General features: G+C 39.8%; 1 long non-coding RNA gene across 1 annotated transcript; it reads right to left on the bottom strand.

Annotated features, from left to right (window-relative positions):
* Positions 1-27424: 27424 nt before the first annotated feature.
* LOC145037090 (uncharacterized) lies at positions 27425-40521 on the bottom strand. The gene is made up of 3 exons (XR_013678632.1): positions 39552-40521; positions 38776-39478; positions 27425-28309 (listed from the first exon to the last, which is right to left on the bottom strand). It is a non-coding gene; the product is annotated as an uncharacterized LOC145037090 (long non-coding RNA).
* Positions 40522-72089: the final 31568 nt, after the last annotated feature.

Raw genomic sequence — 72089 nt, 5'->3', positions numbered from 1 at the left:
GCAACCGGCTCTTGTGCGGGATTGTTAGTCCCATATAGATCTATACACAAACTCATGCTCTCCCTCCAGGAGACTCTGGTTCATAAGGCTAGACTTCCCTTGGTACTTAGGTAGGTACTCGAAGAGGTGTCTCACAAATTTGTTGCCTCAGCGAATTGACGAATAATACAATGAAAACCATTTTGTAAATAATGTGTGACTTTGTAAAAGTAGTTCGTTCGTTCCATAAGCCATACTTAATATAGTTTATAAATTTGTTTCCGTGTTAAGAGTTGAACTTGTAAAATAGTTTCCTTTGGTGTAAAAATTCTTACGACTTCAAATATTTTGTAGTTTAACCGTAATGATGTTTGGCGTATTTAGCACTTTCATATTTAGATACTTGTTAACGGTAAGAAAATAAAATAGGCAAATTATATTTTTAAAACACAAGATTTATTGTGTTTTATTTGTATTCCCCCCCTAAAAATATTGAAAAACCTTGGAAAAATATGGGGGGTATGAACACACCTCTAGTATGTGTGCTTGATTGGACTCAAAGTGATCACAAATGCTCCTTGTGTTAGAATACATGACAAAAATCGTATCCTAAAACTAATTATCCCTGACGTCGTATTTAAATTAATAAGATATTAATTTAAATAATAAATCAAATATGGTTATAAATAATAATTAAAGTGTTAGATAACAGCCTAATTATGTAAGGAAGACTTACAATAATAATTTGGAATTACTTGGTGGCTGTTTGAAGATTTGAAGATATGGTTCAATGTTCTTGATGTTCTTGGTGAAAACTTGAAGATCTGGCCAAAGTTTATGAATTTATAAAGGTTCACGGATGGTAGTTGAGAGCAAATATAAGAGTGTTTATGCTTGGAAAATATGAGAAATGAAATTGTTTCCGGATGAATAAATATACTTAGGGTGTTTATGGTTCATAATGGGCTTGGGCTTTGGTGTTTACGGTTCAACATACTGGGTTTATGCCCCAATTGGGCCTTGAACTTGTGTTTTCTGCCATAAAGCGACCGTGAACACAAGTTGAAGCAATCCAAATCCGTAAACACCTTTCTCTTTATTTCTTTTAGACCGTAAACTCCATTTTGGAGTTAATGCTTGATCGTGAACACATTTATTCCATTAATTACTTTGGGTGAAAACTCATTTAAAGGTTATATTTTTGTTTTAAACCCTTGATCTTTCAACCTATGTTCATTTATACTCCCCTAAATTAGCTTAGGTTTCAATCCAGACTTAGTTACTAGTTTATAAACAAGCCCTAAGGCTATTGAGGACACCATGCAACAAAGATTACAATGTGGTTTACACTAGTATGCTAGGTCTAAAATTTTGAGTTGTGACAGTTTCTTTTTGATGTAATGCACTTAATTTATAAAAAAATAATAGATTCAGATATATGTTAGTGTTTCTTTTTTACTCGATCTTAACAACATCTCTTATAAAATTAAGTGAAGAGTAGGGTGTTGTGAACGTTTATTGGTAATTTCATGTTTAATCTACCTAAAATGCCCTCACATGATAACGTTTCCCACAAAATTAGGAGAGTTCTCTGTCACACTTTAATGAAAATAGCATCAAAATAAGTAATTGGTTAGCATACATTTATATATTTCAAGCTACTTATCTTCTTCATCTTACATCTTCTTTTTCTATACATTTCATGCATCGTGTTCTTCCCCAACAACTTATAATTGAGGTTAATTACGTCCACATATGATTTATTTCTTCTTAAGATACACTTTCTTTTTATTATTTTGTATTGATTTTCCTAATAAAAATGTTGGATCTTGCCGGATGTATTCCTGTATCCTTCTCTTGCCCGAAAATTAAACATCAGAACTAATTCTTGAAAGTGACTTTTCTTGAAATTGGCTTATGGTATAATGATGGGTTATTGTTTTTGTAATTAACCATCTTCGTGTTATAAGCTTTACATTGTTATTACATCATTTACTTAATGAAATTGATTCTTGTGGGTTTAGGTGGCTTCCATTTTAACAGTAATTTATATTTATTTGGGATGCATATTCGTTGTTTGATAAAATTCCTGAACTAAAAGAGTTTCAAAATCTTCATTTTTCATGAAATCTTCAATCCAAACGAAAGTATGTTTGTTTTATTTTTTTGTTCAAAGAACTTTTCCATAGCCATAAATAGTCACTTGGTTTATTGAAGATCACACAACCCAAAAATGCGTATACTTTTTTGATGCTCTGTAACAATTATTGTATTAATTATACATGAAAACTTTTACATCATTTCCTTTTCATATACCACCAAATACACATTTGCCTCTTCAAGCTACAATACTCACTTTTAGTAATTTGATTGACAATGATTATGGTTTTCAATTTCTAATTATATAGAGTCTAAGTATTTTACTGATTGGCAAATAATACAGATTATCTTAACTTTCCATAACATTAAGCAATTGATTATCAAATGAAAAAAGGTTGGTGGTCACAAATGGTTAACAATGATGGATGGACTATACCAGTAAATAAGACCAAGAAGCTCTCCCACAACATTGTTTATTGACCAGGAGAATTCATTTCATCTTTATTATGTTGGTGTTGCACAGTGTGGAGACATTGTTCCTTTTCAAAGCCTATTCTATCTCTTTGTGTTTCAATTCGAATATGAATGTTAACATATTTCTCTAGATGGAGGGAACACGTTGAAATACCTAAGAAAGTTGGGTTTTAATTTTCTTAATATATGATATCTGAATTTTTTTTTTAAAATCCTAACCTCTGAATTTTGATTTCATGTGTAGGTTCACATCTCATACACACTCAATCTGATAAACGAGCGCTGCCTTCTTCCATTATTCAATCTTTGAGACAGAGATTTTTATGTTTTGTTCTCTAGAGAAATGAGCAGATGGCCCCCAACTAATGAATAAAATTATGTTTCTATTTCTTTCATTTAGTTTGGGTTGATTGCAAGAAGCAGAACCTTACTCTCATTAATTTATTTATTATACTATATTTTAGGGACTAGAAAGAAGAATGGAGAATACATGCTTCTACTGGTTTGAGTCATCAACTCAGTTTGCCAAGGAGTTCCTCTAACTTATCTATCATGGAATAATTATTTTAGTTCCAAGATAATAGCATTTAAGGAGCAAGCTAAAAGGGGTTGTGCCACCTATCCACGAAGCATAATAGAAATTTTAAACAATCTTAGTTGTTTGTCATTTGGAACGTCAAACTTATCATGAGGATGATAAAAAGTGCCATTTTTGTACTTTTCTATGTAAGGCGAACACACATAAGTGAAAGAATCTTTGTATGGTAACTTATCATGAATATGAACAATGTAAGATCATTTTTATCAATTAATTATCCTTCTTAAATATCTACTAAGAATCTTTGTATATGATATTTGTGACGAATGAACACAACATACATGTTGGATTTGGTTGTCGATTACATCTAAAAGCATTAAATACAATTTCAGATATGCTAGAAGAATAGGCAAAACCTAGCAAAACACGTCTTCACATGGAATTAGAAATAAAAAATGCCCCATTTAGTTAACCATATATGTTTATTTTTAGGATGCTTTTTTTATTAAAGTTTTTGTTTAAATTTCAAGAATGCAAAACACATTAGACTTCATCTCAAATTTGACATAGGTATGATACAATCTAATGGTTAAGCTTAGTTTGCAATCCTTTCTACCACACATAGGTAACAAATAATGTTCTTAAATTATCATCAATCCACTTGTAAGGAAGGAAAACTTTTGCATTAAAGAAGGCCTTTAATCAAAAGGTAACATAAGATGGGCCCAATTCAGAAAAGTAAAATCATTGTAAGTAAGTATTATATATATTGTCATCTATTTTGATTTATTTATTTAAATTTGTTCATTTGAAGTAATATTTGGATAAATTTTGATATTGATCGTGAAGCTTGATAAAGCAAAACAAGAATTGCGTTTGAAAGATGAGTCTTTGAGCAAATTAGAATAGAAAGCTAGATTTTAAATTTCAGAAGAAACATTATACGTTTAACCCCAACCAAAACCAACCTTCATGATATGAAAAACAAACATGGTTTTGATTATATTATTATAGATGTTGGTTTTGGTTGGTTTATTGCTTCTGGTAGAATAGCAGTAGCCATGGAAACAACAATAGTATATGGTCAACTAGAAAATCAAGTCTTGATAGTTTTCATATTAGGTTGGTCTATAATGTGTTTTTGATCACAATTCCAAAAGCTATGGGAATCAAATTTTTAGGTGAGCCATTTTTATAAATTTTGCAAGTCTAGTATATATATATATATATATATATATATATATATATATATATATATATATATATATATATATATATTGTCTTTATATCGACCATTTTTTTTATTAACCATGGTTGCTGCAAAATCATATTTTCTTATTGATTTTTACATGAGTGGTTATAATAATGCTAAAAACACAATCATGTTGGAGGAACATTTTCCACAAAAAATAAAGGCAAGCTTAAACTTCCAATTTTAAAAAGTTTCATTAAACCATTAAAACTAACATTTTATTTGATAACATTCTAAGTATTTACATTCCATTCATTTATTTCAGTTTTGTCAATTTACCCATTTCTATAATGGATGGATTATTTAAAACACATATTTCAATAAATAAATTAGAAAATAACATTGTTATCAACCTATTACCTATAAAACAAATGCAAGTCCGTCACACTTATTGGTAAAAAATAAAGTTGGTTGTTATTTTCTATAACTGTTTTCCTTATTTCCAGTAACCAATATTTTGATGTTCTTAATAATGGATACTATTTGTCGACCCGGTCGACGTGGTGAACCTTGTGGATACTCTACTCTCTTTTTCTTTCATTTTAACATTTTACATGTTTTTGCAGATGTTGATGTCGAAACAAATGATGCAAAGGATGCAATGGCAGAGGCGACAAGATTGATGAATATGTCGATGAACTTGTCATCGTTAAATAATAGATGTTATAAATTTGGGTATAGAAAGACTTTGAAATTCTGAGAATCGTGATTATCACTTTCAAATCGAAGTATTTGAGTGGTATTCCTAAATCCTCAATTGGATAAGACTCAGAGAGACAAGAAGAGAGAGTGTTTGATGATATATTCGTATTGTACCAGAAATGAGACCAAAACCAACTTGACGATCTGTGTCTGAAAACTGTCATATGACAGTTTAAAACTATCATATGACAGTTTTAAACTGTTAAAAAACCATAAAAATGACATAAAATAGATATTTGGATAAGGGTCAACCCAACTAGGGGCTCTGCCCCTTGGACTCTGCAAGTGGCTGCCGCCCCTTGGACCAAGCTCCCAGGGGCGCTGTAAGACCGGTTTTGTTTATACTTTATTTCAAAATCAGAGTAACCTTTTAATAAAATAGTTGCGGAATTTGTCCAAAAACAATAATATGATAAAGATGTATCAAAAGCATTTCCTTAGGAATGTATTTCATTAAAAAGAATCGGGATGTCATGTTCAATACAACACATTTGTATAAACAATACAACATAGGCCTTACTAAGTTATTCCGTATTTACAGGCCTAAAATTAATTAATCTTTCATCCCAAGACATCACATCTATGCTCATGCGCCACTACCTGTAATACAAGAAACTGAGTGGGGCAGGCTTGGGAGCCTGGTGAGCACATAGGGTTTTCAACCCACAATAAATAAGTTATTAGCTTTATCAAACCAAACAAACCCGATTACCCGTTCCCGTTATCCTCGCTTTACGTCCCTAAAACATCTAACACAAGGGACCTAGTCTAAGGACTATCATCGGGATGGACACTATTGCTAAGGGGATTCCTCGGCAATAAATGTCCTTAATGCAACCATGTAGGGGATGGAGTACATCTGGTGAGCACATAGTTCAAATAAACACCTACAGGTTGCGAGCCTGCTAGTGTTCCACTGGACTATCTAGAATAGTCTGTGGTCGTCATCTATACTTTGCTAGATGACTGGATCATCAATAACATCTATAACCAGGCCTCTCATTATTTTATTTTGTCACACAACAACTATTACATCTACCCATGTTTTACCCAACACATTTAGTAGATATAAAATACATATACAGTTTAAATCATTGAAAACGTGTATAAAACGTTCATCCAGCATAGATAGCTAGTATTGAGATAATTTGCACACATAGCACGTAATTTATATAAAATAGTTCATATCTATGTGTAAGCTGAAAGTAACTATGCACTCACTTGAAAAAGGTGGTGATTCTACCTTCGAGCAGCGCTTGGTTATCTCAAAACAATTATCCCTCGATAAAACCTAGTATCAATACCACTAGGGTTTATTCTAACGTTAACCGTGACTAATTAATAGTCTAGCTATTATTATTATTACTATATAAGCATTAAACAACACTCTATATAACTCATAATAATAGCCCAAATAATTATTTTAAGGTCCTAATAATGTTACTATATTAAAACATAAGTTATACTACAGATAGGTTAGGTACAACACACTTACAGCGGGTTTCCTTGGAAACCGGGCACCACCAGAGCAAAGTTTCTGAGCCGAAAGGCTCTTTTCTCAAGGCTTCGGGAGCCTCGGGGCTTCCTTCAGGTGCTAGGGGGTTACCTAGACTTTAGGGGGGTTAGGATAGGCTAGAGAGAGAGACAGTATGTAGAGAGAGAAAGAAGTGGGGAAAGGTGTGAGAAATGAGAGAAACCAACACTGCTATTTATAGGGTGAAATCCTCACAGACTCGCCGAGTCGGTGCCACGTGTCATCATCTGATGGCTTTCCTTGGGGTGGAAGCCTTGGCCCATATCCAGCCACGTCACCCCCCTTTTGCAGCAGCACCCTTCCGACTTCTAAACCCCGTAACTTTCACATACGAGCTCTGTTTTTGATGTTCTTTATATCCACGCGTAGGTAAAAACAAGATTTACAAATTTTATTTAGACTCCGTCGGCTAATTCTCAACCGATCTTAAATTTAACAGTAGGAAGAGATTATACTGCTAAATGACCGCGAAGAATTCATAACTCCTTCATACGGACTCCGTTTTCGTCTATCTTTTTACTGTTGAGTTCCTGTTAATGAGATCTTCAACTCTCATTTAGGCCGCGTAATCCAAAAATGGCTCGAACTAAAATTTGAGTTTCGGGTTGTGCACTGCTAAGCCGAATCTTAGAAAAATCATAACTTCTTCATACGAAGTCAGATTTGGGTGTTCTTTTTATGGATTTTCTTAGTTTAACATATTCTAAGAATTTCGTTTAGATCACTAAGGCTAAAAAGTCCTCAATCATAAATTCACTATTTACATCTCCCGGTGTCGTGCTGGTTTTGCCGTAAAACTTCGACGAGCCATAACTTTTTCGTTATAACTCGGATTTCGACGTTCTTTATATGTACGGAAACCTTGAGACATATTCTACAACTTTATATAAAGATATTGGGCTTATATCACACTTTAATTTTTGACGCTTATTTTTATTCTTTATTAATTATACATATATATAAATAAATAATAAGCACATAAACACACATAATTTCACATAATACTCAAATATTTCATCTTTATTACTTCAAAAAGAGTTACAATAATTGACCTAGATTATTACATTGTCAAAAATGCTTAGCCCAGAAACCCGAGCGTTACAATTCTCCCCCCCCTAGGATGATTCCGTCCCGGAATCATGCATCAGCAAACAAATGTGGATAGCATCTCATCATGTCATCCTCTGTTTCCCAAGTGAGATTCGGCCCATTCAAATGTTTCCATCGGACTAGTACTAATTCGACCATCTTGCATTGTAACTTCTTAGTCTTACGGTCAACAATTGCATCGGGCTCTTCGATTAACCTCTTATTCTCATCCATTCTTAACTCTGAGATTGGAATTATGTCAGGAACTTCTCCCGTGAATTTCCTCAAATAACACACATGGAAGGTGTTATGAATACCATCGAGTTCTTCGGGTAATTCCAGCTTGTAAGCTTGGTTCCCAATCTTCTAAAGAACTTTTAATGGTCCAATAAACCTTGGACTCAACTTTCCTCATTTCCCGAATCGTAAAAGTCCCTTCCACGGTGAGACTTTAAGTAAAACCGAATCCCCAACTTCAAAGGTCATCGTTTATCTTTTCTTGTCGACATAGCTCTTCTGACGATCCTGAGCTGCTAACATCCTTTCCCTAATCACCTTTAGTTTGTCAGCAGTCTCATGGAGTATCTCGTGGCCCATAAACTTCTTCTCTCCGGCTTTAAGCCAACAAGACGGCGTACGACACTTCTATCTGTACAAGGCTTGATAAGGTGCCATCTTGATGCTCAAGTGGAAACTGTTGTTGTAGGAAAATTCTACCAGAGGTAAGTGTTCGTCCTAATTCCCTTGGAACTCAAGGGTACATGCTCTCAGCATATCTTCCAGTATTTGAATCATTCTTTCGCTCTGACCATCAGTTTGCGGATGATAAGCAGTACTCAAACACAACTTTGTACCCAACTCCTCTTGTAGACTCCTCCAAAACCTCGACGTGAAACGACTATCACGATCTGATACAATCGTAAGAGGAAAACCGTGAAGTCTTACAATTTCCTTCACGTAAGCATTTGCGAGCTTATCCATAGACCACTTCTCATTGGCTGCTATGAAGTGTGCACTCTTAGTGAAACGATCCACGACCACCCAAATCATGTCGTGACCATTCTTCGTCTTGGGTAGTTTAGTCACAAAATCCATGGTGATGTCCTCCCATTTACCCATGGGTACAGGCAAAGGTTCTAAACTCCCATATGGTTTCTGATGTTGTGCCTTAAGTCTTGCACATGTTACACACTCGGCCACATACTTCGCAACATTGAGCTTCATCGTCAGCCACCCGTAGTAGGGTTTTAAGTCCTTATACATTGTAGTGCTACCGAGATGAATTAAGTACATGGTCTTGTGTGCTTCTTCCATCAGAAGATCTTTTATTCCTCCCGTCTTAGGTACCCAAATCCGATCTTGGAATACCTTCAGTCCTCGATTGTTTGTTCCGAACATTAACGTTTTGCCCAAACGTTCTTCCTTTCGGTCATTCTTCTTTAAAGCTTCTTCTTGAGCTTTCCTAATACTTTCCACAATCGTCGAGACGACTTCAATTCTCAACGCTCTTGGCCTTTTCCTTTCAAGGTTGACTTTCCGACTGAGAGCATCAGCAACAACATTTGCTTTACCTAGGTGGTAAAGTATCTCAGAGTCGTAGTCCTTGAGTAGTTCTAGCCAACATCGTTGCCTCATGTTCAACTCCTTCTGATTAAAGAGATACTGGAGACTCTTATGATTAGTGAAAAGCTTGCACTTCGTGCCGTAGAGGTAATACCTCCATATCTTTAAGGAAAATACTACCGCTACCAACTCCAGATCATGAGTCGGGTAGTTCTTTTCGTGCTCTTTCAGTTGTCGAGATGTGTATGATATCACCTTTTCTCTTTGGGTCAGAACACAACCCAACCCGACTCCAGATGCATCGTTGTAAACCGCGAAGTCTTTAACTCCATCGGGTAGAGAAAGTATCGGTGCTTCACATAACTTCTTCTTTAGCTTCTCGAATGCCTCATCGTGTTTCTCACTCCACGTATATGTAGCTCCTTTGTGGGTCAACGTTGTTAATGGAGCAGCTATCGAAGAAAAGCCTTGGATAAATCGTCGGTAATATCCGGCTAATCCTAGAAAGCTTCGAATCTCCATGGGACTCTTTGGATGCTCCCACTTCATTACAACTTTGATTTTTGCGGGGTCAACCATTATTCCCTCCTGGTTAACCACATAACCCAAGAATTGGACTTCTCGGATCCAAAAATCACAATTAGGGAACTTAGCATAAAGCTTCTCCTTCTTTAACACTTCCAACACTTCCCGTAGATGCTTGCCATGCTCCTCTTGTCGTCGATGAACACTATCACGAATTTATCGAGGAATGGTTTACAAACCCTGTTCATTAAATCCATGAATGCTGCTGGAGCTTTGGTTAGTCCAAACGACATAACCAAGAACTCATAGTGTCCATATCTCGTTCTAAATGCAGTCTTCTCGATATCCTGATCTCTCACTTTCAGCTGATGATATCCCGACCTAAGATCGATCTTTGAGAAGTAGCTCGAACCTTGCAGCTGATCGAATAGATCGTCAATCCTCGGCAATGGATACTTGTTCTTCACCGTTGCCTTGTTCAGCTCTCAGTAGTCTATACACATTCTCATGCTTCCGTCCTTCTTCTTTATGAATAACATCGGAGCTCCCCATGGTGATGAACTAGGTTGAATGAAACTGTTGTCCAACAGCTCCTGAAGTTGCGTCATAAGTGTTGGATTAATGTCTAAGTCCATAACTATAATTGGTAAAACTTGACCCGACCCGGCATGGTTCATTTGGGTTGCATGGCATCATGCACTTGGATAGACTAAAATGAGAGAAATAACACTTAAGGTTTGTTAATATATTATAAGTTCTAATATATTAATAAGGTTATTTAATTAGTATTGATCAAGAATTAATTTGGAATTAATTAAGTGATCAAAAGGAGACTAATTAAATATATGGGTTGATTGTGTAAATCATTCATTCTTATATATGTGGGCTTGTGATCCAAGATTCCTTATGTTGGACTAAGTCCATGGGGTGACCCATGGATACTCCATGGAGGTTAAAATCCATGGAGCATAAGGAATGGGTAAAGTCATGAGTTACATGGTGTAACCCTAATAGCCACCATATAAAAGAAACCCATGGCTCAAGAAATCGACACTATGTGTTTGTGTATGAGGGCTAGACGATTTCATGAAGTGTAGAATTCTCTCTAAGTTATTCCAAGTGTTTATGGTGTTGTGTGAACCATTTGAGGTGTCACACTTGGGGCACTAGGCACTCAAGCTTCATGAAGACATTCTACATCAAAGAGGTATGTATTCTATCTTGTTATATTGATAGTTTTGTATGCTAGATTAGGATAATACCTTGGATGTTCATATTTGCATGTATAATAGAGAAAACATAGATCCAAGGTATTTAGGGTTGCATGTACACTTAGGAGTGTTAGAATGCTCATAACCCAACAGTGGTATCAGAGCCTAGGCTTGTTTTCTTGTTATACCTGCAATAGAAGCTGAAAAATCGAGTTTTGATGTTGTCAGCCCAGAAGACTCGCCGAGTCCATGAAGGGACTCGACGAGTCCAAGGCAAAATGCATCCAACTCACCGAGTTGTATTCATGCACTCGATGAGTTGGACCCCAGACAACATATTTTCGAGTTTTTTGGCTAGAAATGGACTAGGAACATTACCCTAAGTTGTTTTTGAACTTATAAACTTGTTTATGTTGTGGTAATGTTCATGCTATTCCAATTTCAAAGATACTTGTCAATAGATTCATGTTTTGTATTAGTTTAAAGGTTAGACTAATTACATGAAAAAGTTTGATTTGAATTATCTTGTTCTTATGAGTTTCTTAGATTAATAGAAAAGTTGAATGAAATAGTTGTTTTCAATCCAAATTAATCTAAGAGTTGATTCTAAAATGTGTTTTTGTAACTTGTCCTCAAGTTATATGAAAAGTCACATTTAAGTTTCATAAAACTCATAAAAGTTGGCAAAGGTTACAAAAATGAAGTCTAGTTCTAATTAATTGGAGTTATGACTTCATAATTTGTCCTCAAGTTATGGAGGACCAAGAGTCTCTTCATTAAATAAATAAAAAAAAATAATGTAACCTTAATTAATTCCATAAGTTATAAAATAAAGAAAAGTTAATTCTTTATTAGTTTAAAGTCTTCCATAATTTGTCCACAAGTTATGGAACTTGAAGAGTTTTTGGATTAAAACTACTTTAAATACATAAGTTATGGAATTAATTAGTTTTGAATAGTTTCAAAACTTGCCCTCAAGTTTTGGAATTTGTAACGTTTTCTCATATGAATACTTTAATTCCAAGTTAGCCCTTAGAATTTTAAAAGTTAAAATTCAACCCTTATACTTTATAATATTATAAGTTAATAATATATATATATATATATATATATATATATATATATATATATATATATATATATATATATATATATATGTATAAGAGTAAAGTCGGTCTTACCGCTAGTACGCCTCATTCACGAAGTCGGTCTATAAGGTGGGTATAAGGTTGTTGCCTATAAAATGGCAACTTAATGGGTGTCCACTCTCACCCACCGCTTGCTTGACTGGTGGAGGGTCGTTAGTTGAACGGGTTTGATAGGACTATAATTCTCCCTTCATTAAAAGTATTAATGATAAATACTAAGTAACTAAACTCTTAATAATTCCCAATCTTAGTTACTTAGGAAAAATGTGAATAAGGCGCTAATCCATGAAATTACACTTTACACTTTGTCTAAGTCGTTAGTGGAGCGTGTGTGGTTAACCGGCACACTAACTTGGACTTAACAAGGTAGGTAAAGGGTGACTTAATATTTATCATAGTATCGATGGAGCGTGTGTGGTTAACCGGCACATCGATTAAGGGGTAAACACTTAAGGGTACCAAGTAATTTGCATGGTTACTTCACACCTTGTTTTGTGATCCTCGGCATCCCAGTCACAAAACCTGAAGGGCACACTCGAGATTGAAACATGCCATTGAACAGTTCAATGAATCTCAAAGATCTAGGAGTTTCAAATCCAATTAAAACCTAATAATACATTTCGTTTATCTTGGTGGAAATTGGTGAATCCTCATTCACCTACCTTCAAATTGTTTTATAGCTTGGATTACGGCATACCTCTTCTAAGTTATACAATGGTTTGTTGGGTCCTAGCCTTAATATTTCATATTGGGTGTCATATTAAGGACTTTAAATCAACTATCTTGAATATCTCCCAAAACATGTCTGGTTTAGACATTTATGATCTTCCCAAATCTCTTGAAACAAGCTTTCCTAAATGAAGATGATGTCCCGTGGAAATCATACTTCATTCACCTCCTTCAAATTATTCTCCTAACCCACAAAGTTCAAAGTTACTCAAACCCTATTGGCAAGTGAAGGTCTAGGTGTGGTCACATCTTGGAGATGTAGTCACATATTGACTAGCCGGGAGAGTTGGGTGTCAAAGTCTTGAGAAAGTTGTAGGTTTAACTACTTTCTAATTCACATAGTGAGTTCTTTTAGAACACCTATGAAACAGACTATGACAAGACCCTTAATGATCTTATCTATTTGTTAAGATCAACTTCCTCAAAACTTGATGGACATTGACAATAGTGACACAGGAAATACAGAAAAAGCATTCTCTTCCCAAGGAAAGGAATCGGCCATAGTCAACTCGTTTGAACAAATGGTAAAGAGAAAAGCTAAGTCTGTGATAGTCATGTGTACCATTATCAAAGGGTCCATATGTTTATATTGCCAAAGAAAGGGTCATTATTTGCGAAGCTGCCAAATTTACCTAAGGATGTTAAAGTCAATAAGGTTGACTCTACTTCAGGTAAAGTTCACTACTCTAACTCTGTTAAGTTTCTATTCTGAGATTCCTGATACTGATACATGATGTGACTGGGTCACATGGTGATGTTTTAAGAATCAAAGAAAAGTGAAGAAACTTAAAGAAAGAATATGTTGAATCATATCACGTAGATGGATTTCTATCGCATAGTTTGAAGATTTGATTCTTGAGCTACTTCTTAGGAGTTATGAGATCTTGCTTAGGAATAGATAACAACAAGTTTTCATATGGATTGTAAGGATAAGTTTTTCCGCATAATTTTAAAATAAAAGAAATTTTTTTGATTTTAGTTATTTTAAAATATCCTTACAATGGCATTTGAGGAAAAATTGTTGCTTATATGATTCCATTAATAGCTTGAGTGGAAATATGAAATTGATTCCTTCATTTGTGGTAATGTCTAAATTTACCAAATAAGGAAAGATTCTCATCATCCAAAGTCTCAATTGGACCGGGACTTGGAATCATGCAAGTTGTATAGCATGATGAATGAGAACTTTCAAGTATTGGAAAAATTAAGACTAATTACTTGTTCACATGGATGTATGAGTCAAGTAATGGACTAAGGGATCGAGTACATAGTCATGTGCACTGATTAAGTCCACCACAAAAGATATAAGGCTATTCGTCATAGTTTACTAAAGCTCAGTAAATATGATTATACTTACAAGCTTAAGTGTAACTCTGAGACATTGGAAAATGTTCCAATGTATGACAGAGCGGATAAGAAGAATCAAATTAGGCAGAAGGATAAAAGTTTCTCAAATCTGAAAAGATGGGAGAGTACTTTAGTATCAGCTTTGTGATCATCTCAATGATTAAGAAACCATATCAAAATTAGTTCTCTAAGGAAGTCTTAGTGCATTCTTATGACTAAGAAGAAGGGATCTTGAATTGTTGAAATGGTTAAATCAAGAAGATGAGTCATACTTCATTCCAATACAAGTCTTAGAGTCATACTCCAAGATTGTAATTTGAGTGACATGTTTTTAAGAAGGTTTAAAACACGTGTCAAATGTAAGAGTAAAAGTTATATACTCTTGTACATTTGAAATTGGTAAGTTGTGATGTTTTGGATAAAACAAAGACCAACTTAGGCCAATTGTGTGAAGTGTTTGTCTTGGTTAGAATCCACACTATCTCTTGGATGTTTGACAAGGGAGTCTTATAGGTCAAGAGGACAGTGGGAGTCTTAAAGGTCTTGAAAGTCTCAAGAACTAATCAAGAATGAAACCTGAAGTTCCTCACTAGCACACAACTTGAGGTTTATAACCTATCGTGTTGACATATTCTGTGCCTATTCCAGTTAAAGTTGACTTTGCATATGAGTTCTTAGAGTTCTCAATGTGTTGCACAACAACTTGGAAGCAATGGCAGGCCCTTGAGCTGCCAGGTGGCAAGAAGTTAAGATTGAGTTCAGTCCATATGAGTTCGGATTGGTCATTATCCTTGCCTTGTGACTATGGTTTTGACAATTCACATGGATAAGAACACATACACCATTAAATCTAAGTGTCATAAGGTTTCTCTCCGATTCATGAAAAATGATGGTGAGGAAACACTTTCACTAAGTAGATTTTAGTTAGATAGCAATTGTGATATTTGCATTCTCAAAGTTGTTAGTGGAGCGTGTGTGGTTTACCGGCACACTAACCTGTACGTGTGAGAAGTGGCAAAAAGGTCTAACCATTATGATTACGGCATCCCTCTTCATAATTTTTTAGACACACAAGTGTGCTATCTAAGGGAAGGTGTATGATTTTGATAAAGTTCTATCAAAACAATCCAATATCAGAAATCTGAACTTTGGTAAGAAAGTCAATAAAGTATTGATTTCTAGAAGTCCAGCTGATTTCTGAGTACAAGTCAAAGCTAGTGGGAGCATAAGTGTTATGCTAATGATCATCATGTTAGTGGGAGCATGATAATTATGATAAGTATTGCAAGTTAGCAATGTTTATTATAGAAAAAAAAAGGTTTCAATTGGGAAAAGTTGTTTTGCTATAATTAAAGGAGAGGAAATTATACTTCATCTCAAATCTATAAGCTTAGATCGTGAGGTTTTAATCATTTAGTCAAGGATATATATGAATTTCATGTTGGAATGGCTCAACATAAGGAAATTATGTATATGGGTCCATTATTTGCGTTCTAAAATTCGATTATGATTACGGCATCCCTTTTCATAATCTGAATTATGAGAAATTGGCAAATAGAAATGGAAATGTTATAGCAAAAGACTGGTTTAGTCTTTATGTGAGACATCATGAATCGTGTCCCATATGCTTCGGATATAGGATCGATTACATGTGCTATATTCATCCTTTCTAAAATTTTCCAAATGCCTGGGGCATTAAGAAGGGAAAAAGGTTTAGAACTGGATATGACTAAAAGGATTAAACAATTGTCGAGGACAATCTAAGGTTTACCAAAGATTGGTTTCTCAAGGACAATTGGAAGTATAGTGATAATTCTGGAAGGACCATATTGAGATAATCTGTAAGGAGGCAACTCTTGTTCAGAAGTGATAGTCAAAATGAATATGGAAATGTTTCAAAGTCAGAAATTTCAATCTGTGTAAGATTAAGGAAGCTTAATGCAAGAAGGATATTTCCAAGGAATTGATCTCCTTTGGAATACTCTGTAATGATTGTTGCCAAGTCTTTCTGACTTTGTGGATAATCATTACAAGAGGATCAATGCATATAAGTTTAGAATCTAACAGATTTCAGTAAATGACACGAATTTGGAATTCTTGCATTTGTAGTAAGGATTTGGGAGTGTGAAAAGAGAATCATTGAAGTTATGTTCAATTGATCTAGTTCACAAAGTAAAGATCATAGACAAACATAGTATGCATACTTGGTGTATGGCATGACTAGTGTTTAGAAAACATAGTGTACATGCTTGGAGCATGGGACAACTATTGTTTTAAATTCAAGAATAAAGTTGATAGCTGAAACAGTATACAATGAATAATGTGTAATCATATGGTGATAAATAAAAGGTGTTTTATTTATGTTCATAGGTTTTGATACCATATTGGATTCAATTATTATTGTGTTTCATTTTGCATGTTTTGACTTCCCGAATAAACTAGGTTATTCTTCCGGAATGACTAAGTTATTCAAACCATCCACAGTCGGTCATATGTTGGAAGTAGATATGAATTAAGACTGTCATGGGTTGGCTTGTAGAGGTCTAAGGTGTTGGACAAAGGGCTACAACACTCATGAGTGCTCATAAGTTCTGAGTATTGGATTCAACCCACGCTCATTGGAATCACTTCATGGATTTTATCACGAGTGATAATGAGACGATAATATCTTATATTCTTCAAACCTAGAGATATGAGTTGTTACTATGAGTTGATAGTACATTGATTGCACGAAAACGCATTGGTAACTCGATGTTATTAAACGTGTCTTTGTGTATGATTCAACAAGTAGTAGAACAAGCCATATGAGTCGAAGTTTATCCATTCCTTTTACCTTCGGGATAAAAGCGATATCTGTGGGCCCCTCGATGATTTGATGATGACAAATGGAAGTGCTCGGCCGGGACAGGACTAATTTGATTTGTTCAATTAGTCAGTCGTCATAAATCGGAAATCGGGAAACAACAAATGGACAGAGAGAATGATTATAATCCATGTCTCAGTCCATATGATATCTAGAATGGAGGAATATATGATCCCTTATCTAATGGACAAGTCATTGACAAAGGTCAGAGTTCATCTACAAGGTCAGAGTTCGACAGAAGCTTTTGAGAGCTACGATTGCTAGTCGGGTTTTGAAGTCATACTTGCAATAATAGTTTTAGACTTATCCAAGTGGGAGACTGTTGGATTAATGTCTAAGTCCATAACTATAATTGGTAAAACTTGACCTGACCCGGCATGGTCCATTTGGGTTGCATGGCATCATGCACTTGGATAGACTAAAATGAGAGAAATAACACTTAAGGTTTGTTAATATATTATAAGTTCTAATATATTAATAAGGTTATTTAATTAGTATTGATCAATAATTAATTTGGAATTAATTAAGTGATCAAAAGGAGACTAATTAAATATATGGATTGATTGTGTAAATCATTCATTCTTATATATGTGGGCTTGTGATCCAAGATTCCTTATGTTGGACTAAGTCCATGGGGTGACCCATGGATACTCCATGGAGGTTAAAATCCATGGAGCATAAGGAATGGGTAAAGTCATGAGTTACATGGTGTAACCCTAATAGCCACCATATAAAAGAAACCCATGGCTCAAGAAATCGACACTATGTGTGTGTGTATGAGGGCTAGACGATTTCATGAAGTGTAGAATTCCCTCTAAGTTATTCCAAGTGTTTATGGTGTTGTGTGAACCATTTGAGGTGTCACACTTGGGGCACTAGGCACTCAAGCTTCATGAAGACATTCTACATCAAAGAGGTATGTATTCTATCTTGTTATATTGATAGGTTTGTATGCTAGATTAGGATAATACCTTGGATGCTCATATTTGCATGTATAATAGAGAAAACATAGATCCAAGGTATTTAGGGTTGCATGTACACTTAGGAGTGTTAGAATGCTCATAACCCAACAATAAGCTCCTTCATCTCCATCGGTGCTAATCGGTAAGGTGCTTTTGCTATCGGTGTTGTACCTGGTAACAAGTCTATCCGAAACTCCACTTGCCTGTCAGGTGGTAATCCGGGAAGATCTTCGGGAAAGACTTCTTGATATTCGCACACAACCGGTATATTCTGCACCTCTTTCTTTTCCTTCTTAGCATCGATTACGAATGCCAAGTATGATGCACATCCTTTGGACAAACATTTCCTGGCTTTCATCAGGGAGATGATTCTAGAATTCACTCTACGTTTGTCCCCGTACACCATAAATGATTCCTTTCCGGGTGGGTTTACCCTTACTATCTTCTTTCGACATTGAATCTCAGCATCGTTGGCACTAAGCCAATCCGTACCCAAAACGATGTCGAAACCGTTTAACTCTATGGGTAATAGATCCTCATGGAATTCGTTTCCATTTAGGTCGATGACTATGTTCTTAAGATGATTACTAACAGGTACGAACTTGCCACTGGCAACTTCTACAATCAGGGCATTATCAAGTTTTTTTTATAGGTAATGCTAGTTTTCTACCAAATTTACACGACACAAAGGAGTAGTCGGCTTCGGAATCAAATAGTATATTGGCAGGCAAACCATTTACAAGAAAGGTACCTGAAGCGACATCTGCTGCCTCCTTTGTAGCCTTGAGCGTCATCTGGAAGGCTCTCACCTTCGGCTTCGGTGGAATGTTGGGCCTTCCCGCATCTTTCTTCTTTGGGAAATCCTTAGAAACATGCCCTTCTTCACGGAACTCATAGCACACCCTCTTGTTGATGGTTCACTCATTGGCATAGTGCCCCGTTTTCCCACACTTGTAGCAGGTTACTTCCTCGCTACATTTTCCCGATTGCTTCTTCTTGCACTTCTCGCACCATTTCAATTTATTTCGTCCTCCCCCGAACTTCATTGAACCGAACTTGCTCTTCTTTTTGTTGGGTTTAGCAGAACCTTTAAATGTCCTCTTCTTGCCAACCTCAACTTTGCTACTAGCTCTTCCCTTAATCATATCATCCACAGACTTGGCAGCCCAGATAGCTTCCTCCAGAGTAGGTGCCTGACGCACTGGCACCACATACTCCGATGGAAGTCCTTTTGCGTACTTATCGATTTTCGTCAGCTCATCCGGAACTAGACGCAAGGCAAACTCCATCTTTTATGTGAAGTTGGTCGTGTATTCATCGATTGACATGCTTCCCTTCTTCAGGGTTAGAATTTGGTTCTCTAGCTCAAGCAGGTTTTGAGCTGAGCAGTAGTTTCATTTGAATTGCACCAGAAATTCTTCCCATGTCAGTTGTAGGGGCTCGTTGGGGCTTAAAGTCTTCCCCAAGGTATTCCACCAACATACAACGCCTCCTCGAAACTGACGCACTGCAAAGGTGGTTTGCATCTTGCCTCTACAACCGCACGTCATGAAAGCTAACTCCATCTCAGAGATCCAATCCATGACCCCGATCAGATCTTCCTTTCCCGTGAAAGTCGATGGCTTGCAAGTCAGAAAATCCTTGTACTTGCATCCATTCCTCTCGACTTCGTCACCTTGGTTTTTTTGTTGAAGTATTGGTGGGTTGGCTTGACCAACAGTCCCACTGTAGTTTCCCTCCTCAGTCTGCCCTTCGTTCAACTCGGGCTGTTTGATCTGAATAGTTTCTTCCTCTCGATTTTGTTGGAGAAAAAGTCTGGTTTCCTCCATTTGACGATCCAACATCGCCTGGATCATTGCTTGCACTTCGGCCATCGTTATTGGCTTAGCAGCGGCTACCACAACCGGTATTTGTTGAATCACTGGGGTTGGTTTATGTTCCCATTTGCATTCACGTTTCCGCTACAGGTCCTTGCCATCTTGATCTATACACCGAATAAGGTGAATTTAGATTTTTATTTAGGATTGATGTTCAAATCATTCTTATCTCTGCAAAATGTTTACATGCTAGTTCTAATATTGTAGTCGTACGTTTAGAATCCTAAACACATAAGTTTCCAGATCCGGTCGGCAACAGACCATAGATCCGAACAATTAACAACATATCAGGCACAAATCATTTAGCACATAAAAGCATTTTAGGCATAATTCCTAAAATACGCTAGTGCTCACACCTTACAATCATCGCTTGGCATTCTAAGTTTAAGTCTAGAAATCGTATAAATTCCTAGTTCGCTTAAACTAATGCTTTGATACCAACTGTGACATCCCCATTTTCACGGCCAGAAAAGACCGGTTTTGTTTATACTTTATTTCAAAATCAGAGTAACCTTTTAATAAAATAGTTGCGGAATTTGTCCCAAAACAATAATATGATAAAGATTTATCAAAAGCATTTCCTTAGAAATGTATTTCATTAAAAAGAATCGGGATGTCATGTTCGATACAACACATAATTATAAACAATACAACATAGGCCTTACTACATTATTCCGTATTTACATGCCTAAAATCCATTAATCTCTCATCTAAAGACATCACATCTATGCTCATGCGCTACTACCTGTAAATACAAGAAACTGAGTGGGTCAGGCTTGGGAGCCTGGTGAGCACATAGGTGTCACACCCCAAAACCGAGAACGGCGGAAACGTTCTGGGGCGGAGGACGTCATGTAATGTATCACAACAAATGTAAAGTAGTAAATAAGCAACAACATCATCCATTGCATTAATAGTATAAATTTTAGTTACAATTGTTTTCTTTCATAGTACAAGACAACAAGATAACTGATCAAAATAAAAGACGAGTCTTGACTGCTCCGTCTTCTCTAAACCTCGCATCGACACCTGTCTATTTGTAACCTGAGAATACAAGTTATTTTGAAAGTGTAGGTCAACATTTAAGCTGGTGAGTTCATAAGTATTTAATGTCCTTGCTTTGATTAGTTGATATGAAAGACTGGTGAATGATTGATGAAACATTTAGTATAAGTATGAAAAATTCTAGAAAATCCCTTATTTCCTACTAGTATAAAAGTAGTCTTCTACCAAGACTCGAATGTTTTGAAAGTATGCATCACTTAAAAATGTGATGGTTTTTCCCTGTTTAACTATTATTATAAAACTATAAAAGTAATAATATAATAAATCATGTTGTATCCTTTGGTACTAAGATACACCCGGCGTGGAAACTCGCCGTAAACAGATCAACCGTAGACATCCGTAGATGTGCATTTACCTCTATTACTAACAGCCGGGTTTAGGAATAGTTAGTCCCTTAAGTATACCTGTAATGGTATCAACCTAAAACATCCATAGATTGTTCATTTACCTTTGTAGCTAATAGTGGTTCTCGGAATGGTTAACCCCTCAAAGTATCCTTTAGTACTAGGATATACACGGCGTGGAAACTCGCTATAAATAGATCAACCGTAGACATCCGTAGATGTGCATTTACCTCTGTTGCTAACAGCCGGGTTTAGGAATAGTTAGTCCCTTAGGTATACCTGTAATGGTATCAACCTAAAACATTCGTAGATTGTTCATTTACCTCTGTAGCTAACAGTGGTTCTCAGAATGGTTAGTCCCTCAAAGTATCCTATCATATAGCATGTAGTCTAGACTCATGAATGAACTGACTTTGGTGTAATTTCTTGTAGTAGGGATAATGTTTTGTTTACTCTAAACTATTCCTATAATAGTTTACTAGAATGTAATTGATGAGTGTCCAAGTAGGTTTATACCCCTTGCTACCCAAGAGTATCGAAACTAAATTTACTGATGGAACATTTATGACCATATATGTATACATGATATATAACTAATATTTAAACGACCTTCGGAGGAGTACCCGATATCCCACCAGACCACATCCAAATCTAGGAAAAGGAAATAGGGTGGATAGCCTTCCTAAGTCTTTTAAACATTTCTTATATAACTATACATATAGAGGCATGCAATTTAAAATTTAAAAGCATAAAGAAGTTTTGTAAATCCGTTGAAAAGTCTAATAAAGAATTTGTGACTTGATGTCAGTTTATGAAATGATTGAAAGTATTTTGTTTGATAAGACAGTTTAAGTACATGGAAAACCACTGTTTGAAAACACCTTTGTAGCCGAGTTTGAAAGGAAGCTTACAATGTGTAAGACAGTTTGATAACGAGCTTTAATCATGTAAAAACGTTTAAGAAAGTCATTTGAAGTAATATGTTTAGTAAAACTGTTAAACTTGTAGTAAATCCATTTGTATACTAGTTATAAATCCCATATGATTGATTTATTAACAACAAGTATCCCAAAATATTGATGTTTTTCGTGCCAAAATAATCGTATGTTTGTAGTACCAAAGATGGACACATATACATACAGTATAAGCAGAGTGTTTGATATATATATATATATATATATATATATATATATATATATATATATATATATATATATATACATATATATATATATATATATATATATATATATATATATATATATATAACAACACTTTTTATTTCAAAAGCTATGATGTTATCATAATATATTTTGCATACAAAAGTTTCCTATAAGGTTTATAAATCACATATGATTCTACTTAATAAAAGTGTATAATAATCTTTATATATAACACCCGATAGTAGTCGAGTATTTAACTTGTATTCCCCCCCTTAAAAGCATATAAAAGTATTTATAAAACATTTAAAAGTGTAGTTTATAGGGGTATGAACTCACTTGATTGAAATGGTTGATTTGAAGTAGTCGAGAGAAGAATCGAGCAGAACTTCGACAGGAAGAGTTGAAAACGTGGGAAAATCTCGGGATTCTCGGGAATCTCGGGAACACAAAACCTTCCTACGGGACTTGAAGGTGAAAACCGGGGCTTTGGGAGGGTCTCGGGGGCTTAAACGCAGAGTTTCGGCGCGAGAAAGAAGGGAATTGAGCAACTTTGGCCGGCACCCTCGCACCCTTTATATAGGAGCTGGAGGGCACACGTACGTGGCGCGTATGGGACGTCATCGCTGACCGCATCCTCGGTCGGAGCATTGGGCGATGTGGCTGAACCGGAGCCTAGCATTCGGGTACGTGGGGCGTGCGTCGGTACGTTGGGCGTACGAGGGATCGGACCGCTGACTCGTTCTTCGGATAATACCGGGTTTTAATTAAATTTATATTTTAATTAATTAGCAAACTTCAAAAATTCATATCTTTCTCATATGAACTCCGTTTTCGATGTTCTTTATATCCACGCGAGGGTGAGACTATGATCTACAACTTTCGTTTAGACTCCGTCGGCTGGTTTTGAATATATTTTTAATATTATATTTTTAATAGATCGGGACAGGAAAAGTCCGTTAAAGTTCCATAACTTCTTCATCGGACGTCTGTTTTCGTCAGACTTTTTACCTTTGCACTAGTATTGTTGAGCCCTTCGATTCTTATTTAGATTCTGTTGGCCAAAAGTCTCTCGATCTTTATTTCGAGTTTTTAGCTGTCTACTGCTATATTTGTAACTTAGAAAAATCACAACTTCCTCATACGAAATCAGATTTGGACGTTCTTTTTATGTACGTTTACGGTTTGATGATATCTAAAACTTTGATTTAGATACCTAAGGCCAAAAACTATTGTATTGAAACTTCGCGTTTTATGTTTATCAGTATTGCCGGTTTTGCCGAGAATCTTCGGTTGGTCATAACTTCTTCGTTATAACTCGGATTTTAGGGTTCTTTATATGTATGAAAACCTTGACACGATTCCTACTACTTCATTTAACCCAAATAAGATTTTTGGAAAGCTAAATTTTGACCTAAATTTGACTTGCGTTCCATCATATTGCTTCGAAATATCGGGTTGTAAGTTATTAGCTTTATCAAACCAAACAAACCCGATTACCCATTCATGTTATCCTCAATTTACGTCCCTAAAACATCTAACACAAGGGACCTAGTCTAAGGACTATCATCGGGATGGACACTACTGCTAAGGGGATTCCTTAGCAATAAATGTCCTTAAGGCAACCATGTGGGGGATGGAGTACATCTGGTGAGCACACAGTTCAAATAAACATATAGTTCAAATAAACACCTACAGGTTACGAGCCTGCTAGTGTTCCATTGGACTGTCTAGAATAGTCCGTGGTCGTCATCTATACTCCGCTAGATGACTGGATCATCAATAACATCTATAACGTGGGCTCTCATTATTTTATTTTGTCACACAACAACTATTACATCTACCCATATTTTACCCAACACATTTTGTAGATATAAAATAGATATACAATTTAAATCATTGAAAACATGTATAAAACGTTCATCCAGCATAGATAGCAAGTATTTAGATAATTTGCACACATAGCACGTAATTTATATAAAATACTTTATATCTATGTGTAAACTGAAAGTAACTATGCACTCATTTGAAAAAGGTGGTGATTCTGTCTTCGAGCAGCGCTTCGTTATCTCAAAACAATTATCCCTTGATAAAACCTAGTATCAATACCACTAGAGTTTAGTCTAACGTTAACCGTGACTAATTAATAGTATAACTATTATTATTATTATTATTATTATTATTATTATTATTATTATTATTATTATATAAGCATTGAACAACACTCTATATAACTCATAATAATAGCCCAAATAATTATTTTAAGGTCCTAATAATGTTACTATATTAAAACATAAGCTATACTAAAGATAGGTTAGGTACAACTCACTTACAGCGGGTTTCCTTGGAAATCGGGTTCCGCTGGAGCAGAGTTTCTGAGCCGAAAGGCTCTTTTCTCGAGGCTTCGGGAGCCTCAGGTATTCCTTCGGATGCTAGGGGGTTACCTAGAATTTAGGGGGGGGGGGGGGAGTTAGGATAGGCTAGAGAGAGAGTGTAGAGAGAGAAATAAGCAGGGAAAGGTGTGAGAAATGAGAGAACCCAACACTTCTATTTATAGGGTGAAATCCTGACAGACTCGCTGAGTCGGTTCACGGACTAGCTGAGTCGATGCCACGTGTCATCATCTGATGGCTTTCCTTGGGGAAGAATCCTTGGCCCATATTCAGCCACGTCACCCCCTTTTGCAGCAGCACCCTACCGACTTCTAATCCTCGTAACTTTCACATACGAGATCCATTTTTGACGTTCTTTATATCTACGCATATTAAAAACAATATCTACAACTTTCATTTAGACTCCGTTGGCTAATTCTCGACCGATCTTAAATTTAATAGTAGGAGGAGATTAGACTGCTAAATGACCGCGAAGAATTCATAACTCCTTCATACGAACTCCGTTTTTGTCTATCTTTTTACCGTTGAATTCCTATTAATGAGATCTTTAACTCTTATTTCGGTCGCGTAAGCCAAAAACTGCTCGAACTAAAATTCGAGTTTCGGGACATGCACTGCTAAGCCGAATCTTAGAAAAATCATAACTTCTTCATACGAAGTCAGATTTGGGTGTTCTTTTTATGGATTTTTTCGGTTTAACATATTCTACGCCTTTCGTTTAGATCACTAAGGATAAAAATTCCTCCATCGTAAATTCACTATTTACGTCTCCCGGTGCCGTGCCGATTTTGCCATAAAACTTCGACGGGTCATAACTTTTTCGTTATAACTTGGATTTCGGTGTTCTTTATATGTACGGAAACCTTGAGAAATATTCTAAAACTTTATATAAAGATATCGGGCTTATCTCATACTTTAATTTTTGACGCTTATTTTTATTTTTTATTAATTATACATTCATAATTAAATAATAAGCACATAAACACACATAATTTCACATAATACTCAAATATTTCATCTTTATTACTTCAAAAAGAGTTACAATAGTTGATCTAGACTATTACATTGTCAAAAAGGCTTAGCCCTGAAACTCGGGCGTTACACGCTGCTCCCAGACCCCCGTTCGTTCAGGGGCTTCACCCTTAAATAACAGTTTACTTTGAAACTTGATCAAACGTAAACAAGTGTGTACTCCGCACCTTCCTTACTTGTTTAGTATTTACCAGGATCACTTTTGGTCAACAAAGTAATCCAATTAGACTTAAATAACATTGATGATAACAAATCACCAACAATAGATGGTAATTATTTTGTTTATTATTAAAAGAGTTTAATAGTTACAGTTGCACTCAAATTGTTATTACAGTTGGGGTTGTTATCTCTGGATTTTTGAAGCGAAAAGGTTGTGGATGAATTAATTGATTTTTCTATGCTACTTTTTTATGCATTGTTTATTATGTTTGATAATACAACCATCCAATTATGTTGTTCATTCTTGTTATTTTTTTAATTACTTAATTTAATTTATTTTTTCAAAGAATCAACATTTGTAATAATTAAATGGTTGGATTTATTTTAATTACTCCTTTTAGTTGAATATTTTATACATTATAAATTGCTAAAGAGTCAGTTTTTCTAAATAGTTGTTGGATTGACTTAAATACCTTATATGTTGCTAAAGAGTCGTTGTTTTTCTGATTAATTTCTAATAAACCTCTTCTTACCAACATAGCAACATACATATGGCTAATTGCAACAATTTATTGTAATTATCATTAATTTTTTGTTTATTTTGTATGTATTTATTTTACTATTTATTTTAAAATTTTTTATATTTATATAGTCAAGAGTTTATACTTTTTTTAAAAAATAGACATCTTATTTACCAAAGGAAAATTAAGGTTGGGTTGACCCATAAAAACATCATACATATGGCTCTTTACCAATAATCGCAATGGAAGAAAACATAACATAAATGGTGCATGTGTAGAAAAAGACTACATAATTGGTCTCTAGTCAGAAAAAGATTATATAATTGGACACTGATTCCGTAAGTCAGAAAAACGTTATAGTAATATATCATGTGTCAAAAAAAATATTAAATAATTAATTACCAGTGGTGAGATTTTTTTATTGCTATTTTAAAATATGGAAGTATGTTGCTATAACTATAATTGGTATATTTCTCATAGTACAATTCTATAATGATGAAACATTGATTGGTCGTTCTCATTAACAAGTCAAGGACGAACATTATCAAATTTTGGATATCGCGTTATATGTAAAAAATGAATAAAGGTACTCATATGTAATGATGAAGGTCATCGAAGTAACAAAACAAAAAATGTTGTTTACAAAAAGATATTTCAACGATCATAGATATTTATGTATTTCATTGTTTTATTTTTAAACATTTCAATGTTACCAATAACATTAAGTCTATTACTATTAATTTATTTATTTATATTTTTTTTTATTGTACCAATTTTTTTTATACCTTTATATGTACTTTTTTATATATTCCTCATGTTATAATGTTATAATACAGGTCATAATCTAGTTTTTATTAAAAAACACATAGAAAGATCCTTCCTCTTTTAATTAATTGACAGCCAAAACCATAACATTTCTGACACACTTCATCTTTCAACTCTTTCCTCTTTTAATTGCCAACCAAAACATAACATTTCTTACACACTTCATCTTTCACAAAAATCACATCAAAGAGTTTCTTGCACTCTTTCCTCACTTATCTGCATCACACAAGCATTATCATTCTCTTCTCTTATTCATTATTGCTGTCAAGAACACACACTAAAGGGAGTGTGTTTATTACCGGTGAAATAAAGAAGGCAGCAGCAAATGTAGTTTTTTTTCCTGCTCTTAAATGAAGCAACCGAAACAGCTCATAACCACCACGATCGACGACTGCTACAACTACTTGCTCAATCGGTTCCTTGCTACCTGTAAAACGATCTAACCAAACACCCCCTTGATCGATTTTTCTGCATATATCATCGTCGTTTCCACCATTGATGACCAAGGTCTCACACTTGTCTTCTTCTTTCATCGAGTAACGACCACCGAAGCAGCCCCCTAGCAACGACGATCGTCAGTAGCATAAGCTGCCACCATTATTTTTTTCCTTTTTTCCTTTGCTCAATAGATGAACCTCCACCGGACCAGCTTGCATCGCATCCCACACCTTCTTCGGTCGAGCAGATGCCTCCGACGACCTCGCTTGATAATGTTGTTCGTATTCCTCCCATTGGACCCCCTCATCTGACCCTCCCTTTCGCACCCTACTGCCGGAGGAGAAACAACGCAGCCTCGCTGCTCCTTCCCATCTCCTTCTTCGGTTTAACTCAAACCCGCTAGATGATGCTTCTCGCGAACGATCGACGAAATCGCGCCTGCGAGCCTTCATGCTTCTCTCTCGCCGTCCTCTATTTTCCTGATAAAACGAGAACCCGGGAATTAAAAGCCCTAATTTCATTTAACTTTGATGAAATAACCAAATTACCTCCTTATTGAGACATTTATTCGAAATCAGTCCCAAATCCCCAAACATTGAACAAATTTATTCAAAATAGCCCCTCCTTTGGTTATTTTTAACATAATAAATCCCACTCTTCAAACTTGAATAAAAATAACCATTTCAGCCCCTCCCTTGATTTATTTTAACCAAAGTAGTCCAATTTTGGTTAATGAAATTACCCAATAGACGCCAATAGCTTAAACTTATTGCAAAAAGGTCCCAAATTACACTTTGGGTCATTACAAAATGAAAAATACACAATCTTACAATTAGCATGGATCTTGCTGATTTTAATCTTTTTTTCATGTATTTTTTTGTTACTTACCAAAATGTTCTTTCTACCCAACTCGTTCTAAAACTCTTTATAATTTATTTAAACTCTCAAAAAATCAACAAATGACCAAATGACTCTTTGTTTTCACTTTCCCTTGTAATTTCCAAAAATGACCAAACTGCCCGACAACAAACAAAAAATTATTAAAACCGTATCACTTTAATTTGAAAAAACAATTTTCTCGTATTTCGTCACTTGTATCATTTTAGGGACTTGCATCATCTATTTTTTCCCTTTGCAAAAATAGCAAAGTACTTTATAATTTTAAAAAAGAACCTAGTGTCATTTCCAACCCTTTTGTATATTGCAGCTTTTTTAAACTATTTTAATTCTGTTTGAATGTGTTATAACTATGTTCACGTGATGTAGTTAGAAACAAAGGTCCAAAACCAAAAATACAAACTAATACAATAGTACAATACCATCGTTTTATGTTAAAGCAAATGGATTCTTGGTTTTTCAATCAAGTTACCATTTTAGCCTTTTCACAAAGTTTAAATATTGTGCTATAAAAAAAGCACTCGTTGTTCTAATTCTATACTACAACTTTTTCTCAAAAGCAGGACCTAAACCCTCTCAACATTTGGCTGAAAGATATCTTTTTATCAATCTAATTAAGTTTTATTTTTTCTAATTTGACCATGTAACAATAAATGCTACTTTGGTGTTATATAAAAGAGGTTGAAATATATAGGTTATGAGATTACATTACCAAATGGCCGTACCCTTTGCTCGTAAGTGCAATTATAATTGTAGAAGATACAACACAAGGGCACTTGATTTCACATTTTCAATGATATAATATACATTGTAACAGCCCGGAATTTCAGGTATTGCTTTAAAGCTTTTTTTAGGGCATTTTTGGAAGGGACTCGGCGAGTTGGAGCCAGACTCGCCGAGTAGGACCACAGACTGGGTCGCGGGTTCGCGACTGGACTCGACGAGTCCATTATGGACTCAGCGAGTCTACGCTGTTCAGTAGAAACCCTAGCCGTTTGGTTTTGGATCGTATATAACGCCCCATATGCCGTCATTGTCCGTCTTTTAGCCGATTGAGAAGAACCCTAAGCGTCTGTGGACATCTAGAGCAAGATTTGAGGCTATTGGCACTTTGAAGAGATTGTTGGGCAAGAAGGAGAGGAGTTTTGGCTAAAGGAACAGCAAGGGATTAGAGTTCTGAGGTTTGGGGACACAGAGAGTACGTCTTTTAGGTAATACTTCGGATCATTCCTGTTATTTTGATGTGTACACGGATTTAGGGTTTATGAAACCCATTTGGTGATTAGATGGATTATTATGTTGTTACCCAAACGTTTATACCCCAGTAATAGGATGTTTAGAGGTGCAGAAAGTCCCATGATTGTGTATTTCAGGACCATACGTATTTCAGGAAGCAGTTGATCGACTGCATGGCATGGACTCGCCGAGTCCAATGAACAGACTCGGCGAGTAGCTTGAAGATTCACTGGGACTCGCCGAGTTGTTCTTCAGACTCGGCGAGTGGAGTCGGGGTGGCCCCGCGATTCTTCCACGTGGATCTCGTCGAGTCAAGGGGGATACTCGACGAGTAGAAAGGGAACATCAGGGAAAGTTGGAGAGGACGACTCGACTCGTCGAGTCACCTTTGCACTCGACGAGTCCGGTCCAGTTGACCGTTGGCCAGAGTTGACCTGCATATAATTTCTTAGGGCCAGTTGTCTTGAATGATAAGAGTATTCATAAGGGTATATGGTATTATAGGAAGTCTGCAGATCGGCGGATCGAGTGCGAGTGATTTCAAGAGTTGATAGTTTTCATTACCACGAGGTGAGTCTTCTCACTATACTGTACTCGGAAGGGTTTGACTGTGTGACCGGAAGGTCGGATATGATTTGTGTTATACGTGCTATAAATAGTAAGGTATTTGCTACGTGTGCTATGTATGTTTATACGGGCCGGAAGGCAATATGTTATGTGACTGAAAGGTCGGATATGATATATGATATATGTGCTATATGTGTTAAAATTAATGTATTAATTGCTGTGTATGTTTATGGGCCGGAAGGCAATATGTTATGGGCCGGAAGGCAATATGTTATGGGCCGGAAGGCATTATGTTATGGGCCGGAAGGCAATATGTTATGGTCCGGAAGGCATTATGTTATGGGCCGGAAGACAATATGTTATGGGCCGGAAGGCGATTATCTTAAGGCCTGGAAAGGCGTATATGCGTAAGTAGTATACTGGGGAACTCACTAAGCATTTATGCTTACAAGTTGTTATGTATGTGTTTCAGGTACTAGCGAGGACCGTGGGAAGGCGCCGGCATGATACATACACACTGCTGCTATTTGAGATCTTGGGGATTTTATATATGTATTTGATATGAAACATGGAATAAATACTATTGGTTGAATGAAATCACTTTATTTTAAAATGAAAAATTTATTTGAAAATTTGCGTTGTTACAATTGGTATCAGAGCCTTGGTTTGAGGGATTCGGGTGTACCTTCGGGTGTAACTGAACTCAAACCGAGGATTTGAGGAAAAATCTTTTAAAAATAATAAAAACATAAATTTTTATAAATGGTAAAGTGGTAAACAAGAACGGAGCAGTGTGTACGATCAGCCAGCGCCCGAACGGTAAAGATCCCCAGAATACCTTACAATGTTATGTTATGCACTGAATTATGAATTGTTATGCATGCTAGAAGACTAGGTATTCATGATAGGACTAGAATGGCCTGTTTTGTGATGCCTTAGTCTAGGGAGTTTGCTTATATGAGATATTCGATAGCGTACAGGTAGATAGTGCATACTAGAGGTAGAGTACTCACTATTCGGGGTTTGGGGAGGAAGATTTGGGACGAATACTGACACGGTGTGGTCGGTAGTATTGGGCCCGTACTACCGAAGACACCGGGTCGGTGGAAGACCCAAGTAAGAATCCCTGGATATCAGAGACTGAGTAGGGTTGCGTTATCGAGTACAATTGTACTTGATGGAGTCTCTGATAATTTTATGTTGTATTTCAGAGACATCATGGTTACCACACGTCATGGGGCGAGTTCGAGCAGTGTGAGTGACGAGGATATTCGTCAGATGATTCAGGAGGAGGTAGCTGCAGCGATTCGGGCTGAGATCCCGGAGATGTTTGGGTCTATTAAGACCACACTGATGGAGACGTTTGAGGAGCGGTACGCCGCACTAACTGAGGCTGCAGCCGCTGCCGCTACCGCAGTTGTGGCCGCTACCAGGCCGCAAGGGGGCGATTCGTTGCTGTTCCGGGAATTCAGCAACACGAAACCCCCTGAGTTTGATGGGACGCAGGATCCAATTGCTGCGATGAGGTGGATCGCCGACATTGAGGGGTGCTTCTACACTTGCTCATTCCCGGAGCACCTGAGGGTACGGTTCGCCTTGAACCAGCTCCGTCTGGGAGCAAAGGATTGGTGGAAGTTCGTGACGGCGAACTTCACTCTGGCAGAGATTACAGCGGTGACATGGGAGAGGTTTACTGAGATGTTCAGGGACGAGTATGTTCCCCCAGTGGAGAGGGAATGATTGATTTAGGAGTTCTTGACCCTTAAGCAGGGTACTGATTCCGTTGCAGTGGTCACACGGAAGTTTCACGAGAGGGCGATGTTCTGCCCGGAGCTGGTGTCTACAGAGCAGTCACGGATGAGCCGGTATTTAGGCGTTTTGAGGAGGGATATCCAGGAGTTTGTGTCAAACTCCACCTATCGTACTTTCACTGAGCTTCAGGAGAATGCCAGGAAGCGCGAGATCGAGTTGGAGACTCAGGCCAGGGAAGAGGCCGAGTCTCGGCAGGTGGACCGACGACCGGCTCAGTCTCAGCCGGTAGCCAAGCGGATCAAGTTCGCTGATTCGAGGATGGGAGGTCAGAAGGGCCGCACTTGCGGGAAGTGCGGCAAAAGTCATGAGGGGGCGTGTCGTGCTGGTGGTTGCTACAAGTGTGGCAAGGAGGGACACATTGCCAGGGATTGTCCTAAGGGGTTCATGGTTTGCTTTCACTGCAACCAGACAGGCCATCGGAAGGCCGAGTGCCCGCAGCTTCGTCAGGGATCTACACCTACTACCAGGACTACTGAAACCCGACCGGCGAAGGTCGAGGCCCCGAGGGCTCGCGGGAGAGCCTTTCAGCTGACTGCGGAGGAGGTCCGCGCTGCGCCCGATGTTGTGGCAGGTATGCTGTAATTCACGTATTTACTTTAAAGTCGAAATGTTATGCTTATGTTAATATATGTGTAGGTACTTTTCTTGTGAACTCTATGCCTGCTCTAGTGTTATTTGATTCGGGTGCGAGTAGATCCTTTGTATCTTTAGCTTTTAGTCCGCTGATTCGAGGATGGGTGGTCAGAAGGGCCGCACTTGCGGGAAGTGCGGCAAAAGTCATGAGGGGGCGTGTCGTGCTGGTGGTTGCTACAAGTGTGGCAAGGAGGGACACATTGCCAGGGATTGTCCTAAGGGGTTCATGGTTTGCTTTCACTGCAACCAGACAGGCCATCGGAAGGCCGAGTGCCCGCAGCTTCGTCAGGGATCTACACCTACTACCAGGACTACTGAAACCCGACCGGCGAAGGTCGAGGCCCCGAGGGCTCGTGGGAGAGCCTTTCAGCTGACTGCGGAGGAGGTCCACGCTGCGCCCGATGTTGTGGCAGGTATGCTGTAATTCACGTATTTACTTTAAAGTCGAAATGTTATGCTTATGTTAATATATGTGTAGGTACTTTTCTTGTGAACTCTATGCCTGCTCTAGTGTTATTTGATTCGGGTGCGAGTAGATCCTTTGTATCTTTAGCTTTTAGTCAGCATATCAGCATTAGTCGTGAGCTGTTAAGTCGGCCTCTGAGCGTTTCTATAGCGGCCGAGAGGGTGGTTTGTGCCACGGAGGTTCTTCGGGGATGCGTACTAGAGATTTTCGGGGTTGAGTTTCCGATTGACCTAGTTCCTATTGCGATGGGTGATGTCTGTGTCATCGTGGGCATGGACTGGTTGAGCCGATTCAGCGCTGTCATCGACTGTGAGCGCCAGCTGGTGACTATACGAGACCCTAGTGGGGGAGTTCTTACGGTATACGACGAGGGTACCCGTTCGGGATCAGCTTTTTTTTCCACCGCTAGGGCGAGGCAATGCCTACAGCAGGGATGTAGAGGTTTTGTGGCGTATGTGATGGATACGCGGGAGGCTTCCGAGAGACCGAGGACAGTGGAGGAGGTTCCAGTGGTGCGCGAGTTTCCAGATGTTTTTCCTGAGGAGTTGCCGGGAGTACCTCCTGCGAGGCAAGTAGAGTTTGGTATCGATCTAATTCCGGGGGCTGCGCCTATTGCGAAGGTGCCTTATCGTCTTGCACCTCCAGAGATGCAAGAGTTGTCCTCGCAACTCCAGGAGTTGCTGGGGAAGGGATTTATTCGGCCGAGTAGCTCGCCGTGGGGAGCACCGATTCTGTTCGTCAAGAAGAAGGATGGTTCACACCGGATGTGCATTGATTACCGGGAGTTGAACAAGGTGACGGTCAAGAACCGCTATCCGTTACCTAGGATCGATGATCTATTCGATCAGTTGCAAGGGGTATCTTGGTTTTCCAAGATCGATTTGAGATCAGGGTACCATCAGGTAAGAGTGCGGGGTGAGGACGTCCAGAAGACAACATTCAGGACGCGGTATGGGCATTACGAGTTCGTGGTGATGCCTTTCGGGCTCACCAATGCCCCGACAGTGTTCATGGACCTCATGAACAGGGTATGCAGGCCGATGCTGGATTTATCAACGACATCCTAGTGTATTCGCGAACTAGAGAGCAACATGAGGGACATTTGAGGGAGGTCCTTGAGGTATTGAGGTCGGAGAAGCTATATGCAAAATTCTCCAAATGTGACTTCTGGTTGCGGGAGGTCCAATTTCTTGGACATGTTAATCAGGCAGGGATATTGGTCGATCCGGCCAAGGTGGAAGTAGTGATGAGTTGGGAGGCACCGAAGTCACCTTCCGAGATCAGGAGTTTCCTTGGGTTGGCGGGGTACTATCGGAGGTTTATTAGGGACTTCTCCAAGATCGCGGTACCGCTCACCAGATTGACCCGGAAGGGTGTTTCATTCTCATGGGGACCCGAGCAACAGACTTCCTTCGAGACACTACGTCAGAGACTGTGCGAGGCCCCGGTATTAGCCCTCCCAGAGGGGATGGAGGATTTTGTCGTATATTGCGACGCGTCGATTTCGGGACTGGGTGCAGTGTTGATGCAGAGAGGCCATATGATAGCTTATGCATCGAGGCAATTAAAGCCTCACGAGGCGAGATATCCCACGCATGACTTAGATTTGGGGGCAGTAGTGTTCGCTCTCAAGATTTGGCGTCACTACCTGTACTGGGTTCGTTGTACTATATACACGGACCATAAGAGTTTGAAGTATTTGATGGATCAACCCAACCTAAATATGCGCCAGAGGAGATGGTTGGACGTGGTTAAGGATTATGACTGTGAGATCCTATACCACCCAGGCAAGGCTAACATGGTAGCCGATGCATTGAGTCGTAGGGCGGAGAGCACTCCATTGCGAGACGTATGTTTGAGACTGACGGTGATGTCTCCAGTCTTAGATGCTATTCGTGGGGCACAGGCCGAGGTTGTGAGATCCGAGATGCAGAAGAAAGAGCGGGTCGTTGGGTTAATTTCAGAGTTCGTTAAGGATGGACGAGGACTTTTGATGTTTCAGGGTCGGATTTGGGTACCATTCGTGGGCGGTACGCGTGCTACTTTGATGGAGGAGGCTCATAGATCGAAATTCTCGATCCATCCCGGTGCTACGAAGATGTATTTGGACTTGAGGAAGGAATATTGGTGGCCTTGTATGAAGAGAGACGTCGCATGGTTCGTTGAGAGGTGTTTGACCTGCCGTAGGGTTAAGGCCGAGCACCAGAGACCGCATGGCAAGTTGCAGCCCTTGGAGATTCCTGAGTGGAAGTGGGAACAGATTACTATGGATTTTATCACCAAATTGCCGAGAACTGCCAGGGGAGTCGATGCAATTTGGGTGATTGTGGATAGATTGACGAAGAGTGCACACTTCCTTGCCATTAGCGAGAGTTCATCAGCGGAGAAGTTGGTGGAGTTATACGTGAGAGAGGTAGTATCTCGGCATGGAGTGCCGATCTCGATTGTTTCAGACCGTGATGTACGCTTCACTTCCAGGTTCTGGAAGAAATTCCATGAGGAGCTAGGTACTAAACTGCATTTTAGTACCGCATACCATCCCCAGACAGACGGTCAGAGCGAGCGGACGATTCAGACATTGGAAGACATGCTTAGAGCGTGTGTGTTAGAGATCGTACTCCAAACGACAGAGCAGATTCAGCAGGTTAGGCAGAGGTTATTGACCGCCCAGAGCCGATAGAAGAGTTATGCGGACAGACGCCGGTCCGAACTGGAATTCTAGGTTGGCGACTTCGTTCTCCTGAAGGTTTCTCCTTGGAAGGGAGTGATCCGGTTCAGAAAGAGGGGCAAGTTGGGGCCTCGGTTCATAGGTCCATTTCGTGTAATTGCAAGGGTAGGTCGGGTAGCTTATCGGTTGGAGTTGCCAGCAGAGTTGGGACAGATTCACAATACCTTTCACGTATCACAGTTGAGGAAGTGTATAGCCGATGAATCGGCAGTGGTTCCGTTAGAGGATATTCAGGTGGATGCGAGCCTGAATTACGCCGAGAGACCGGTAGCTATCAGGGATCGGAAGATCAAGGTTCTGCGAAACAAGGAAGTACCTCTGGTGTTGGTTCAGTGGCAACATCGGAAAGGATCGGAGATGACTTGGGAGCCGGAGCGTGAGATGCGGGAGCAACATCCGGAGTTATTCGCAGAGTGAGACTTCGAGGGCGAAGTCTAGTTCTAGTGGGGGAGAGTTGTAACAGCCCGGAATTTCAGGTATTGCTTTAAAGCTATTTTTGGGTCATTTTTGGAAGGGACTCGGCGAGTTGGAGCCAGACTCGCCGAGTAGGACCACAGACTGGGTCGCGGGTTCGCGACTGGACTCGACGAGTCCATTATGGACTCGGCGAGTCTACGCTGTTCAGCAGAAACCCTAGCCATTTGGTTTTGGATCGTATATAACGCCCCATATGCCGTCATTGTCCATCTTTTAGCCGATTGAGAAGAACCCTAAGCGTCTGTGGACATCTAGAGCAAGATTTGAGGCTATTGGCACTTTGAAGAGATTGTTGGGCAAGAAGGAGAGGAGTTTTGGCTAAAGGAACAACAAGGGATTAGAGTTCTGAGGTTTGGGGACACAGAGAGTACGTTTTTCAGGTAATACTTCGGATCATTCCTGTTATTTTGATGTGTACACGGATTTAGGGTTTATGAAACCCATTTGGTGATTAGATGGATTATTATGTTGTTACCCAAACGTTTATACCCCAGTTATAGGATGTTTAGAGGTGCAGAAAGTCCCATGATTGTGTATTTCGGGACCATACGTATTTCAGGAAGCAGTTGATCGACTGCATGGCATGGACTCGCCGAGTCCAATGAACAGACTCGGCGAGTAGCTTGAAGATTCACTGGGACTCGCCGAGTTGTTCTTCAGACTCGGCGAGTGGAGTCGGGGTGGCCCCGCAATTCTTCCACGTGGATCTCGTCGAGTCAAGGGGGATACTCGACGAGTAGAAAGGGAACATCAGGGAAAGTTGGAGAGGACGACTCGACTCGTCGAGTCACCTTTGCACTCGACGAGTCCGGTCCAGTTGACCGTTGGCCAGAGTTGACCTGCATATAATTTCTTAGGGTCAGTTGTCTTGAATGATAAGAGTATTAATAAGGGTATATGGTATTATAGGAAGTCTGCAGATCGGCGGATCGAGTGCGAGTGATTTCAAGAGTTGATAGTTTTCATTACCAGGAGGTGAGTCTTCTCACTATACTGTACTCGGAAGGGTTTGACTGTGTGACCGGAAGGTCGGATATGATTTGTGTTATACGTGCTATAAATAGTAAGGTATTTGCTACGTGTGCTATGTATGTTTATACGGGCCGGAAGGCAATATGTTATGTGACTGAAAGGTCGGATATGATATATGATATATGTGCTATATGTGTTAAAATTAATGTATTAATTGTTGTGTATGTTTATGGGCCGGAAGGCAATATGTTATGGGCCGGAAGGCAATATGTTATGGGCCGGAAGGCAATATGTTATGGGCCGGAAGGCATTATGTTATGGGCCGGAAGGCAATATGTTATGGGCCGGAAGGCATTATGTTATGGGCCGGAAGGCAATATGTTATGGGCCGGAAGGCGATTATCTTAAGGCCTGGAAAGGCGTATATGCGTAAGTAGTATACTGGGGAACTCACTAAGCATTTATGCTTACAAGTTGTTATGTATGTGTTTCAGGTACTAGCGAGGACCGTGGGAAGGCGCCGACATGATGCATACACACTGCTGCTATTTGAGATCTTGGGGATTTTATATATGTATTTGATATGAAACATGGAATAAATACTATTGGTTGAATGAAATCACTTTATTTTAAAATGAAAAATTTATTTGAAAATTTGCGTTGTTACATACATAATTGTCACCATGTATATAATATACATAATTGCCACCATTTATATAATTTGTGATTTGTACAAAAAAGTGTCATTAATAGCAACCAACTACTAAGACCCCATAAACAATGAATATCTATCAAAAAAATTAAACATAAATATAACCTTGTTTGATTGTCCATTGATCAGGCATTGCTTGTATGCTAAAATTAAACCATTAAGTCAAAAAGAAAACACCACCTAATCATTATTTCTATAGTGTATATAGTTTTTTGTGATATCAAACTAAAGTGTCCTCAAAGTTGCAATTGTTAGTGTTGCCAGGAAAATATGAAACGGTAAAGATAAACATAAAACATTAGAGGGGCAAAAAGGTCAAAACACATACATGCAAAGAGCATATAAAAGAATCCTTTTAAGCAAAGATCACTAAAAGTATAGTATTGAGGTATTTATAAACTTTTTATTGACAAATGACTTTAAGATGATTAAGCTTTGAAACTACCTTTAATCAGATTTTGTCAAATCCATTGATACCAAGTCACCATACTTGGAGGCCAATGTCTATTAAATTCTTGTCCCCCTTCATAGAAGCTTGTTTGGTGGGATACACTAAATCGACCTCAAATACATCCTCATACATAACATTGCACATTCAACCTCAATATCATCTATGCATTGGTTATACGCCTAAAAAAAAAACTAATTTCTAACAAAAATTAACAAACTTCAAAATTTATTAAAGTTTTCAAGTGCCAAGAAATTGCATTACACATACTTAATTGATCTCAAGACTACATAAATGGATTGAAAAAATTTAAATTCACCAAAATTTCTTTAACAAGTGAGTCATGCAACTATCTTTAAAAAAAAGATTCGCTTCCACAAAAAAACTTATCCCTGGGTGTGGTTACTTCAGTTAATGAAAATCCATATGATTCTAAATCTAGATTTTAAAGGAAAGCACCTTAATTGATCCAGAAAGGAGTGATTTAATCAGCAATATCAATGTCTAATCTCTACATTTATAACCCTATATTATGGGTGATAAAGAGGAGAAAAAGTGTTTTATAAGAAAATGGAAAAAATACCATAACTACAGACAACAAACGACAACAATATTCGATTGCGGTTTCTGTCGACAAATCATCCCAAATGCCATCTGAAGTAATTATAAGGCTTTCACCATGATTCAAAAGCTTTATAAACTAGAAAAATAACAACTTTTTAGATATTATAAACAAAATCTTTAAAGAAGACAGATAGTGATTGTTTGTTTACCTTTACTTGCTTCACCTCTGGTATCGGAACAATAAATCCGGCGGAATCAGAGAATGGCCCAAAGAGAGAAGAAGTGTAATGGTGGCGACTAATGGTTTATGGGGAAACGGCCGTAGTAAAAGTGTATATCCACAAAAGAAAACTTTAATATAGAAGTTAATTTACAAGAACAAAGCTGCAAGCACAACTCAAGACCGAGAAATGAATTTTAACTCATTCTTATCTATATGGTTTTATAATGTGATTAACGAAATTTAAATGTTCAACACGTGCATTTTTAAAGAAAACCTAACCTAAAAATTTCAAATTATGCAATCTCCTTACGCTAAAAAAATATAGGAATAATCGGTGGACTTCTCTGCGGATAAAATAAAAAATCAAATAACGACATACTCACATTATTATACATGGATATAATACAGAAACACTTCAAAGCAACCTACAGAATCACTAATTTCAAAAATTGATTGAAATATGCATGAGAACCCTAATTAACAGATCAACAATTAAAGTTTACGTCTGAAAGGATTTGCTCGAGAATAAGGAAATTAATGGAGATGATGAGCAACGATGATTACCATAAGTATAGGGGTTTAAAACAACAGCCTTCAACCGAAGATCAACGATCCTCGGATCTGCGCTCAGCCTTGTCGGAATCTCAAAATTTGAAGCTTTTGAAGTTGTAATCTCCTGGAAGAGATCAATCATGAACTGTTCTGGTTGTTTCTTAGCAACAATTATTTAACAGAAATTTGGCTTCTCCTTCTTAGTCGTCTCTGATAGGGTTATAGCGAGAAACGGGGGAGATAAAGAATTAAGAAGGAAGTAATATACTGATTTGTATTGATGATATATATCCGATTTAGGGTGATTTGGGTTGATAATTCATATCTTTTAGGAGATTACAATTCCACGGGTTTAAAAGCAGAAAAAACGGGAGAAGATATATAAGTAAAATGGAGGAATCATGTTTCCATTTTAAATGCAGATCTCATTCCTAATTTTTCTCTACCATGAGTTGAATAAACCAATGGGTATTTTTGGAAATTCAGTTAATAATTTGAGAGGCAAAATTTGATTTTGGAGGACTTAGAGAATGCTACGTGGCAAAATTCTATTTATTTATTAGATTAGGGGATTTTTTTTCCAAATTTTATAAAACATTATTTAATATAATATCGTTAGTTTCTCGAGAAAATATTTATGGTACATTTTTAATGGATTTAACTGAAAAAATCAAAGTTTATTTTCATCCATTTATGTATCAAATTCTTTGATCACTAATTATAATGTTTAGTTATAACTTTTCAACCAAAGTTGTTGGTTTTTATCAAATATATACGTTAATTCATACCATTTTTATTTTAGTTTTTATATAATAATACATAAAAGTTGATCTAGATTCGTTAATTATTTATAACAAAGTCATAAAAATATTAAAAAATCAAAAAAATCAAACAATCTTCTTTTTTCAGATTGCAGACGTTTGGTCCATCTCTTTTACTGCAGAGGTCTACAGATGTGGTCCGCAGACTGCAAACATTTTGTATCAGAAAAAACAAACAACACCTAAGTGTTTGGTAAAATATCCGACTAATGAGACACCAAGTATTTGTTAAACCGTGAGACAGACTAAAGAAAACACACCAAGTGTGTGTTAAAATGTCTAACGAATGAAAGGACACTAAATGTTTGATAAAATGTGTGACAGACTAAAGCAAGCACACTCGTCTGCTACTGCCTTAGAAAACGAGTCGCCTCTTGAATCCTAGGAGTGTAAGACAGCTTTCTGCGAAACCACCACTAGCTTCAGTGTCCCATTCTATCCGCACAAAGAAATCGAACGAGCCACAAACAATTTTCCGACAAAGAACTAGATGTCTAAGTACATGGTACAGTGTAAGCCGGAAAATATACCCCCAACAAATGGGTGGCAATGAAGAAACTCCACCTACAAGACACAAACTCTTTAGCGGCTCTTGCTATAGATAGAATTGGGAAAGCGTGTGTGGATGATATAATCGACCCATAATTGTTCTCTAGTCAGAAAAAGATTATATAATTGGACACTGATTTCGTAAGTCAGAAAAACGTTATAGTAATATATCATGTGTAAAAAAAATATTACATAACTAATTACCAGTGGTGAGATTTTTTTTATTGCTATTTTAAAATATGGAAGTATGTTGCTATAACTATAATTGGTATATTTCTCATAGTACAATTCTATAATGATGAAACATTGATTGGTCGTTCTCATTAACAAGTCAAGGACCAACATTATTAAATTTGGATATCGCGTCATATGTAAAAAATCAATAAAGGTACTCATATGTAATAATGAAGGTCATCGAACTAACAAAACAAAAAATGTTATTTACAAAAAGATATTTCAACGATTACAGATATTTATGTATTTCATTGTTTTATTTTTAAACATTTCAATGTTACCAATAACATTAAGTCTATTACTATTTATTTATTTATTTATTTATTTTTTATTGTACCAATTTTTTTTTATACCTTTATATGTATATATTCCTCATCTTATAATACCGGTCATAATCTAGTTTTTATTAAAAAACATATAGAAAGATCTTTCCTCTTTTAATTAATTGACAGCCAAAACCATAACATTTCTCACACACTTCATCTTTCAACTCTTTCCTCTTTTAATTGACAGCCAAAACATAACATTTCTTACACACTTCATCTTTCGCAAAAATCACATCAAAGAATTTCTTGCACTCTTTCCTCACCTATCTGTATCACACAAGCATTATCATTTTCTTCTCTTATTCATTATTGCTGTCAAGAACACACACTAAAGGGAGTGTGTTTATTACCGGTGAAATAAAGAAGGCAGCAGCAAATGTAGTTTTTTTTTTCCTGCTCTTAAATGAAGCAACCGAAACAGCTCATGACCGCCACCATCGATGACTGCTACAACTACTTGTTCAAGTGGTACCTTCCTACCTGTAAAACGATCTAACCAAGCACCCCCTTGATCGATTTTTCTGCATGTATCATCGTCGTTTGGGTTGGATGACAAATAAAAAAAAAGATGAACCAAGAAAATTACCGGTTTCCACCATTGATGACCAAGGTCTCACACTTGTCTTCTTCTTAAATCGAGTAACCACCACCGAAGCAGCCCCCTAGCAACGACGATCGTCAGTAGCATAAGCTGCCACCATTATTTTTTCCTTTTTTCCTTTGCTCAATAGATGAACCTCCACCGGACCAGCTTGCATCGCATCCCACACCTTCTTCGGTCGAGCAGATGCCTCCGACGACCTCGCTTGCTAATGTTGTTCGTATTCCTCCCATTGGACCCCCTCATCTGACCCTCCCTTTCGCACCCTACTGCCGGAGGAGAAACAACGCAGCCTTGCTGCTCCTTCCCATCTCCTTCTTCGGTTTAACTCAAACCCGCTAGATGATGCTTCTCGCGAACGATCGACGAAATCGCGCCTGCGAGCCTTCATGCTTCTTTCTCGCCGTCCTCTATTTTCCTGATAAAACGAGAAAACGGGAATTAAAAGCCCTAATTTCATTTAACTTTGATGAAATAACCAAATTACCTCCTTATTGAGACATTTATTCGAAATCAGTCCTAAATCCCCAAACATTGAACAAATTTATTCAAAATAGCCCCTCCTTTGGTTACTTTTAACATAATAACTCCCACTCTTCAAACTTGAATAAAAATAACCATTTCAGCCCCTCCCTTGATTTATTTTAACCAAAGTATTTGGTTAATGAAATTACCCAATAGACGCCAATAGCTTAAACTTATTGCAAAACGGTCCCAAATAACACTTTGGGTCATTACAAAATGAAAAATACACAATCTTACAATTAGCATGGATCTTGCTGATTTTAATCTTTTTTTCATGTATTTTTTTGTTCCTTACCAAAATGTTCTTTCTACCCAACTCGTTTATAAAACTCTTTATAATTTATTTAAACTCTCAAAAAATCAACAAATGACCAAATTACACTTTGTTTTCACTTTCCCTTGTAATTTCCAAAAATGATCAAACTGCCCGACAACAAACAAAAAATTATTAAAACCGTATCACTTTAATTTGAAAAAACAATTTTGTTGTATTTCGTCACTTGTATCATTTTTGGGACTTGCATCATCTATTCTTTCCCTTTGCAAAACTAGCAAAGTACTTTATAATTTTAAAAAAGAACCTAGTGTCATTTCCAACCCTTTTGTATATTGCAACTTTTTTAAACTATTTTAATTCTATTTGAATGTGATATAACTATGTTCACGTGATGTAGTTAGAAACAAAGGTCCAACACCATAAATACAAACTAATACAATAGTACAATACCATCATTTTTATGTTAAAGCAAATGGATTCTTGGTTTTTCAATCAAGTTACCATTTTAGCCTTTTCACAAAGTTTAAATATTGTGCTATAAAGAAAAGCACCCGTTGTTCTAATTCTATTCTACAACTTTTTCTCCAAAGCAGGACTTAAACCCTCTCAACATCTGGCTGAAAGATATCTTTTTATCAATCTAATTAAGTTTTATTTTTTCTAATTTGACCATGTAACAATAAATGCTACTTTGGTGTTATATAAAAAAGGTTAAAATATATAGTTTATGAGATTACATTACCAAATGGCCGTACCCTTTGCTCGTAAGTACAATTATAATTGTAGAAGATACAACACCAGGGCACTTGATTTCACATTTTCAATGATATAATATACATAATTGTCACCATGTATATAATATACATAATTGCCACCATTTATATAATTTGTGATTTGTACAAAAAAGTGTCATTAATAGCAACCAACTACTAAGACCCCATAAACAATGAATATCTATCAAAAAAATTAAACATAAATATAACCTTGTTTGATTGTCCATTCATCAGGCATTGCTTGTATGCTAAAATTAAACCATTAAGTCAAAAAGAAAACACCACCTAATCATCATTTGTATAGTGTATATAGTTTTTTGTGATATGAAACTAAAGTGTCCTCAAAGTTGCAATTGTTAGTGTTGCCAGGAAAATATGAAACGGTAAAGATAAACAAATGTAACAGCCCGGATCCCCAGGTATCTTTACTTTCATATTTTTGATATTCTGAGAGGGGACTCGGCGAGTTGGAGGTCGAGCTCGCCGAGTCGAGTCGCGGTTTTGGACGGAGGTTCGCGTCCGGACTCGGCGAGTCCAAGGGATGGACTCGGCGAGTCCGCGTTGTTTAATGAAACCCTAATTTCCCGGTCCTAAGCCCTATTTAAAGGACCTTTCAGAGTTGGGGAGCTTCGATCTGCTTCTATTTCATCAAGGGAACCTACTTGAGGTAACTTTCAGAGCTAAACTTCGAATTTTGGGTTGAGGTGTCAAATCTAGGGTTTCTTCTTGCCTTATTTGGCTTGATTTGGAAGTATGAAAGGTCCCATGGAGATATGGAACCAAGATCTGGACCTTAGCAGGTCCAGGAGGCCCCATATGACAAGCTTTATGTCCATTCTTTTGAGTTGGAAGCTAGGGTTGCCACATTAGAGGTTATTTCTCCAAAATGAGCCTTGTATGCGTTGCATGGCGACCAAGACTGAGACTTTACATGATAAATGAGCTTGGGAAGGCCAGATCTATGTGTGTATGGCACAGATCTGACCGCAAAAGCCAGTTTTAGTTGATGCATGGCATGGACTCGCTAAGTCTAAAGAACAGACTCGACAAGTCGCTTGAAGATTGTCTTTGACACCACCCAGTGTGTAGTCCTGCCGAGTTGTGGGTGACTCAGTGAGTCACAGAGAGTTAGAAAGGTTTTGACAGGTGGACCGAGTCAAGTTGGGACTCGCCGATTTGTCCTTGCGACTCGGCGAGTTGAGTCGCGGTGGCCCCGTGATTCAGGCCCAGGTGGAACTCATCGAGTCAGGGGAGTACTCGACGAGTCAAAGGGAAAATCCTTGCGAGTTGGTTAAAACGCATAGACTCGCCGAGTCACTATAGTGCACTCGCCGAGTCCGATCAAATTGACCAAAGACTGTTGACCAAGTCAACCTGTGTTGACTTGATATGGATGGTCAACCTTAGTGGTACAAGTAATAATTATAAATTCATGATGTCATAGGAGGATTACAGCTCGGGGGTTCGAGCACGAGTGATTCCAGGGTCCACGAGTTAGCGAGACATACGAGGTGAGTCTTCTCACTATACTGTACCCGGAAGGGTTTGACTGTGTGACCGGAAGGTCGAATATGATATGAGATATATGCCTTATGTGTAATAAGTTATTCGTTATATGTGTCATGTATGATATGCTTGATTTGGGCCGGAAGGCGTGGTCATATGGACCGTAAGGTTGACGTGGGTAGGACCGGAAGGTTTACCCAGTCGGGACAGAAGTCCCCTGAGACACATGGACCGGAAGGTCAAGGCCTGGAAAGGCGTACGTGCATAGGTTGAACTCAAACTGAACTCAAACTGGGGATTTGAGAAAATTTTAATTAATAAATCAATAAAAAAATTTGATAAGTGATTTTGAGACAACCAAAGAAGAAAGAGTGTGTACGGTCAGCCAGCGCCCGAACGGTAAAATCCCCAAAATACTCTTACAATATGTGATATGATATGATATGATACGCATGCTAGTAGACTAGGTATACATATTAGGACTAGAGTGGCCTGATTTTGTGATGCCTTAGTCTAGGGAAACCTGCTTCCATGAGGTGCTTGAGAGCGAGTGGGTAACTAGTGTATGACAAGAATGGAGTACTCAGGATTCGGGGTCTGGGGAGGAGGACTTGGGGTGAATACCGACGCGGTGTAATTGGTAGTATTGGGCCCGTACTACCAAGGACACCGGGTCAGTGGGCAGCCCAAGTAAGAATCCCTGGGTATCGGAGACTGAGTAGGACTGCGTTATAGAGTACGATTATACCCGATGGAGTCTCTGATATTTTTATGTTGTATTTCAGAGACATCATGGTTGGACCACGACACAGACCTGGTACGAGTAGTGTGACCGACGAGGAGCTTCGTCAGATGATTCATGAGGAGGTAGTTGCAACGATCGTGCCGAGATTCCGGAGATGTTTGGGTCTATTAAGACCACGCTGATGGAGACATTTGATGAGCGGTACGCCGCTTTGTCTGAGGCTGCCGCCGCTGCAGCTACCACAGCCGTGGTCGCTGCCAGTCCACAGGGAGGTGACTCGTTGTTGTTCCGGGAGTTCAGCAACACGAAGCCACCAGAGTTTGATGGGATGCAGGATCCGATTGCTGCGATGAGATGGATTGCTGATATCGAGGGATGCTTCTATACTTATTCATGTCCGGAGCATCTGAGGGTTCGGTTCGCCTTGAACTAGCTCCGCCTGGGAGCAAAGGATTGGTGGAAGTTCGTGACGGCGAACGTCACACTGGCAGAGGTCTCATTTGTGACTTGGGAGAGGTTTACTAATATGTTCAGAGACGATTATGTTCCCCCGGTGGAGAGGGAACGGTTGGTTCAGGAGTTCTTGACCCTCAAGCAGGGTAATGATTCTGTTACGGTGATCATGCGGAAGTTTCATGAGAGGGCGATGTTCTGCCCCGAGCAGGTGTCCATGGAGCAGGCTCGGATGAGTCGGTATTTGGGAGTGCTGAGGAGGGATATCCGGGAGTTCGTATCGAACTCATCATATCAGACTTTTGCTGAGCTTCAGGCGAATTCCAGGAAGCATGAGATCGAGTTGGAGACCCATGCCAGGGAGGAGGCCGAGTCTCAACGGGTGGATCGGAGGTCGGCTCAGTCTCAGCCGGCAGCCAAGCGGATCAAGTCCGCCGATTCGAAATCCGGAGGTCAGAAGAGCCGCACTTGTGGAAAGTGCGGCAAGGGTTACGAGGGGGCATGTCGATCGGGTGCTTGCTACAAGTGTGGCAAGGAGGGGCACATTGCTAGGGATTGCCCCAAGGGATTCATGGTTTGCTTTCATTGCAACCAAACTGGCCATCGGAAGGCCGAGTGCCCCCAGCTTCGCCAGGGACCTACGCCTGCTGCCAGGGTTCCCGAGGTTCGGCCAGTAAAGGCCGAGGCTCCGAAGGCTCCTGGGAGAGCTTTCCAGTTGACTACGGAGGAGGTCCGCGCGACGCCTGATGTCGTGGCCAGTATGTATTCTTTCATGTATTTACATTTATACTGAGATATTGTGCTTATATTATTATATGCGTAGGTACTTTTCTTGTGAATCATGTGCCTGCTTTGGTATTATTCGACTCGGGTGCGAGTCGGTCTTTTATTTCGTTGGCTTTTAGCCAGCACATCGGTATCAATCGGGAGGTAATGAGTCGATCCCTGCGAGTTGCTATAGCAAATGAGAAAGCGGTATACGCCACTGAGGTGATTCGAGGATGCGTTCTCGAGATTTTTGGGGTCGAGTTTCCTATAGACTTGGTCTCTATAGCTATGGGGGATGTCTGCGTTATCGTGGGCATGGACTGGTTGAGTAAGTTTGGAGCAGTCATTGACTGCAAGAGATAGCTGGTGATGATTCGAGACCCTAGTGGGGGAGTGCTCACGGTTTATGGCGAGGGGACCCGGTGTGGTTCGGCGTTTTGTTCGGCTGCCAGGGCAAGGCAGAGTTTGCAGCAGGGCTGTGATGGATTCATAGCCTATGTGATGGATTCATAGCCTATGTGATGGATACTCGTGTGACCGCGGAGAGGCCTAATTCGATTGATGACGTTCCGGTTGTATGCGGGTTTTCGGATGTGTTCCTCGAAGAGTTACCGGGTGTGCCTCCGGAGAGGCAAGTGGAGTTTCGTATCGATTTGGTTCCGGGAGCAGCGCCCATCGCCAAGGCGCCTTATCGTCTCACTCCGCCGGAAATGCAAGAATTATCCTCGCAGCTTCAGGAGCTGTTGGGAAAGGGATTCATTCGACCGAGTAGCTCACCTTAGGGAGCGTCGATTTTGTTCGTCAAGAAAAAGGATGGTTCGCACCGGATGTGTATCGATTATCGGGAGTTGAACAAGTTGACGGTTAAGAACCGATATCCATTACTTAGGATCGACGATCTGTTCGATCAGTTGCAGCAGGCATCTTGGTTTTCCAAGATTGACTTGAGGTCAGGGTATCATCAGATGAGGGTTCTGATGGGTTTTAGCCATAAGAACTTTCCTATGTGCGCATGCAAAACCCTAATGCTTGGATCTAGGATTTCTAATTAAACATGCTTTAAATCCAAGACTTCTAATGGCTAATTAGGTTAAATAACAACATTGAAATAGATCTAGAATCATACCTTTGGATTCCTTGTTGATCTTGTTGTCTTGGAGCTTCTAGAGTCACAAATGTCACTCCTCTAATGGCTTACAAACACCAATAGCAAGCAAGACGATTTAGGAGAGAGGAGAGGGGAGGAATTCGGCCAGAGTATCTCTACTTTAGATGGTGTGTCGAATTCCCTCACCCCTAGGGTCTATTTATACTTGTAGACTCCTTAAGGGTTACAACCTAAACCCTAATTGGATAATCTTCTCTTAAGGCTATCCAAATCCATTCCATAGATAAACCTTTGGACGATTTTAGCTATCCTATATCTCATAGAATTCGTCCAAATCATATCCCAATGGATTTATAGTCTAAAGTTTAACTATCAAACAATTGACAGTTTATACCCCTTTATTTAATTTATCTCTTTAAGTCACCAAATTAATTCCAATTAATTTATGACTTATATTAATCAAATAACCATATATTATTCCTTATAATATTTACTCTCTCTTAACAAATCATCCATCAAGTTGCTATGGTGAAGGCAACCCAAAAGGACCATGCACAACCGGATCAAATATTTGCCTAATATAGTTGCAGCCTTAGACACTATTCCAACAGTCTCCCACTTGGATAAGTCTAGTAACTATACAAGTACAATTCGGTTTGCAATCGTAGCTCTCAAAGACGCTGTCAACTCTGATCTAATCAATCTTGTCCTTTAGATAAGGGATCTTACAGTCCTCTGTTAGATATCATGATGTCAATCCTATGGAATGGTTAGTCAAGCATTTGATTTCTCGATCTCCGATTTATTTGACATAGAACTTAATCAAACACATCAATTCAGTTCTGACCGGGCCCGGCACATAAGTCAAATCAAATCATCGAGTGGCCAAGATATCTCTTCTACCCTCTTAGGATAAAATTTATAGATAAACTTCGACTTATATGCATTTACTTATTCATTAACCAACTATACACAACAATGCGTTTTATAACACCAAGTTACTAATGCGTTTTCGCATTATCAATGCACAATCAATTAACAAATAATAAATCATATATCTAGGTTTTAAGACTATATGATATTATCGTCTTGCGATCACCTTTTATATCGTATTCCATAAAGTGATTCCAGCAAGCGCGGGTTTATTCCAATGCTCAAAACCAGTTCATAAGCACTCATGAACGTTGCAGCAACCCTTGCTATGTCTAACACCATTTAGACATTCTACACACCAATTCATGACAATCTTAATTCATATCTACTCCTAACATATGAACGATTGTGGACCATTTGAATAATTCGATTATTCCTAATAAACTCAATTATTCTGGAAGTCAAAACATGCAAAGTGAAACAATAGTTAAACAATTAACATGTGACAGTAACTTTACTCATAAATAAAACTCCTTTATTTAATCATCAAATGTCAATTACATTTATCTATTACATGTTTCTAATACTATCTAATCTATACTAATATCATCCTTCAGCCCAATACTCCTAGCATGCTGCAAGTGCTTAACCCTACTCAGTACCTTCGTAAGCGGATCTGCTGGGTTATCTTCTGATGATATCCTCTTCACTACGAGTTGTCCTTCTTCTACACGATGTCTAATGAAGTGATATTTTCTGTCAATATGTCGAGATCTACCATGATTCCTCAGTTCCTTGGTCAAGGAAACCACACCTTCGTTAGCACAGAAAATCTCCTTGGGCTCCTTTATGGTCGGCACAACTCCAAGATCACCAATGAAGTTCTTTAGCCATATTTCCTCCTTCGACGCTTCGCTCGCTGCGATGTACTCTGATTCGCACATTGAATCAGCTACGGTTTCCTGCTTGGAACTTTTCCATCTCACTGCTCCTCCATTTAGGGTAAAGACCCAGCCCGACTGCGAACGATAGTTGTCCCTGTCGGTCTGAAAGCTGGTGTCACTATACCCTTGCACCTTCAAGTCATCACTCCCTCCAAGGACTAAGAACCATTCTTTCGTCCTCCGAAGGTACTTAAGGATGTTTTTCACCGCAATCCAATGTGCTTTGCCAGGGTTCCCTTGATATCTGCTAACCATGCTCAAAGCGAAGGCTACATCAGGGCGAGTACAAGTCATAGCGTACATGATTGAGCCAACTGCGGAAGCGTATGGTACTCGGCTCATTTCTGCTATCTCACCTTCAGTACTCGGACTTTGAGTCTTACTCAACTTGGCATTTCCTTGTATCGGTAATTCTCCCTTCTTTGAGTTTTCCATACTAAAACGTTTTAGTACCTTCTCTAAGTAAGTATTCTGACTAAGTCCAATTAGTCTCTTACTTCTTTCTCTTACTATCCTTATTCCCAAAATGTAAGAAGCCTCTCCGAGGTCCTTCATAGCGAAACACTTTCCGAGCCAGGACTTGACCTCCTGCAGAGTCGGGATGTCGTTCCCTATGAGTAATATGTCATCGACATATAGAACGAGAAAGCTTACTATACTCCCACTGGCTTTGACATATACACAAGATTCGTCTTCGCTTCGTACAAATCCAAACTCTTTGACTTTTTCATCGAAGCAAAGATTCCATCTGCGAGACGCTTGCTTAAGTCTATAAATGGACTTCTCAAGCTTACACACTCTATTCGGATGCTTCGGATCCACAAATCCCTCTGGCTGAGCCATGTAAACATCCTCAGCCAACTTTCCGTTAAGGAAAGCGGTCTTGACATCCATTTGCCAAATCTCATAATCATGAAATGCAGCAATTGCTAGCATCACTCTGATAGATTTAATCTTCGCAACTGGTGAGAAGGTCTAATCATAGTCAACTCCGGGAGTTTGAGTAAAGCCCTTCACGACCAATCGCGCCTTATATGTGTGTACGTTCCCATCCACATTGGTCTTCTTTTTGAAGATCCATTTGCACCCAACAGTCTTACGTTCGGGCACATAATCAACCAAATTCCAAACTTGGTTATCGTACATGGATTGGATCTCGCTATCCATTGCCTCTTTCCATTTCGCAGACTCCGGGCCTGCCATGGCTTCCTTATAGCTATTAGGTTCATCAAGATTTACTAGTGTACCATCACTAATATACGTGTCCCCTTCGGTAGTAATATGAAAACCATAAAACTGGGGGTGAACTCTAACTCTATCGGAACGTCTGAGAGGTAAGGATTTGTCAATCGGTTCAACCGGAGTTTCCTCTGGTTGAATACCAGCGGTAGAGGTTCCTTCATCTATCGACTCTTGAATCTCTTCAAGTTCGATTTGCCTCCCACTATCTCCTTGTCTTATGAGTTCTCGCTCTCGGAAAACTCCTCTCCTCGCAACAAAGACAACATTGTCTTTCGGTCTATAGAAGAGATATCCAAAGGATGTTTGCGGGTAGCCGATGAAAATACATCGCTCACTTCGAGGTTCAAGCTTGTCGTGAGTATCTCGTCTTACGAAAGCCTCGCAACCCCAAACCTTGATATGTGCCAACGAGGGAGCTTTCCCTGTCCACATCTCGTGAGGTGTTTTGGCAACCTTCTTAGTAGGGACTCGGTTAAGGATATGGGCGGCAGTCTCTAAGGCATACCCCCAACCAAAAGAAGATAGGTAGTGAAGCACGACTCATCATAGAGCGAACCATATCCAATAAGGTTCGATTACGCCTTTCTGCCACACCATTCAACTGCGGTGTCCTAGGAGGCGTCAATTGCGAAACTATTCCACACGCCTTGAGATAATCGTGGAATTCAAGACTTAGGTACTCTCCTCCTCGATCGGATCGAAGCATCTTGATTTTCCTGCCCAATTGATTCTCCACTTCATTCTTGAACTCTTTAAACTTTTCAAAGGTCTCTGACTTTTGCTTGATTAAGTAGATATACCCATATCTAGTATAGTCATCGGTAAAAGTCACATAGAAGCGGTTCCCATCCTTCGTGGTTGATCTAAAGGGTCCACATACATCGGTATGTATTAGGTCCAATAGCCCCTCACCCCTTTCACAAGTACTCGTGAAGGGTGACTTAGTCATCTTTCCAAGTAAACAAGACTCGCATGTGTCATCTTCCCTAAGGTCGTATGACTCCAACACTCCATCCTTTTGGAGTTGTGCTATGCGTTTCTTGTTGACATGTCCAAGACGACAATGCGACAAGGATGCTTTATCCATACTAGTGGAAGAATCAATATTCAAAACATCAGTCCCTAAGTTATCAACAATCATAACAGTTTCATATATTCCATTACATGGTATAGCTTCAAAGTAAAAGACACCATTTAGATAAGCCAAAATAGAACCATTCTCATTATTAAAAGAAAATCTAAATCCTTGTCTATATAAACCATGAAATGAAATGATGTTTCTAGCCATTTCTGGCGAATAGCAACAATTGTTCAAATCCAAAACCAAACTATTCCTAAGCACTAAAGAATACACTCCAATCTTGGTCACAGGCGACGATCTTCTGTTCCCCATGATTAGATTGATTCTTCCTTGCTCTACATCCCTACTTCTTCTTAGTCCCTGCACATTAGAACAAATGTGATAACCACAACCGGTATCAATAACCCAAGAAATAGCATGATTAGAATCGTTAGATTTGATTGTGTATATACCTGCGAAAGATGGCTTGATCTTTCCTTCTTTGATCGCTTGCTGGTAATCCGGGCAGCTTCTCTTCCAATGTCCTATCTTGTGGCAGTGGTGGCACTCTGCCTCCTTTGGGTTGGAGCAGGGCTTAGCGGGATCAACTTTGGTCCCACTAGAAGAGGCACCATCTCGGGCTTTCACCTTGCGATAGTTATTCGATGAAGCTTTCCTCTTCTTTCCCTTCTCTTGACCAATAGCCAAGACAGGAGCAGCGGACGGATTGGGAGTAGGTGCAACAGACTTGTCCTTGAAGTTGCTCTCAGCGACCCTCAAGAGACCTTGGAGTTTTCTTAGGGTGACCTCTTCTTTGTTCATGTGGTAGGTCATCCTAAATTGGTTGTACATTGGAGGCAAAGAGTGAAGCACCATGTCGATCGCCAAGTCTTCACCGAAGTCAACATTTAACTTGCGAAGGCGGTCGACATACCTTTGCATCTTTTGCAGGTGCACGGTAAGAGATTCTCTATGACCCATCTTAGCGGAGATCATGTTAGTGAAAATCTCGTAACGCTCTTGTCTCGCGTTTTGGTGGTATCTCTCCAACAAGTCTTGATGCATCTCGTATGGATACATGTCCTCGTAGGACTTTTGGAATTCGGAGTTCATGGTGGCGATCATGATGCAATGTACCTTCGTTGCATCTCGCTCATGAGTTTCAAAGGCGGTGATTTCTTCGGGAGTAGCAACTTCGGGGTTGATTTTCTCGAGCTTCTCATCGAGGACATACTCTTTATCCTCATAGCGAGCAATGGTGCGAATGTATCTTATCCATTCGCTAAAGTTCGTTCCATCGAAGGTGACCTTTTGGCAAAGGCTCATCAACGTGAAAGAACTAGCAGCAGCGTTGTTTGCGTTCGACATCTTCAATTAGAAAAAGGACAAAGATAGATTAGAATAATAATCCCTAATTATCACCCAATAAGAAAACTAGGGCTAGGATCCAACAATAACATTTACATACTAGAAAAGGGATGCCGTAATCTAACATGCAAATAAATTGAAGGTAAGTGAATGACGATTCACTAATTCTCCATTACAAAACTTAAACTATTAGTCCTAAGTGTTTTTGAGAATTCCTAGGTTCGGATCAGATTCATTGAACTATTCAATGGCATGTTTAAATCTCGATATGCCCCTCTTGTTTGTGACTGGGATGCCGAGGATCACAAAGCGGGTGTGAAATACCATGCAAATTCACATGGTGCCTTCATTGTAATGATCACCTATTCAATGTGCCGGTAAACCACACACGCTCCATCGAACTATGATAAACAATGAATCACCCTTTGCCACCTTCGCTTAGAACCAATTAGTATGCCGGTAAACCACACACGCTCCACTAACTTCTTAGCAAGGTGCAAAGTGTAATTTCATGGGATTGCATCAATTCACTTTTCCTAAAGTAACTAAGATTGGGAAAATTTTAAAACGTGTAGTTACTTTGTATTTCTTATTATACTTTTAATGAGAAGATGAGGTTGCCCTATCCTACCCGTTCGGCTAACGACCCTCCACCAATCAAGCAAGCGGTGGGTGTGAGTGTACACCCATTAAGTGCCATTTTATAGGCCGCAACCTTATACCCACCTTATAGATCGGCTTCGTGAATGAGGCCTACTAACGGTAAGACTAGCATTTAGTTATACATATATATATATATATATATATATATATATATATATATATATATATTATTCTAGTAATATCATATTAGTATAGGGTTGTATTTTAAAACTTTTTCAAAATCTAGGGTTTGAAATTTAAGTTGTCTAAATTAAAACTTTTAATCACAAGTATAAATTTCAAAAACTTTAGGGTAGGTTTTAAACATTTAAAACATGAAGGATCAAATAACAAATAATTCCAATTAACAATTAATATCATAATTATCTTTATTTGATTTATCCAAGATTTCTTTTAAGATAATTATCAAAATAATTAATCATTTATCACATAAGGAAATTAAATATTTTATTAGATGATAAATATCTTTAATTAGATCAAGATTATAGTCATATATATCAAAAAAACGGATTAGGGTTGATCTAATATGATTAAGGTAAGTTTCCATAAGATAAACATGAAAAAATCCCGGTTTTGCCTAATCCAGACGCCCGGACTCGCTGAGTACAGGCCTACTCGCCGAGTCCACTTTGGAACTCGCCGATTCCATGACTCATAAACCCAAAATCGAATTTTGCAGGTTTGTTTCAGTTAATCAAGCAACAATTTAAAGAAAACCAAGCTAGGCTCTGATACCACTGATGGGTTATAGCCATAAGAACTTTCCTATGTGCGCATGCAAAACCCTAATGCTTGGATCTAGGCTTTCTAATTAAACATGCTTTGAATCCAAGACTTCTAATGGATAATTAGGTTAAATAACAACATTGAAATAGATCTAGAATCATACCTTTGGATTCCTTGTTGATCTTGTTGTCTTGGAGCTTCTAGAGTCACAAATGTCACTCCTCTAATGGCTTACAAACACCAATAGCAAGCAAGACGATTTAGGAGAGAGGAGAGGGGAGGAATTCGGCTAGAGTATCTCTACTTTAGATGGTGTGTCGAATTCCCTCACCCCTAGGGTCTATTTATACTTGTAGACTCCTTAAGGGTTACAACCTAAACCCTAATTGGATAATCTTCTCTTAAGGCTATCCAAATCCATTGCATAGATAAACCTTTGGACGATTTTAGCTATCCTATATCTCATAGAATTCGTCCAAAGCATATCCCAATGGATTTATAGTCTAAAGTTTAACTATCAAACAATTGACAGTTTATACCCCTTTATTTAATTAATCTCTTTAAGTCACCAAATTAATTCCAATTAATTTATGACTTATATTAATCAAATAACCATATATTATTCCTTATAATATTTACTCTCTCTTAACAAATCATCCATCAAGTTGCTATGGTGAAGGCAACCTAAAAGGACCATGCACAACCGGATCAAATACTTGCCTAATATAGTTGCAGCCTTAGACACTATTCCAACAGGTTCGAGAGGAAGATATCCAAAAGACTTCTTTCAGGACTCGTTATAGACATTATGAGTTTGTGGTGATGCCTTTTGGGCTCACCAATGCCCCAGCCGCGTTCATGGATCTTATGAACCGGGTGTGCCGACCGATGCTGGATCGGTCGGTGATCGTATTCATCGATGATATTTTGGTGTATTTGAGGACTAGGGATCAGCATGAGGAACATTTGAGGGAGATTCTTGGGGTTTTGAGATCGGAGAGACTATATGCCAAGTTCTCCAAGTGTGATTTCTGGTTACGAGAGGTCCAGTTCCTCGGGCATCTTGTTAACCAGAAAGGGATATTAGTTGACCCGGCCAAGATTGAGGCGGTTGTAATGCCTATGTTTCTAGGCTTGCCATTTTTAGCAATGTAATGGTCTAGGTTAACCTTTGTAACCCGTTTTGAAATAATAAGATTGTATTATTTGAGTGTTATGTGTTTTGTGCTTAATTGCTTAATTATGTGGCTTGATTAATTAAGAATAAAAATAAGCGTCAAAATTTAAGTGTAAAATAAACTTGATATCTTTAGATAATGTTGTAGTAGTTGAAACAAGGTTTCCGAAGATATAAAGAATGCCGAAATCCGAGTTATAACGAAGAAGTTATGACCTGTCGAAGTTTCGCGACAGAACCGGCACGACACAGCGCGACGTAAAAAGTGAATTTATGTTAAAGCGATATTTAGCCTTAGTGATCCAAACGAGAATCGAAGATCTCGTTGTTAGTATCAAAGCGATAACAAGTTAGGCGAGAACGGACGTCGGACGAAGAAGTTATGAAATTTATAACGAAATTTTCTGTCCCGGCCTATTAAAAATAAATAATAAAAATAAATTCAAAATTAGCCGACGGAGTCTAAACGAAAGTTGTAGAGCGTAGTCTCACCTTTCCGTGGATATAAAGAATGTCGAAAACGGAGTTAGTATGAAGAAGATATGAATTTCCGAAGTTTATTAATTAATTTGTATTTATTTTTAAATCAAAATTCGGAAGCCTTATCCGAAGGCGAGTCATCGATCCGATCCGACTTACGTGCCGCGTAAGTGAGTATGCCCCGCGTACTCCGAAAGTGTCGACATCGCAGCAAGTGGCTTCGGATGACGTAAGCGATGACGTTTCTCGCACCAGTACGCCCCGCGTACGAGAGGCTTCCAGCCTCCTATAAATAGGATGCGAGGGTTCCGGGTTCCATTGCTAATTTCCTCTCGTTTTTGTGCCGAAGCTCTACGGTTTTACCCCCGAAGCCATCCCGAAGCCCCGGTAATATTCCCGAGTCCCGAAGCGAGTCCCGAGATCCCGAAGATCCCGAGAAGTGCGGTTTCCGAGCCGAAGCTCTGCTCGCGAGAAGTTCGATTTTCGTAGAGATCTTCCAGATCTGCGGAGGATTATTACTTTTGCGAGTCGTAGTGCTGTCCGATCATCTTCTGATCAAGTGAGTGTATACTACCTTTCCTAAACACGATAATAATACAAGTATGGTTCGAGTGTATTAAGTTTATTGTCGTTTATACGTGTGAATGCGTTGTTACTTTCTCATAACGTATAACTATGAAGTATTTTATACGAGATACGTGTTATGTGTATATTTTGTTGTTATGTGTGTGAATGTATATTCCCTTTCTTCTATCTTACAGATATGATTATTTCTATATGAAATACGTGTTATGTGCGTGTACCTCATCTGTTACATGGAAAATGTTTTGATCAAGCATGCTATACAGGTTTTGAAAATATGTATAAAATGTATGTTTTTATCTACTAATATGTTGGGTAGAACATGGGTAGATAGTTGGTGTGTAATAAACAGATGAGAGGCCTCGTTGTTGTTTGATCCAGTCATCTAGCGGAATTTAGATGACGACCACGGACTTTTCTAGATAGTCCAGTGGAACGGTAGCAGGCTCATAACCTATAGGTGTTAATGAACTTGGGTGTTCATTTGTTGTATTCCATCCCCCTCATGGTTGCCTTATTTGACTTATATTGCTGAGGAAACCCCGCAGCATGTGTTGTCACCCCGATGAAAATATTCTTAGATTAGGTCCCTTGTGTTAGTTATTTTAGGGACGTAAAGTGAGAATAACGGGAATTGGTAGCTGGGTTATTGTTGGTCGATAATAATTAATTTAATTATTTATTGTGGGTTGAAAACCCTATATGCTCACCAGGCTCCCAAGCCTGACCCACTCAGTTTTATTTGTATTACAGGAAGTGGTGCAAGGGCGTAAGATGGATGAACCATCAAGTTGTTTTGTTTACAAGTCTGTATATGTAAATATTTGTTGAATGACTTGTAATGTTATCGTTTATGCTTATTGGTCTGTGTCGGAACATGACACCCCGAGTTTTGATTATAATGAAAATACATTTCTTTTATGAAATGCTTCGGTAAATATTGTTTTATCATGTTTTGTTTTTGGGAACAAATTCCGCAACTCTTTCAAATCAAAAGGATTTACTCTGAAAATATTTAAAAGCATAAATGAAAAATCGGTCTTTTCTGGCCGAGATTTTGGGGATGTCACAGTTGGTATCAGAGCATTAGTTTAAGCGAACTAGGAATTTTTAGGATTTCTAGACTTAAACTTAGAATGCTAAGTGGAATTTTGAGATGTGTGTCTGTTATGTTTTAGACACGAGCACTAGTTTATTTTAGGAAAGTTGCCTAAAATGCTTTATGTGCTAAATGTTGTATGTTGCCATATATGTTATTATTTGTTCGGATCTATGGTGTGTTGCCGACCGGATCTAGAAACTTTATGTGTGTAGGATTCTAAGCGTACGTCTACGATATTAGAACTAGCATGTAAACGTTTCAGAGTGATAAGGATGATTTGAATATCTATCGTGAATAAGGATCTAATTTCACCTTATTCGGTGTGTAGATCAACATGGTGAATGCTGATGAAAACAGGAATCAACCACCAGTGATTGAACAAAGGCCTGTTGTAGCAGCAGCACCCGAGCCAATAACCATGGCTGGTGTGCAATTGATGATTCAGACGATGTTGGATCGTCAGATGGATGAAACTAGACGGTTGCTTCAACAAAATCGTGAAGAACTGTCGATTCGTGTGGAAGAGCCTGAACTGAATGAAGGGCACTCGGAAGGTGGAAACTTTAGTGGGTCTGTTGGTCCAGCCAACCCACCGATTGTTAGGCAAGACAACCGCGATGGAAGGAATGATTGAATGGGATGCAAGTACAAGGACTTTTTGACTTGCAAACCATCGACCTTCAATGGAAAGGAGGATCCGGTTGGGGTTATGGATTGGATCTCTGAAATGGAGCTAGCCTTCATGACGTGTTGCTGCAGAGGTAAGTTGCAAACTATCTATGCTGTGCGTCAATTCCGAGGTGGAGCCATTCGTTGGTGGAACACTCTAGGGAAAACTTTGAGCCCTAATGAGCCACTGCAATTGTCATGGGCAAAGTTCTTGGAGCAGTTTAAGCGCAAGTTCTGCTCAGCTCAAAATCTGTTGGAGTTGGAGAACAAGTTCCTGACATTGACTAAGGGCAGCATGTCAGTTGATGAATACACCAATAACTTCACCGATAAGATGGAGTTTATCTTGCGTATCATTCCAGACGAGCTGACTAAGGTGGATCGGTATGCGAAGGGACTTCCATGGGAGTACGAGGTGCCAATACGTCAGGCACTTACTCTAGAGGCAGCTATCTGGGCTGCCAAGTCTGTTGAAAACATGATAAAAGGGAGAACCACCAACAAGGTTGAGGTTGGTGAGAAGAGGAAGTTTGAGGGAACATCTGGTTCCGGTAAGAAAAGCAAATTTTCGAAATCTGATTCGAAAAGGTTTGGTGGGGGTAAAGGAGAGGAAGCGAAGTGGTGTGAAAAGTGTAAGAAAAAGCACTTCGGGAAATGTAGCGAGGATGTAACTTGCTACAAGTGTGGAAAGGTTGGACATTTTGCTAATGAATGTCCGAACAACAAAAGGATGTGTTTTGGTTGTAATGAAGAGGGGCATATTTTGAAAGACTGTCCGAAGAAGAAGGACGCAGCTAAGCCCAAAATTCCACCAAAGCCGAAGGCGAGAGCATTCCAGATGACACTGGAAGCTGCTAAGGATGAAGCTGATGTCGCTTCAGGTACCTTTCTCGTTAACAATTTTCCTGCCCAAATTTTATTTGATTCTGGAGCCAACTACTCCTTTATATCGCATGAATTTGGTAGAAAACTAGCTTTGCCTGTTGATAGACTAGATAATGCTTTATTAGTCGAAGTTGCTAGTGGCAAGTTTGTACCTGTTAGCCATCGTATGAAAAACATCTTAATCGACCTTAATGGGAATAAGTTCTGCGAGGAATTATTGCCTATCGAACTTAACGGTTTCGACATCGTGTTGGGAATGGATTGGCTCAGCGCCAATGATGCCGAAATTTTATGCAAGAAGAAGATTGTTAAAGTAAACCCACCTGGGAAGGAATCGTTTATGGTGTATGGGGACAAACGCCGAGTGAATTCTGGAATCATTTCCCTAATGAAAGCCAGAAAGTGTTTGACTAAGGGATGTACATCATATTTAGCATTCGTGATTGATACTAAGAAGGAGAAGAAGGTGATGCAGAGTATTCCTGTGGTGTGTGATTATCCGGAAGTATTTCCCAAAGATCTTCCTGGATTACCACCTGATCGACAAGTGGAATTCCGTATTGACTTGTTACCAGGAACCACGCCAATAGCAAAAGCACCTTATCGATTAGCACCAACGGAGATGAAGGAGCTGATGATGCAACTTCAAGAGTTGCTGGACAAAGGTTTCATTAGACCTAGTTCATCACCCTGGGGAGCTCCGGTGTTATTCGTGAAGAAGAAAGATGGAAGTATGAGAATGTGCATTGATTACAGAGAGCTGAACAAGGCAACAATAAAGAATAGATATCCGTTGCCAAGGATTGATGACCTACTTGATCAATTGCAAGGTTCGAGGTATTTCTCGAAGATCGATCTAAGGTCAGGATATCATCAGCTGAAAGTAAGAGAGCAGGATATAGAGAAGACTGCATTCAGAACTAGATATAGACACTACGAGTTCTTGGTTATGTCGTTTGGACTAACCAATGCTCCGATAGCATTCATGGATTTAATGAATAGGGTTTGTAATCCGTTCCTTGATAAATCTGTGATAGTGTTCATCGACGACATTCTGATTTACTCAAAAAGCCAGGAGGAGCATGGCAGACACTTGCGAGAAGTGTTAGAAGTCTTGAAGAAGGAGAAGTTGTATGCTAAGTTCTCCAAATGTGATTTTTGGATTCGTGAAGTCCAATTCTTGGGTCACGTGGTCAACCAAGAAGGGATAATGGTTGATCCAGTGAAGATTGAAGCTGTGATGAAGTGGGAACAACCGAAAAGTCCCACGGAGATTCGAAGCTTTCTAGGATTAGCCGGATATTACCGAAGGTTTATCCAAGGCTTTTCTTCGATCGCTAGTCCGTTGACAGCTTTAACCCACAAAGGAGCTACTTATGCTTGGGTGAGAAGCATAAAGAAGCATTCGAGAAGCTAAAGAAGAAACTATGCGAGGCACCGATACTTTCTCTACCCGATGGAGTTGAAGACTTCGATGTTTATAGCGATGCGTCTGGGGTTGGATTGGGTTGTGTTTTAACCCATAGAGAAAAGGTGATAGCATATGCGTCTCGACAGCTGAAAGAGCATGAAAAGAACTACCCGATTCATGATTTGGAGTTGGCAACGATAGTTTTCGCTCTGAAGATATGGAGGCATTACCTCTATGGCACTAAGTGCAAACTTTTCACTGATCATAAGAGTCTCCAATATCTCTTTAATCAGAAGGAATTGAATATGAGGCAACGACGCTGAATGGAATTACTCAAAGACTACGACTGCGAGATACTTTACCACCCCGGTAAGGCTAATGTTGTTGCTGATGCTCTCAGTCGGAAAGTCAATCTTGAAAGGAAAAGGCCAAGAGCGTTGAGAATTGAAGTTGTCTCGACCATTGTGGAAAGTATAAAGAAAGCTCAAGAGGAAGCTTCTGAAAAGAATGACTGAAAGAAGGAACGTTTAGGCAAAACGTTGGTGTTCGGTGTAAATAGTCATGGACTGAAGGTGTTCCAAGATCAGATTTGGATACCTAAGACAGGAGGAATCAGAGATCTTCTGATGGAAGAAGCTCACAAGACCATGTACTCGATTCATCCCGGTAGCACTAAAATGTATAGGGACCTGAAACCCTACTACTGGTGGCCGACGATGAAGCTTGATGTTGCAAAGTATGTGGCCGAGTGTGTGACTTGTGCGAGAGTCAAGACACAACATCAGAAACCGTATGGGAGTTTAGAACCTTTACCTGTGCCTATGGGTAAGTGGGAAGACATTGCTATGGATTTTGTCACTAAACTACCCAGAACAAAGAATGGTCACGACATGATTTGGGTGGTCGTTGATCGATTCACTAAGAGTGCGCATTTCATAGCAGCCAGGGAGAAATGGTCTATGGAAAAGCTTGCGAATTCTTATGTGAAGGAAATTGTGAGACTTCACGGTGTTCCGTTAACAATTGTGTCGGATTGTGATAGTCCTTTCACCTCAAGGTTTTGGAAAAGTCTACAAGAGGAAATGGGTACCAAGTTATGTTTAAGTACAGCTTACCATCCGCAGACTGATGGTCAGAGTGAAAGAACGATACAAACACTTGAAGATATGCTGAGAGCATGTACCTTGGAATTCCTAGGTAATTGGGATGAACATTTACCTTTGGTAGAATTTTCCTATAATAATAGTTTTCACTCGAGCATTAAGATGGCAGCTTACCAAGCTTTGTATGGACAAAAGTGTCGTACGCCGTCTTGTTGGCTTGAGGCTGGGGAAAAGCAGTTTATGGGACCGGAGATGGTTCATCAAACTGCTGAAAAGTTGAACATAATTAGGGAAAGAATGTTAGCGGCTCAGGATCGTCAAAAGAGCTATGCTGACAAGAAGCGAAGACCGATGACTTTTGAAGTTGGGGATTCGGTTTTGCTTAAAGTCTCGCCGTGGAGGGACTTATAAGATTCGGTAAAAGGGGAAAGTTGAGTCCAAGGTTTATTGGACCGTTTAAAGTTCTTCAGAGGATTGGGAACCAAGCTTACAAGCTCGAATTACCCGAAGAACTGAATGGAATTCACAACACTTTTCATGTGTGTTATTTGAGGAAGTTCACAGGAGAAGTTCCCGATATAATTCCAATTTCCGAATTGAGAATTGATGAGAACAAAAGGTTGATTGAAGAACCAGAGGAAATTGATGAGAACAAAAGGTTGACCGAATTGAGAAGTTGCGACACAAGATGGTCGAATTAGTTCTTGTCCGCTGGAAACACACGAATGGGCCGAATCTCACATGGGAGACGGAGAGTGACATGAGGAGTCGCTATCCGCATTTGTTTGTTGATGTGTGATTCCGGGGACGGAATCATTCTAAGGTGGAGAGAATTGTAACGCCTGTGTTTCTAGGCTTGCCATTTTTAGCAATGTAATGGTCTAGGTTAACCTTTGTAACCCGTTTTGAAATAATAAGATTGTATTATTTGAGTATTATGTGTTTTGTGCTTAATTGCTTAATTATGTGGTTTGATTAATTAAGAATAAAAATAAGCGTCAAAATTTAAGTGTAAAATAAACTTGATATCTTTAGATAATGTTCTAGTAGTTGAAACAAGGTTTCCGAAGATATAAAGAATGCCGAAATCCGAGTTATAACGAAGAAGTTATGACCTGTCGAAGTTTCGCGACAGAACCGGCACGACACTGCGCGACGTAAAAAGTGAATTTATGTTAAAGCAATATTTAGCCTTAGTGATCTAAACGAGAATCGAAGATCTCATTGTTAGTATCAAAGCGATAAAAAGTTAGGCGAGAACGGACGTCGGACGAAGAAGTTATGAAATTTATAACGAAATTTTCTGTCCCGGCCTATTAAAAATAAATAATAAAAATAAATTCAAAGTTAGCCGATGGAGTCTAAACGAAAGTTGTAGAGCGTAGTCTCACCTTTCCGTGGATATAAAGAACGTCGAAAACGGAGTTCGTATGAAGAAGATATGAATTTCCGAAGTTTATTAATTAATTTGTATTTATTTTTAAATCAAAATTCGGAAGCCTTATCCGAAGGCGAGTCATCGATCCGATCCGACTTACTTGCTGCGTAAGTGAGTACGCCCCACGTACTCCGAAAGTGTCGACATCGCAGCAAGTGGCTTCGGATGACGTAAGCGATGACGTTTCTCGCACCAGTACACCCCGCGTACTGCCGTACGCCCCGCGTACGAGAGGCTTCCAGCCTCCTATAAATAGGATGCGAGGGTTCTGGGTTCCATTGCTAATTTCCTCTCATTTTTGTGCCGAAGCTCTGCGGTTTTACCCCTGAAGCCATCCCGAAGCCCCGGTAATATTCCCGAGTCCTGAAGCGAGTCCCGAGATCCCGAAGATCCCGAGAAGTGCGGTTTCCGAGCCAAAGCTCTGCCCGCGAGAAGTTCGATTTTCGTAGAGATCTTCCAGATTTGCGGAGGATTATTACTTTTGCGAGTCGTAGTGCTGTCCGATCATCTTCTGATCAAGTGAGTGTATACTACCTTTCATAAACACAATAATAATACAAGTATGGTTCGAGTGTATTAAGTTTATTGTCGTTTATACGTGTGAATGCGTTGTTACTTTCTCATAATGTATAACTATGAAGTATTTTATACGAGATACGTGTTATGTGTATATTTTGTTGTTATGTGTGTGAATGTATATTCATTTTCTTCTATCTTACAGATATGATTATTTCTATATGAAATACGTGTTATGTGCGTGTGCCTCATCTGTTACATGGAAAATGTTTTGATCAAGCATGCTATACAGGTTTTGAAAATATGTATAAAATGTATGTTTTTATCTACTAATATGTTGGGTAGAACATGGGTAGATAGTTCGTGTGTAATAAACAGATGAGAGGCCTCGTTATTGTTTGATCCAGTCATCTAGCAGAATTTAGATGACGACCACGGACTTCTCTGGATAGTCTAGTGGAACGCTAGCAGGCTCATAACCTGTAGGTGTTAATGAACTTGGGTGTTCATTCGCTGTATTCCATCCCCCTCATGGTTGCCTTATTTGAATTATATTGCTGAGGAAACCCCGCAGCATGTGTTGTCACCCCGATGAAAATATTCTTAGATTAGGTCCCTTGTGTTAGTTATTTTAGGGACGTAAAGTGAGAATAACTGGAATGGGTAACTGGGTTATTGTTGGTCGATAATAATTAATTTAATTATTTATTGTGGGTTGAAAACCCTATATGCTCACCAGGCTCCCAAGCCTGACCCACTCAGTTTTATTTGTATTACAGGAAGTGGCGCAAGGGCGTAAGATGGATGAACCATCAAGTTGTTTTGTTTACAAGTCTGTATATGTAAATATTTGTTGAATGACTTGTAATGTTATCGTTTATGCTTATTGGTCTGTATCGGAACATGACACCCCGAGTTTTGATTATAATGAAAATACATTTCTTTTATGAAATGCTTCGGTAAATATTGTTTTATCATGTTTTGTTTTTGGGAAGAAATTCCGCAACTCTTTCAAATCAAAAGGATTTACTCTGAATATATTTTAAAAGCATAAATGAAAAATTGGTCTTTTCTGGCTGAGATTTTGGGGATGTCACAGCGGTGTTGAGGTGGGAGGTGCCGAGATCGCCCACCGAGATCAGGAGTTTTTTGGGTTTGGCTGGATATTATCGCAGGTTTACCAAGGATTTCTCCAAGATCGTTGTGCCACTTACTAGGATGACCCGAAAGGGTGTTACGTTTTCATGGGGACCGGAGCAGCAGTCCTCATTCGAGACGCTTCGTCAGAAATTGTGCGAGGCTCCAGTGCTTGCACTCCCGGAAGGGATGGAGGATTTTGTGGTATACTGTGATGCCTCTATATCGGGTTTGGGGGCGGTGCTTATGCAGAGGGGTCATGTGATAGCCTACGCTTCAAGACAGTTGAAGCCTCATGAGTCGAGATATCCCACGCACGACCTGGAATTGGGGGCGGTGGTGTTTGCCCTCAAGATCTGGCGACACTATTTGTATGGGGTTCGGTGTACGATATACACGGACCATGAGAGCTTGAAGTACTTGATGGATCAGCCAAATCTGAATATGCGACAGAGAAGGTGGTTGGATGTGGTGAAGGATTACGATTGTGAGATCCTGTACCACCCGGGCAAGGCTAATGTGGTAGCCGACGCATTGAGCCGCAAGGCGGATAACGCCCCGATCCGAGATATTTGTATGAGATTGACGGTATTGACTCCGATTTTGGATATTATTCGAGGAGCTCAGGTGGAGGCTGCGAAGCTAGAACATGAAGTTACCGCGAACTGCTTGGGGAGTCGATGCAATTTGGGTGATCGTGGATCGGCTGACGAAGAGCGCTCATTTTCTATCCATCAGCGAGAGCTCTTCTGCGGAAAAGTTAGCCGAGTTATATGTGAGGGAAGTAGTATCTCGGAATGGGGTGCCGATCTCAATTATTTCGGACCATGACGTGCGTTTCACTTCCAGGTTCTGGAAGAAGTTTCATGAGGAGTTGGGTACTAGGTTACATTTCAGTACTGTATATCATCCCCAGACAGACGGTCAGAGTGAGCGGATGATTCAGACACACGAGGACATGCTTCAGGCATGTGTGTTGGACTTCGGAGGAAGCTGGGACACCTATCTACCTTTAGCAGAGTTCTCGTATAACAACAACCATCATTCGAGCGTTGGTATGCCACCCTTTGAGCTGTTGTATGGGCGGAGGTGTCGCACCCCCATCTGTTGGGGTGAGGTAGGACAGCAGGTTATGAGTAGCACGGAGATCGTACGTCAGGCAGAGGTTGTTGACCGCTCAGAGCCGACTAAAGAGTTGTGCAGACAGACGACGGTCCGAGCTTGAGTTTCAAGTTGGTGATCTTGTACTCCTGAAGGTCTCTCCTTGGAAAGGAGTGATTCGGTTCAGGAAGAGGGGCAAGTTAGGGCCCCGATATGTTGGTCCTTTCCGTGTAATTGCGAGGGTGGGCCGGGTAGCCTACCGTTTAGACTTTCCAGCAGAGTTGGGGCAGATTCACGACACTTTCCATGTGTCGCAGTTGAGAAAGTGTATAGCCGACGAATCGGCGGTGGTTCCATTAGGGGATATTCAGGTGGATGCAAGCCTGAATTATGCTGAAAGACCAGTAGCCATCAGAGATCGGAAAATCAAGGTTTTGAGGAACAAGGAGGTACCCCTGGTATTGGTTCAGTGGCATCATCGGAAGGGATCAGATATGACCTGGGAGCCGGAACGTGAGATGCGTGAGCAGCATCCGGAGCTATTTGCCTAGTGGGACTTCGAGGGTGAAGTCTTGTTCTAGTGGGGGAGAATTGTAACAGCCCGGATCCCCAGGTATCTTTACTTTCATATTTTTGATATTCTGAGAGGGGACTCGGCGAGTTGGAGGTCGAACTCGCCGAGTCGAGTCGCGGTTTTGGACGGAGGTTCGCGTCCGGACTCGACAAGTCCAAGGGATGGACTCGGCGAGTCCGTGTTGTTTAATGAAACCCTAATTTCCCGGTCCTAAGCCCTATTTAAGGGACCTAATGGCCTTTATTTGCGGCTACCTTGAACCCTAAGTGCACCCATATGGCTGAGAGACCTTGTGAGTGTGATAAGAGGCCATTTGTTCATCATTTTGTGTGTTATTGCAAGAAAGGAGGGAGAAGATCAAGCTTGAAGAGTTGGGGAGCTTGGATCTGCTTCTATTTCATTAAGGGAACCTTCTTGAGGTAACTTTCAGAGCTAAACTTCGAATTTTGGGTTGATGTGTCAAATCTAGGGTTTCTTCTTGCCTTATTTGGCTTGATTTGGAAGTATGAAAGGTCCCATGGAGATATGGAACCTAAATCTGGACCTTAGCAGGTCCAGGAGGCCCCATATGACAAGCTTTATGTCCATTCTTTTGAGTAGGAAGATAGGGTTTCCACATTAGAGGTTATTTCTCCAAAATAATCCTTGTATGCGTTGCATGGAGACCAAGACTGAGACTTTACGTGATAAATGAGCTTGGGAAGGCCAAATCGATGTGTGTATGGAACGGATCTGACCGCAAAAGCCAGTTTTAGTTGATGCATGGCATGGACTCGCCGAGTCAGAAGAACAGACTCGACGAGTCGCTTGAAGATTGTCTTTGAGACCACCCAGTGTGTAGTCCTGCCGAGTTGTGGGTGACTCAGTGAGTCACAGAGAGTTAGAAAGGTTTTGACAGGTGGACCGAGTCAAGTTGGGACTCGCCGAGTTGTCCTTGCGACTCGACGAGTTGAGTCGTGGTGGCCCCGTGATTCAGGCCCAGGTGGAACTCGTTGAGTTAGGGGAGTACTCGACGAGTCAAAGGTAAAATCCTTTCGAGTTGGTTAAAGCGCGTAGACTCGCCGAGTCACTATAGTGCACTCGCCGAGTCCGGTCAAATTGACCAAAGACTGTTGACCAAGTTAGCCTGTGTTGACTTGATATGGATGGTCAACCTTAGTGGTACAAGTAATAATTATAGATTCATGATGTCATAGGAGGATTATAGCTCAGGGTTTCGAGCACGAGTGATTCCAGGGTCCACGAGTTAGCGAGACATACGAGGTGAGTCTTCTCACTATACTGTACCCAGAAGGGTTTGACTGTGTGACCGGAAGGTCGAATATGATATGAGATATATGCCTTATGTGTAATAAGTTATTCGTTATATGTGCCATGTATGATATGCTTGATTTGGGCCGGAAGGCAACATGTTATGGGCCGGAAGGCGTGGTCATATGGACCGTAAGGTTGACGTGGGTAGGACCAGAAGGTTTACCCAGTCGGGACGGAAGTCCCCTGAGACACATGGACTGGAAGGTCAAGGCCTGGAAAGGCGTACGTGCGTAAGTTGTATTTTGGGGAACTCACTAAGCATTTATGCTTACAGTTGTTGTGTTATGTGTTTCAGGTACTAGCGAGGACCGTGGGAAGGCGCCGGCGTGATCGTACACATACTCGGGGAAACCATTTTGTGATCTTTTGTTATGTAATCGGTCGTGACTAAATCGTTACATTGGAACCTAAATTTATTACTCGATGTTTTGATGATTGTAAAAACGAAAAATTTTTGGTTTCGAAATTTTGACGTTACAAGTTGGTATCAGAGCCTTGGTTTGAGGGATTCGGGTACACCTTCGGGCGTAACTAAACTCAAACTGGGGATTTGAGAAAATTTTAATTAATAAATCAATAAAAAAATTTGATAAGTGATTTTGAGACAACCAAAGAAGAAAGAGTGTGTACGGTCAGCCAGCGCCCAAACGGTAAAATCCCCAAAATACTCTTACAATATGTGATATGATATGATATGATACGCATGCTAGTAGACTAGGTATACATATTAGGACTAGAGTGGCCTGATTTTGTGATGCCTTAGTCTAGGGAAACCTGCTTCCATGAGGTGCTTGAGAGCGAGTGGGTAACTAGTGTATGAAAAGAATAGAGTACTCAGGATTCGGGGTCTAGGGAGGAGGACTTGGGGTGAATATCGACGCGGTGTAATTGGCAGTATTGTGCCCGTACTACCAAGGACACCGGGTCAGTGGGCAGCCCAAGTAAGAATCCCTGGGTATCGGAGACTGAGTAGGACTGCGTTATCGAGTGCGATTATGCCCGATGGAGTCTCTGATATTTTTATGTTGTATTTCAGAGACATCATGGTTGGACCACGACACAGACCTGGTACGAGTAGTGTGACCGATGAGGAGCTTCGTCAGATGATTCATGAGGAGGTAGTTGCAGCGATCCGGGCCGAGATTCCGGAGATGTTTGGGTCTATTAAGACCACGCTGATGGAGACATTTGATTAGCGGTACGCCGCTTTGTCTGAGGCTGCCGCCGCTGCAGCTACCACAGCCGTGGCCGCTGCCAGACCACATGGAGGTGACTCATTGCTGTTCCGGGAGTTCAGCAACACGAAGCCACCAGAGTTTGACGGGACGCAGGATCCGATTGCTACGATGAGATGGATTGCTGATATCGAGGGATGCTTCTATACTTGTTCATGTCTGGAGCATCTGAGGGTTCGGTTCGCCTTGAACCAGCTCCACCTGGGAGCAAAGGATTGGTGGAAGTTCGTGACGGCGAACTTCACTCTGGCAGAGGTCTTAGTTGTGACTTGGGAGAGGTTTACTGATATGTTCATAGACGAGTATGTTCCCCCGGTGGAGAGGGAACGGTTGGTTCAGGAGTTCTTGACCCTCAAGCAGGGTAATGATTCTGTTACGGTGATCACGCGGAAGTTTCATGAGAGGGCGATGTTCTGCCCCGAGCAGGTGTCCACGGAGCAGGCTCGGATGAGTCGGTATTTGGGAGTGCTGAGGAGGGATATCCGGGAGTTTGTATCGAACTCGTCATATCAGACTTTTGTTGAGCTTCAGGCGAATGCCAGGAAGCGTGAGATCGAGTTGGAGACCCAGGCCAGGGAGGAGGCCGAGTCTCAACGGGTGGATCGGAGGCCGGCTCAGTCTCAGCCGGCAGTCAAGCGGATCAAGTCCGCCGATTCGAAATCCGGAGGTCAGAAGAGCCGCACTTGCGGAAAGTGCGGCAAGGGTTACGAGGGGGCATGTCGATCGGGTGCTTGCTACAAGTGTGGCAAGGAGGGGCACATTGCTAGGGATTGCCCCAAGGGATTCATGGTTTGCTTTCATTGCAACCAGACTGGCCATCGGAAGGCCAAGTGCCCCCAGCTTCGCCAGGGATCTACGCCTGCTGCCAGGGTTCCTGAGGTTTGGCCAGTAAAGGCCGAGGCTCCGAAGGCTCGTGGGGGAGTTTTCCAGTTGACTGCAGAGGAGGTCCGCGTGACGCCTGATGTCGTGGCCATTATGTATTCTTTCATGTATTTACATTTATACTGAGATATGGTGCTTATATTATTATATGCCTAGGTACTTTTCTTGTGAATCATGTGCCTGCTTTGGTATTATTCGACTCGGGTGCGAGTCGGTCTTTTGTTTCGTTGGCTTTTAGCCAGCACATCGGTATCGATCGGGAGGTGATGAGTCGACCCCTGCGAGTTGCTATAGCAAATGAGAAAGTGCTATACGCCACTGAGGTGATTCGAGGATGCGTTCTCGAGATTTTTGGGGTCAAGTTTCCTATAGACTTGGTCCCTATAGCTATGGGGGATGTCTGCGTTATCGTGGGCATGGACTGGTTGAGTAAGTTTGGAGCAGTCATTGACTGCAAGAGACAGCTGGTGATGATTCGAGACCCTAGTGGGGGAGTGCTCACGGTTTATGGTGAGGGGACCCGGTGTGGTTCGGCGTTTTGTTCGGCTGCCAGGGCAAGGCAGAGTTTGCAGCACGGCTGTGATGTATTCGTAGCCTATGTGATGGATACTCGTGTGACCGCGGAGAGGCCCAATTCGATTGATGACATTCCGGTTGTATGCGAGTTTTCGGATGTGTTCCCCGAAGAGTTACCGGGTGTGCCTCCGGAGAGGCAAGTGGAGTTTCGTATCGATTTGGTTCCGGGTGCGGTGCCCATCGCCAAGGCGCCTTATCGTCTCGCTCCGTCGGAAATGCAGGAATTAT

This window comes from Lactuca saligna, chromosome 3, assembly GCF_052625555.1.
Source record: "Lactuca saligna cultivar CGN05327 chromosome 3, ASM5262555v1, whole genome shotgun sequence".
Taxonomy (NCBI): Eukaryota; Viridiplantae; Streptophyta; class Magnoliopsida; order Asterales; family Asteraceae; genus Lactuca; species Lactuca saligna.
Note: the sequence above shows the minus strand (reverse complement) of the source record. Positions and strands in the feature narration are given on the sequence as shown.